This window comes from Mercenaria mercenaria, unplaced genomic scaffold, assembly GCF_021730395.1.
Source record: "Mercenaria mercenaria strain notata unplaced genomic scaffold, MADL_Memer_1 contig_1193, whole genome shotgun sequence".
NCBI lineage: Eukaryota > Metazoa > Mollusca > Bivalvia > Venerida > Veneridae > Mercenaria > Mercenaria mercenaria.
In genome coordinates this window covers 6,273-69,585 of record NW_026459174.1, presented here as the reverse complement: position 1 = coordinate 69,585, position 63,313 = coordinate 6,273, and the positions used below count along the sequence as shown (strand labels likewise).

Genomic DNA, 63,313 nt, shown 5'->3' with positions numbered 1-63,313 from the left:
TATTGTTCATTTAAAATCTATGTAGAAATAATTTTAATCCGAGAGGAAAAAAAAGCTACATTTTATCTCACACCAGAATTTTAACTGAGATAGACCATTTAAAAATTTATATTTACATTCGCCCTATCTTTCCCATTGAAAATGATGACATTCATTTCGTATGCACAGCAAAAGGAAAGGCGTGAACGTTTCGTCAACACTGCGTAGAGAAAACGGGTCGCTGTTTTGACGACGTCCGCTTATAGTCAGGGAGAACGTTCCTTAGATGACGTCGCAGCTGTTCCGTCTGGTGAACAGAATGGCCGGGAAGCTGATTTTAATGTTAAATACAACAAAATGTGTGAAATGTATACTATAATCTTGTTTACAAATAGAAAGCAAATATAATCTAAATATAAGAAATGAAACTTTTTTTCGGTGTTCATGCGAAATGAACGACAATATAAGGATCAGCAAATTAAACATGAATCATTAGCGTGATTAAATGATTTGTTGATCCTATTCTGTCGTTCATCTTTACATGAAAACCGAAAAAAGTTATATTTCTAAAATACCTTTGAAAAAAAAGCCAAATGCAAATTTCTCATTAGATTTGACTTGAATGATATATAATATTCCCCAGTAATAAATGTGTTTTACGCATGCGCACATGTGTATTTTCTTATTTTGCTTAAGCTGCGTACTCTTCCCGAGTCTCTGGTTGTATGTTTATGGAATAATGGAAACATTTCACAAAAGTGTACCCTTCAGCCTACAAAGTTGTATACATTTTGATCAAAATAGTAATTAAATTTTTGTGAATATCGCCCAGTATATACCTATGCCGTATTATATAAGCTATTCACATTTTAAGACTGCACCCAAATATGATCAATCCGTTTAAACCAAACAGCACAAGTTGTGTGCAAGTTTGGTCAAAATCTACGAAAGACCGATGGTGACATTTTAATTACAGGAATTCATGATTTCTGATTATAAATTCGTGAAGTAGAAATTATGAAGTACTTAATGAAATCGAGAATCTTGAAGTGGTATTTGTGAAATCATGAAATCATGAATAATTGAATTCTTGAATTTTTGACATGAAATATGGAAATCGTAAATTCACGAAGTTGTGAAATATTGAATAATTAAAATCTTGAATTTGTAACATGAAATCGTGAATAACTGAATTCTTGAATTTTTGACATAAAATATGGAAATCGTAAATTCACGAAGTTGTGGAATATTGAATAATTGAAACATGAAGTATTTAAATGAAATCGAGAATTCTTGGAGTGGTATTTGTGTTATCATGAAATCGTGGATAATTGAATTCTTGAATTTTTGACATGAAATATGGAAATCGTGAATTCATGAAGTTGTGAAATATTGAATAATTGAAATCTTGAATAACTAAAATCAAGAATTTTTTGAAATTGTGAATTACAGAAATACTGAGTTATTGAATAATTGAAATATTGAAATTTTGACATGAATTTTGTATGAAATTTGGAAATCATGATTTTGTGAATCATTAAACTTCAATCATTCGCGAATTCAAGAATTGCCGATTTTGCATGAAATTTGGAAACAATGAATGAATTGTTGAACTTCAAGAATTCAAGATTTCAAAAATTCCCGATTTATGCGTAAAGTTCGGAAATCGTGAATTTGTAAAATCGTGAATTATTGAACTTCAAGAATTCGTGATTTTTGCGTGAAATTTGGAAATCGTGAATTTATGATTTATTGAACTTCAAGAATTCATGATTTCACGAATTCAAGAATCCCCTATTTTTGCGTGAAATTTGGAAATCGTGATTTTGTGAAATCGTGACTTATTGAACTTCTAGAATTCACTATTTCTAGAATTCACAAATTCCAGAATAAACGATTTTTAAATGAAATTTTGAATTCACGATTTATGCGTGAAGTTCAGAAATCGTAAGTTTGTGAAATATTGAACTTTAAAAATTCGTGATTTTTGCGTGAAATTTGGAAATAGTGAATTAAAGAATTCATGAATTTATGATTTCAAGATTGACGCATTTTACGCAAAATCGTGAATTCTTGAATTTGCAAATAATTGAAGTTCAATAATTCACATATTCATGATTTCCAAATTTTACGCAAGATTCATGTCAAAAATTCAAAAATTCAATATTTCAATTATTCAGTACTTCAATATTTCAGTAATTAACAAATATAAAAAAATTCTCGATTTCAATTATTCAAGATTTCAATAATTCAGAATTTCACAGATTCAAGATTTCAATTATTCAATATTTCATAACTTCATGAATTCAAGATTTTCATATTTCATGCCAAAAATTCAACAATTCAATTATTCACGATTTCATGATTTCACAAATACCACTTCAAGAATTATCGATTTCATTTAAATATTTCATGTTTCAATTATTCAATATTTCACAACTTCATGAATTCACAATTTCCATATTTCATGTCAAAAATTCAAGAATTCAATGATTCACGATTTCATGTCACAAATTCAAGATTTCAATTATTCAATTTTTCAAAACTTCATGAATTCACGATTTCCAAATTTCATGTCAGAAATTCAAGAATTCAATTATTCACGATTTCATGATTTCACAAATACCACTTCAAGAATTCTCGATTTCATTTAAATACTTCATGTTTCAATTATTCAATATTTCAGAAATTCATGATTTCACTATTTCCATATTTCATTTTAAAACATTCATAAATTCAATGATTCGCGATTTCATGTCACAAATTCAAGATTTCAATTATTCAATTTTTCAAAACCTCATGAATTCACGATATCTATATTTCATGTCAAAAATTCAAGAATTCAATTATTCACGATTTCATGATTTCACAAATAGCTCTTCAAGAATTCTCGATTTCATTTAAATACTTCATGTTTCAATTATTCAATATTTCACAACTTCATGAATTCACGATTTCCATATTTCTGTCAAGAATTCAATTTCATGTTACAAATTCAAGAATTCAATTATTCAATATTTCATAACTTCATGGATTCACTGTTTCCAATTTTCATGTCAAAAATTCAACAATTCAATTATTCACGACTTCATGATTTCACAAATACCACTTCAAGAATTCTCGATTTCATTTAAATACTTCATGTTTCAAATATTCAATATTCCACAACTTTATGAATTCACGATTTCCATATTTCATGTCAAAAGTTCAAGAATTCAATTATTCACGATTTCATGATTTCACGGATACAACTTCAAGAATTCTCGATTCCATTTAAATATTTCATGATTTTTACTTCACGAATTCATACTCAGAAATCGTGAATTCTTGGAATTGAAATGTCACCACCGGTCTTTTGTAAAAATCAAATAACAATTTATGCGCTCTCGCAATTTTATTAACAACAGATCCTAATCTAATGTTAACTGAAAGATATCAGCATATTTTATATCCGTGTTGAAATACAATTACTGTATGGCCGTCATCTCGGATAGCGCCGACACGCGTCAGATGAAGTTACTAAACGTTGTATGACAGTGTTCGGGTAACTAAGCCACTTCTTTAAATATGTAAAGTATATTGGCTCAGAAAATACTCTCACGTATGGCACCAATAACGTGCGTTCGCTCTTTTTAAAACAAAAACACCCATTTTGCTTCATTTTATATGAACCATGTTTTACATATTCGGCGTAATTTTCATAATTCACATTAACATACGATATGTCTTAAAGTGTAACAATAGCGGATAAGAGAAATTAGATGAAAACTTACAATTTTGACTTTGATATGCCATCAGGTCTCCCCAATTTTAATTAATATATACGATGTATTTTTCCGTGTGCACAACAGTTTGGTTGTAAAATCCTCTGTAAACCAGTTTTAGTGCGCCATTGACATTTGCAAGAATGTTCACGATGTTTCGTTTTTGGTCGAAGGTCCGCATTTTTCTGTACTTGTTCGGGTATATAAAATGATTGCTTAAATGTTGTTTGCAACACGGAATATTTACCTGCATCATTTGAAACGGTTTGTTTACATTTCTTGCATAACGTAAGTATTTCATTTTATCTGAACTTAACACTCTAAATTGCAGATTTGTACAGCAGGTATATTCCACAATTCTTAGATGAGAAATTTACGTAAATCTTACCAGACTACGATCATTTATTTATTTCCGCTTCCAGAGATAAGAATTCAAAAATTTTATATTTCCACCTTAAAAACTTGTCTTTCTTCTCATAAAGTAAATGGCAACTTATTAAATAGGGGAAACAACCGTTACCGGAAAAATTCGGGTATAATCGGTAAGTGGCTCAGTTACCTGGGTTGCTGAGTTACCTGAATTTACCCTATAATATCACAGGCGCAACAGCGCTAGTTCTGTTTTCATATCTCCCGTTTGGTGATATGATACTTTCGCATTAGCATAGTATTTAATATATTTTTTCTAGTGCTCATGCATGAATTATTGGGAAATAAGTACGCTTATACGCCTGTTCGTTCAATTCAAATTCGACAACCGGGAAAAACCATATGGTACTTTGCAGAGCAACAAGAGAAACGCCATTAAAGGCATAACAAAACCGGGAAAAAACGTATGGTACTTTTCAGAGCTGTCCGATATGGCTTTTAAGGTAGTTCTGCACGTTTGGATCGAATTTTTTTCTACAATGTAGACTTTGATTAAACTCTAATTTTTCAAAATTTCAGAATATGCCTAGAAAATTTAGCCAATAAAAAGATAGGGTCGTGTGCTTGATTTTTTGCTAGACTGGTTTGAAAAAAATTGGACCTCACGCAATATTTCATAATGGGAGTCTTTGGGAAAATCATTAATTTCATAACGTTTTCGCGAATAGAATTTTTTCTACAATGTAGATATTGATGAAACTTCTCACAGTTGTAAATAAACACATGACCTATAATTTGGTGAAATAAAATGTGTAGGTCCGTATGCTTATATTTGAGATATTTGCCCTTGATTAAAGTGAAACGGACATTTCACGCTAATTTTAAGACTTCATAACATTCACATATTCCATGATCCGGATCAGAATCTCCGTAAAAGTCAAGTCAAGTTTTGTTATACCTTGACGGAGAAAGACATTCAAATTTCAAAATAGAATCTGAACTAAACATTATCGCAGTTTATGATAATTAACGGTAATTTTATTGGTAAATACTAAATAGCGATAACGTCCATTGAAGCTTTTCACCATTACTACACTCTCCATTGGTAAACTTTTTTGAGAACTATATTTTCCGTTTGATGTTACAGTTTCTTTAACAATTTCCCCATTAGTTAGGTATCTTTCCGTTTATTTTTTAGTAAATTTCAATTTTTCTAACTGTAAAACGCCGCACTAAGAAAAGTTAACCGTTCTCTTATACCTTGTAGCTGCATTTTGCCGGACACAGCCCGAATAATTAGGAGTGTCCGCCTTAGTTAAGATCTAGATAAGATGGAATAAGTTTTTGCTTTGACACTCAGCTAATTCTTTGGGCAGTGTCCGGCGAAAAAGATATTCCAAAAGATATCAATGGTAGTGCCAGTTTCTTGTTTGTTTTTTTTTTTCTTTGTTTTTTTTTTGTTGTTGTTGTTTTTTGCATGAATCACAATGGTTATCTTTCAACGAAATTTCATCTTACCGAAACTACCATTTCTGGAAGAAGTCATTCCTAACAACATTTTCCCCATTTAAGTAAGTGTAGGTGTGTTTTGTTTCTCTTTGCTGAATACATGGACACTCCTTTTAGCCATGTTGACCTCTGCTTTCTATGTTTGACATCATAGACTGGGATCATTTGATTCATGAAGATAAACACTTCCGTCTGTATGAAATAGTTCAATGAATCGCAGATACCAGCATAGGTCCTGACAAAAATCGTAGCTCTAGGCTTAGGTCCTTATAAGAATTGCTTCTCTTTGCCTAGGGCCCTTCAATAATGTCAGGTGTATGCCAGGGACCTTACAAGAATCTCGGCTCTTTGCCTATGTCCTTAAAAAGAATTACTGCTCTATGCATATATCCTTACAAAAGTCGCCGCTCTGTGTCTATGTCATTACAAGAAGAACAGCTAGATTTCTAAAGGAATTACAGCTCTATGTCTAAGTGATTACAAATAAGGCAGTTCTATGCCTAGGTCCTTTCAAAAGTTACAGCTCTTTACCTAGGTTCGTTCAAGAAATACAGCTCTATGGCTTATGCCTATGTTCCTTACAAAAATACGCCTCTATGCCTAGGTCCTTACAAGTCTTGCATCTCTAAGCCTAGGCCGTTTTATAAGTTACAGCTCTATGCCTAGGTCGTTACATGAATCGCAGATTTACGCCTAGGTCCTTATAAGAATTGCAGCTATATGCCCAAGTTCTCACAAGAATCGCAAGTCTATCCGTAGGTCCTTCGTAGGTCGTAAGCGCGAGTATGATATATGTGTCATCTTGAAACATCTCTGTATTATATCACTGACATCCTGTCACAATGAAATATTTAAATCCTAAAACAACCAGATTGCATCAAAGATGGCTTTCGAATTAAAATTATGTTACAATGAATTATTTTGCCGTTTTAATTAACCCTGAAATATTCTCCAAGTTATTCCCCTAAAGCGAAATTCACAATGGCGTCGAATATTCTGTCTAATATGGGAATAATTTTGACCTTTAATTAACTATTTCTTCTATATCTGCTTAAGCTGAAGTTCCATCAACTATGCTCCCTATCACTCTGTCATTCGTATGAAATTAATACCATTTTTTTTGTTGTCGTCATATGCCCTTAAGACCTTTTCCATTAAATCTAAAACATGAAAATGAAAGTCCTAGTTATCATTAATTAAACGTACACTAACAAGAGGAAATGCATTATTGACCTATATACATGAACATTTTTTTCTATTCATACCGTCTTATTTAAACAACTAAGGGTATATGAGATGAAGTAGTATTAAACTGTTGTTAACTCTTACCCTCATGGCGATGGATTCCATCAGGAATGAGGTGTTGAGAGTGATTGATATAAGTTGTAGACCTTTCTTCACGATCTACCTAAAATAAATTATGTATAAACTATATTATATTTTGGTGTTGACTTTTTTCAGTAGATGAAGTTGAATGCTCTAACTTCACGGTGTCTGTGTTGGATGGTGAAGATGCTATGTTACCGTGTATCCTTCCGCCACAGCTGTCGGAAAATAATACAGTAAGTAATGAAAGAAAATTCAATTTTATATGTAAAAATATAATAGCTAATATACAAAAATAGCGGCGGTTCGCAGACATAATTTAATAGTAATTTGCAGTAATGAAAGGTAAGGTAAGCGGAGGATAATAAAATTGAATATTTGCAAGCATGAAAGTGGAACAGCTTTCAATTTTACTAGGCTGTTTTTCGTTGTTTTTTTTTTTTTTTTTTTTTTTGTATTGAGTTCAATGCTTGTTATGTAACGGCAATCAGTTCATTTATCGAGGGAACCAGGATGATTTAATCTCGGTAAATAAATCGGTATTCAGAAGTTAAAGCGAGGCGCGAATGGTGCTGAAACTACGATATTACAATGTTACATTGATTGTAGGATTTTCACATCTTGTAAGTTCCATAGCTGCATTGCAACTTATGTCACAAATACCTGCAAAAATTAACAATTAAAAGAAATAAGAGATAGCACTTGTCAGTACTGTAAGCAATTAACAACATTTATGTGCCTTAGATTGTTATATATTTACTCGCAACACTTAAAATCGTTTTATGCTACAAACAACATTATTTGTTTGGAAAAGTAAAGTCTAATTGGGTCGGCAAGGTTAATATTCCTCGTTGTCATTTTCCTACACCTTTACAAAACACGTGTCGTGGTACTGGATAACTTATCGACTTTAAGATTGTGTAATATTGACAAAAACTCGTTAAAGGACAAATAATAAAAGAAAAGTCCCTAAGAAATGTATGACATCAGAGTTGGGGGGAAATCTGCCGCTGTCGATATGATACGGACAAAGTGTTAGCCTTATTTAACAAGAAAGAAAAACAGAACCAGTTAGGGGAACGCACGGCAAGATCGTCCGTTGAATATAATTAAGACTTCATACATGTTTCTAAAAACGTGCAACATAATTTACCCGTAAGAGGGAGATATTAAGCAATAATCATAAGACCATATTTCGTAATTAAGAATCGGTTTTGTCTTAATTAAGACATGGTTTTCACAGAATATTTTGAAACTACGAATAAAAAAGTTATAACGAGATAAAAGCAATTACTTTTCTAGTTATTTTATTTTTTGTTAAAGCATTATTCTGTAGGAATAATTTTCAGTCCATGTGCAAAGACGTGTTAGCCTTTATAAATTTATACTGCTCTTTTTCAGGTGTACTGGAACTTTGGCAAGAAGACGTTGTCCGAGGGAGACAATATAACCATCCGAAGCAATGAAGACAGGTTCTCTCTGTATCGACCCTATAACAGTGACTGGTACCATACATATCATCATTAGCCCGTATTCAACTACACATACACTAAAAACCGGAAATATTAATTTTTTCATTACTGTGTTTATAGAAAATTAGACGAAAGTCTATAGCTGGAGAACAAATATCTATTTTTCATTGCAATCTTTGCGAATTTAATAATAAGCAATCTGAAGTTTGAGCATTCTCAAGACAAACTGTATAAAGCTTTATGGAGTTAAGTTATTTCTAATTTACATTTGTTTTATCTACTTGCTTGCTTATAGTGGCCTGTCAACCAATCCAGTATTCCTGAATTTCGTAACTTTGTTATCTTGTTCTACGCGCGAAAGTGTGAACTTCGCCACACAAATTAATGGTGTTAAACAAATGTTTTAATTAGTATCTTCTGTCTAATTACCACGAACAATTTCCGTTTCGTTCCCTCAATCTTGATTGGTAAATTTGTGTTTTTCCTTCCAAGGTTACTGGTTAAAGTCTATGTATTTGGAGCCAGTGATGTCTTTTCTGTAAGCATAATACTTGGTAATGCTTGATACAAATTCCATTTCACCTGCAGGTACCTACGTATATCTCCAGCAGAAATGGGAGACGAGGGAATCTATCAATGCCACGTTGAAGACGCTTTCACTTCTACTGTTAAACTTCTCGTGGAATGTAACAAACTTGTCTTGCATTTTTGTATCCAGTGTCCACTTTGCATTTATTCATGAACCAATTACATAGTAGTAAAAACATCTTATATAAAATGTAATATTATATGAATGTAATGCATTGTTTTTTCTTTGAATGCTTAATTAAATTTGGCAAGAAACACATTGAATATTTATGACTATCAGCACAGGACAATCAACTTTTCGCAGTTTTCTTTGTGAGTTTGTCGCTGTGACATATTGAATCTGTTCTGGATTACATTTTTTGTATAAGGAGTTTTACGTATTTACATTAAAAACTGGAATCCTTTACTATTTATGTGTATTTGTATATACTTAATAATATACAGTAACTTTAAAATGTATCTTTACATTATATTTTCAGCACCACCGGTTGTCACAGGCTACCTGGCTAACAAAATTTACCTGCAAGTGTGTAACACTGCACGAGTAACATTATATTGTAATGTGACTGGACGACCGCCACCCACAATCAAATGGTATAAAAGGATATCTAAGGAAAAACTAAAATGTAAGACAAAGCTTCATTTAGTCAATGTTACGCTGCCACACACCAAATTTAATGTGATTATCACGCTGGTAACAGTTCTCTAAACATATAGAATGATTAATTGTCGATTCTACATCACAAACATAAATACATAACCTGGTTCAATATCCACTTTTCATTGCAAACCTAAACTGATAGTCTGATCCAGGAACCGACTATTCACAACTAAAAATATAGTCTGGTACAGCACATATATACTCCACCACAAACCTAAACACAGAGCCTGATACGGTACATAGATTCTCCACCACAAACCTAAACACATAGTCTGATAAAGTACATAGATTCTATACCGCAAACCTAAAAGCATAGTCTGGTACACTGCATAGATTTTAAACCACAAACAAAAACACACAGTCTGATACAGTACAAAAATTCTACACCACAAACCTAAACACATAGTCTGATCCAGGAACCGACTATTCACAACTAAAAATATAGTCTGGTACAGCACATATATACTCCACCACAAACCTAAACACAGAGCCTGATACGGTACATAGATTCTCCACCACAAACCTAAACACATAGTCTGATAAGTACATAGATTCAATACCGTAAACCTAAACACATAGACTGATACAGTGCATAGATTTTATACCGCAAACCTAAACACATAGTCTGGTACACTACATAGATTCTCCACCACAAACCTAAACACAGAGTCTGATACAGTACACAGATGCTATACAGCAAACCTAAACGCATAGTCTGATACATACATAGATTTTATACCGCAAACCTATACACATAGTCTGAAACACTACATAGATTCTCCACCACAAACCAAAACACAGTCTGATCTAGTACATAGATTCTATACCGTAAACCTAAACATTTTCTGATACACTACATAGATTCTCCACCACAAACCTAAACACATAGTCTGATACAGTACATACATTCTATACCGCAAACATAAACACATAGTCTGATACATTACATAGATTCTCCACCACAAACCTAAACATAATCAGATACAGCATATAGATTCTATACCGCAATCCTAAACACATAGTCTGAAACACTACATAGATTCTTCACCACAAACCCAAAAGCATAGTCTGATAAAGTACATAGATTCTATACCGCAAACCTAAAATCATAGTCTGATAAGTACATAGATGATTTTATACCGCAATCCTAAACACATAGTCTGGTATACTACATAGATTCTCCACCGCAAACCTAAACACAGTCTGATACAGTACGTAGATTCTATACCGCAAACCTAAACATATAGTCTGAAACACTACATAGATTCTCCACCACAAACCTAAACGCATAGTCTGATAATGTACATAGATTCTATACCGCAAATCTAAAAACATAGTCTGGTACACTACATAGATTCTCCACCACAAACCTAAACACAGAGCCTGATACAGTACATAGATTCTCCACCACAAACCCAAAAGCATAGTCTGATAAAGTACATAGATTCTATACCGCAATCCTAAACACATAGTCTGGTACACTACATAGATTCTCCACCACAAACCCTAAAACATAGTCTGATAAAGTACATAGATTCTATACCGCAATCCTAAAAACATAGTCTGGTACACTACATAGATTCTCCACCACAAACCTAAACGCATAGTCTGATAATGTACATAGATTCTATACCGCAATCCTAAACACATAGTCTGATAAGTACATAGATTCTATGCCGCAAACCTAAAATCATAGTCTGATAAGTACATAGATTCTATACCGCAAACTTAAAAACATAGTCTGGTACACTACATAGATTCTCCACTGCAAACCTAAACACAGTCTGATACAGTATGTAGATTCTATACCGCAGACCTAAACACATAGTCTGAAACACTACATAGATTCTCCACCACAAACCTAAACGCATAGTCTGATAAAGTACATAGATTCTATACCGCAAACCTAAAAACATAGTCTGGTACATTACATAGATTCTATACCGCAAACCTAAACACACAGTCTGATACAGTACATAGATTCTATACCGCAAACCTAAACACAGTCTGATAAGTACATAGATTCTATACCGCAAACCTAAACACACAGTCTGATACACTACATAGATTCTCCACCACAAACTTAAACACATAGTCTGATACAGTACATAGATTCTATACCCCAAACCTAAACACATTGTCTGATACATTACATAGATTCTCCGCCACAAACCTAAACACATTGTCTGATACATTACATAGATTCTCCGCCACAAACCTAAACACATAGTATTATACAGAAAATAGATTCTATACCGCAAACCTAAACACATTGTCTGATACATTACATAGATTCTCCGCCACAAACCTAAACACATTGTCTGATACATTACATAGATTCTCCGCCACAAACCTAAACACATAGTCTTATACAGTACATAGATTCTGTACCGCAAACTTAAACACATAGTCTGAAACACTACTTAGATTATCCACCAGAAACCTAAACACAGTCTGATTCAGAACATAGAGTCTATACCGTAAACCTAAACACATTGTCTTGTACAGTATGTAGATTCTCCACCGCAAACCTAACCACATAGTCTGATTCAGTACCAGTTATATAACGTAAACCTAAACATATAGTCGTCTTTGGTATTACAGTCTACTAAACAGCACAGACCTTAATACAAAAATTCTGTAGCAAGAAGGTATTTTACTTTCAGTTTGACAAACATTTGGTATAAAGGTTTCAATGTAATTTTGTACCCTCAATCGGTATTTGGTATATATTCTACATTACAATTACACAATAACATGCAGTGGGTCAATCATGCTATGAGACATGTACACATTTATACTAAAATGTTACATTTTTTCTTTCTCTTCCAGACTTAGACCTTAACACAGAAAGTATTTTTATTCCTGATGTCGGTCATTCTAATGCCGGTATATACCTTTGCCAAGTGTCAAACAAACATGGCCAGACAGGCATGGAGTTCCATATAACTGTGGTTGGTGAGTTTCCTTAGAACGTGGTTATCATTTTTATATAAAAAAACATCATGTTAGAAAACAAGTCTGTTATGAAATGAAATAAGGTAATTATGTAGGTCGTTGTTTATATCACTTCGTATCTTGTGTGATACTACACCGTACATCTATCTACTTAAAACCAGCTATAGTAATAACATGCCGCATATATATGGAATGGTAATTTATAATGCCATAGAATTAATGACATATAAACGTGCATAGACAGAGAGCAAAACAGCAATATTCATTTTCATTCACGTTGTTAACATTTAAAAAAAGTATCTTTGTATGTTCCATCAATAACAGTATATATGTTCTATCGAGAACATACAATTTTGTTTTCATTCCTTTTCTTCCTCTATTTCCATTTTTACTGTCCTTCTCCGTTTTTATCACATCTTTCCAGTAATATAGTCATTTATAATAAATAACGAATACTGAAGGTTAAACAAGAATGTTTTGCTTTTTCAATATTAGAGAGAAAGAACTATCACTGTTGTATTTCTTGTAAATGTACTGTACCTTTTGGGAAATAAAATATATGACAAAAAATGCTCACAACAAAAAGTTTGAGTTAAGATTGCGACATGTTCTATGCTTGCACCGGCCATTTTTTTTTAAAGATATTTCGAGTAGTAAAAAACGTTATAAAGTATGCAGTGACAACAAACAGAAAATAACGTTGTTATCGCTCTACATTTAACAGCTGGTTGGCCAGTTTCTTTATGTCATCTAGTGTTACTAAAGATTTATCTTCTTCAGCCATTAGCAAAGTCAGTTTTGGAGAGGTCAAAACCTTCTCTATCGTATGTAAAACAGACGTTACACATTTTAGTTAACCTGGTATATGAAAATGTGTGGAATAACCAAATATCATCTCATAAGGCTGTTTCAATACTGTTTCTTAAATATTAACTTATTGACTATGTGATTATAATCAAAAGTTTTTTGTAATAGTATATTACAAACTTAGACGTTTTCTGTGTAAATTTATGGAAAATATTCCCTACCTGCTACTATATATTTTGGCAGTTTTAATAACTAACAAAATTTATCGATTTATCAACTTTTATGTATGTGTATTAAGATATATAAAGAATTATCAAACAAATGTGTTAAGAGTCATAATTTCATATTTATGTATGTGGAATCATAGTATTTGGCAATCAATTATTATTAAAGACTAAGTACATACACATGTAATTACATATCAAGTACATCCGAATAGTGGGTCGGATAATAATGTATCTGCTGTAAAGATGGTACGAATGGTAATAAAAGCATGGAACTTTCACACGATATCTTTATAAGACAATATTAGCTCGAAATTGAGGCGAGCCAAAACTATTTCTCTTAAGCAAGATGGCCTAATTTTCACGATATGACTGACCAAGATTAGACCTAAATTATACACAGAGATGTGATAAAGATATCAAATATACTCAAAATTATCCAATAGTCATGTAGATTTAGGAGATTGTCGACAAAATAATTAATTTATTTGTACAGATCAAAATGTTATCTAAGGCATCAATAACTACATACAATACACTGTTTAAAATTATTACTAGAAAACTAGATTGCGCTATTTATCATGATTATGAAGAAGAAGAAGAAGAAGAAGTTTATTTATACAAGCATCATAATAATACACATTACATGATACAAGCATCATAATAATACAAAAATCCATGATACATTTGATGTAGGTCAATATGACCCATGATCAAATCAGAAGTATGCGATTAAATCAAACTCTGAAATGTTTTGTCAATGGCGGAAATAAGCTTAATGTGTTTATTACATACTTGTATACGCTTAAGGTAGTTCTGCACGTTTAGATCGAATATTTGTCTATAATGTAGAATTTGATTAAATCCTGTTTTTTCAAAACTTTATAATATATTTGGAAAATTGAGTAAATAAAAAAGATATGGTCGTGTGCTTGATTTTTTGCTAGACTGATTTGAAATATTCATAATGGGAGTCTATGGGAAAATCACAACTTTCATGTCATTTTCAGGAATACAATTTTTTCTACAATGTAGATTCTAAAGAAACTTCTTACAGTTGTAAATAAGCATATGTTCTATAATATGGTAAAATAAAATGTATAGGTCCGTCTGCTTGTTTTTGAGATATTTGACCCTGATTAAAGTGAACCGCATGTTTCAAGCTAATTTTAAGACATTATTTTGACTTATTTAAACCCCCAACTGCCATATAAAAGCCACAAGATGGTGCTGGGGGGCATGTTCTAATCTCTGGCCTGGCCTGGCCCGGCCTGGCCTGGCCTGGCCTGGCCCGATGAGCTCTATTTTCGACTGGGCCGGGCCAGGCCAGGCCAGGCCAGGCCAGATTTTATTATACATAGAGAAATGAATGGCATAAAATCTAAATATACAATTACAATAGCAGGCAGTATTAACCTGCATTGTTTACTTGCTGCATGTCAACCAGTCCTCTGGAGAATCATTAATTAGCCGTCATTCATCTTATTTGAAATACAGATTTGCACTGAAGAAAATGGTGTAACTAAATGATAACTACCCATTTTTTTCTGTAATCAAATTATTTAAGGTCAACTTTAACACTTAGTTTTAAAACTAATGGCTAATTTCATTGATAAGTTTACCTGCTGCAATATAACTGAATATTTACATGCACTGAGAACACATCTCTTTGGGAATTGTAATTACAGGTTGTGTCCCGACTATCCTTAGCTGACCTTTTAACTGTTCAGTTGAACTTTTAATGTGTTTGGATTAGCTGATGTTCAATTTATGGAAGAGTAATGAAAATAATATTCATTAATTGTGGGACCTCTAACTCATTGTCAGGGTGTTGGCATTTTAGATTATTGATATTTTTCTTGTACAAAAAAATAATGGTGCATTATGTTTATGTTATTTCTAAGTGATATATTTCATGCTAAAAGATGCTCTTGAGCCTGTTTCACAAGACTTTGTATGATTTTTTTTCCACATACTTAGATCAATATAAAAACAATCTTACAATATATTCAGTATGTGTATAACCTAAACTACAAAATTTATATATCGCTTCCCCGCACCATACTATCCCAGGTTCTAGAACGGAGGTAGCATTACTTTAGAAATTGAAAGTTGTTGTCCGTTAGTATTGACAGGTGCCACTCTTTATTTTACATCACATTTGTAACCTGAAAATATCTAAATTGACCAAAATAACATTCAAAGTTTACCAATGGCACAGTGGCGTAGTGATAAGTTCTCCGACTTTCACACATGTTACCGTGGGTTCGATTTCAATTCAGATTGTTTTCATTAAATCAATATAATGTCATTTTACTGATACTGGTTTTATTCTTACAACATTTTATGGTAATAATCTACTATGTAGAAGAATGTCAAATACTTGTGGATTTCTTTCAATAAATGAACAATAAATCACGATAAGTGATAATTTTCCTGCATTCTAAGTTTACAGAGGAAATTTTAAAAAAATGATAATGAAAATGGTCAAACAGGTGTTTCGAACTTACAGTCCCGAGATTGGTAGCTGAACGTTTTGTCAGCACAACTTTATCTGCATGTACGACCAGGCAGTAAAGAAATGTTTATATTTTATTTGGTTTTCAATATTTATATTTTTATTTATGTTTGGGCACAATTTTTTTTTACGGAAGCATACAAAATATATTCTTGAGTGCTAGTTCAATAATTTCGGACAATACTAAATAATCCTCAATAGACAAAATAATAAAATTAGTTAGGTTATTCAATTTGGGGAAAACCAAACCACCAGTCAAGGGTCAATTGAGGTGGAGATCCCCTGATAATAGTCATAACAGTTAATCAGGCATCACCTTTAAATTAGACATAATAGTTATGTTAGCTACAGGCTTATTCCCAGGTGTATAATTTTACAGAGTGGGAGTTCAAAATGTATTTATATAATGTCTGAAATATCCAAACTTATTCCAAAAGTCAGATTTTAAAGATGCTATAGAAATCACTTTCACGAAATTGAAATCTATGGCCTGGCCTGGCCTGGCCTGGCCCGGCTCAGTCGGAAATTGGGCTCATCGGGCCAGGCCAGGCCAGGCCAGGCCAGGCCAGAGATTAGAACATGCCGTGCTGGGGCAGGTTTTTATATAAATTATGCATGTTTCACATCAGAGAGCCCTTTTTCAAAATTTTAAATAAACCACTGAATAAAAAGTTATGAAAAATTGCATAAATACACATTGAAATATTCTTTATCAATTGGTGTTTTTATTTTTTAGAACAAAAAATGCTGAAGTGTAGTTTCAAAAAATTATTTAAACCTAACTGCCAAAAATTTGAATTTGCCGGGAGGAGCTAATGAGGTCATGAACCCTAGAGGAACAGAGAATGTAAACAATTCCCACATGGTTAATTTTATCAACAAACTTGTAACTTGTAAGGCTTCATATGTATCAATGGAATTAACACCTAGAGTGCATTGCAAAACTTCTCCAGAAAGTAATTTTGAATTTTTAAACCAAATAGAATATCATAGTCATTTCTACAGTTATATTTTTATATGTCATATCATAAAAATGTTTTAAAGAAATAGGGAACTACTAATAACAGACATACAGTGATAAATATTATTTCAAATAGCTTATCATTTTTATTAGTCCTTATCACAGCAGCACTTGCTAATTTGTGTGTATTGTTCTGCATCCCAGACTTAAATAGTTTATTATTTCTACATTTATTGCTAGGTTATCTCAATTAATGGACCAGCCAGTAATGACAGAATTTTAGTTAAACGAATGTTTGATTTTGAGTTAAATTTACATAAACAAGATTAAAAATCAGGAATGCTAGTCTTGACTCAAGTTTTCATAGGATTGATACTGATATGGATGCACAATATGGATAATAATAGTTTTTAACCATCAAAACATGCAAACTAGTTCAAATTTCTTTTTCAACTGACCATTGTTTACATTTGCCTGTGAATCATTTAAAGTGAGCTATTTTTAGCTAACAGACAGCCTAGAGTAGCGTTGTTATTTGATAGGCTCCTCCTACAAAACTTACTGCCAGGGTAGTAAATGTTGGGGCTTTAAGGATGTTTTAATACCACAGTTTAACTCAAAAAAGATAGTATAAGTGCCATATTAAAGAAATTACTTACAGGTTGCCATTAGTTTATAAAATGATGTTCATTTCCGTACGCCGAATCCAGGCTTTATTCTACATTTTCCTGATAAACGAAGTTACGCCATCACCTCCGGTTTATCAAACGTGCAGAACTATTTTAAGACTAGTAAAAAAGATGCAGATCTCTGGTATTAATTAAGTGAAACTGAAAATATCGTCATTAAGGAAATTTTGCACGCGTCTTCATAATGAAAGTGTCGTAACAGATAACATCACACACCAGTATAAACTTTGAACTTAAATTGGAAAAAAAAATATTTGTGTACAAAAATACAATTTATCACATGTTTGTCGTCGCGGAGATGTTGTAAAGTCATTAAATAAAAATGATAATACACTAGTGTAATAAAGCTTTGACGTCGACGTCGTTTATGGTATAGAAGACGTTGGTTCACCTGACTTGTTTATATAGTAAAAAAAGAAAGCAGAATATTTGGTGTTTCGACAGGAAAGGCTAAAATGTGATAAAAGGAATATAACATTTGTGACCTTCCACATTGAACCTATCAAACTCGTTGAATACAATTGACAAAATGCTCGGCAGAGCCTCGCATTTTATTATTTCATTCAACTCGCCCAACAAATTGAATATGAAAAGACTTTTATGTTGTACACTCTATGTAATTAAATGGTAATTAAAAATGTGTATGTATTAATAAAGTTTTCTTAACCAATCCAAAGTTGTGACAGGAGACTATGTGTTTTACTTCCAGAAAGGTATAATACATCATAAAAAATACAAAAATTCCTATCTATGTCTTTATAATTACTGTAGATTAAATAATTACACATGAGACTTTCTATTTTCAAAAGGCACTATATATGAAGGTAGCTAGATTTCGTATGACTTTTATGTTTTCAGATATTAATTATGTTATTATGCCAACCGCTGTATAGTAATTGGCTACAACAAATAAACATGAAGGAGCTATAGATTTCTAAATAGTCATTGGTTCATCAGATATCATTTGATATAAATTAAAATAAATAAAAGTAATTATAAATGGTACATGTAAATGGCTATCTCAATAATTAAACCTCATGATCTTCTTTTTAATATGGGATTCAAAAGTACGAGGAAGAAAATAAAGAATATTTGTACGACACAATTTGAATGACTCTCAAGTCCGATTCCTGGAAAAGCGAGTATTAACATCATGCGAGAAGGCATGGTCGTGTCCCAAGTGGGACGACCTAAAAGATAAAGGTTGAGCGACCGACACATTAACCACTAAACCATCGCTCCTTCTTTTAAATAATTAGGGCAAGAGAAGTTGTTTATTCTCTCCTAACTGGATATGGAAAATACATTGAGTTTATGGAGATAGTGTGCAGTCCATTCACGAAAAGCAACTAAATTCACGCCCCGAGCAGCGGCGTAAGTGGCGTTCTAAAGTATACGAGATATATTGAATTGACGCAAAGACACTTGTGTGGATAATATTATAAGTATCTCTTAAACTTTACTATGTTTTGGTGGTTTTCTAAACCATCGTCTGTCTAGTATTCTAGATGGGCTTCAAGTTTTTTATCAAGGAGGATTTATCATAAAGCATACTAATATTTTGTGTTAAAAGCAAAACAATTTTATTTAGCAAAATTATCCTGAATAATTTATTTATTAGAAACATTTCTTGAGCTGCTTACTACAAATATTTTGAACGTATATATTTCAGACCTTGTAGAGGAACTAAATACAGCTAGCGGTCCCCAAGTACCATATCAGAGTGGGCACAGTCCAGTGTTGGGTTCAGCAATTCGTGCCGGTTGTGCTGACAAACATATCCTCTATTTTCACTCTTTTGTTGTTGCTATATGGACTACACGTGCATTTGTTTATTCATTATAGCAATATGAAATGTTAAAGTTCTTAGCTGTACTCCAAAAAGAAAAATAACAGGTGGGCAATTGTACAGGCCACACTGAGTTACTTACTCGGGCAGTGTTTTCTGTCCTCATTCACAGTATTGTTTAGTGTACATGTATTTAATCAAGGTAGTATAGATTGTGCTATTTAATGTTTAGAAAACAGTTTCCGTTTTGTACGGCGGTCTGTTTGTCTTTCTGTTTGTTACAATATCTTTTTTTTGTACCGTATGTTTAAACCGTCAAAAATATCTCAATGATACTTTTTTATGAATTAAAATTACAGCAGAGACCAAGAACCCTAACACTGGCTTTCTTTATTTCTCAAAGATTCAATAAATTCAAATCATGAAATTTGGAATAAATGATCATAACCAGAAATAAACATAAACAGAGTGTAGTGACTGACATATTTACAGCAAATGTTATTCAAGAGTGACATACTATTAGTCCATACCCTTTTAATATTTTGATGCATTTTACAATAAACCCTTTTAATATTTCGATGCATTTTACAATAAACCCTTTTAATATTTCGATGCATTTTACAGTAAACTGTCATATCTCTTTTTTTAACAAATCTGTTTCTCTCTTCTTGTTTACAGCTTAATATGTTGCTGTGTATTAAGTATTTAAATGCAAAAGTACACGATTTGTTAATTAAGATTAAGCTTGTTATTCCAAGCAATATTCAGTTGGTCTTTATTAAGACTGTCGTTTTCACTCACTATTTTACTTTCATCAAAACACACAATACAATAGAAACAGAAGTTGCCCGTTGTTGTCCAGTGAATAGGATACGCTCCCAGCTGAAAAAGCTTTCTAACACTGATTTAAAATTATGTCCTTTGTTTTACATGAAATAGTTATGATGATTAATAGGATTCAGTTCAATTAAAAATGCGTCATAATTGGAAAGAACGCCTTCACACATGCCTAATTTTGAATTTGACCTCAATGTTTAGTACATCTGTTGCACAGTAACAAAATACAATATTTAGTGTTTTAAAATGATACAGTCGGCATACAGCAACATTTTAAAAAACTGCCCAGTTCAAAATTCCTTTGAGCAAAAGTAAAACTCACTCCAATTTTTTGGCATACGGTAGAATGGTATTTTCTCTTTAACATATCGATGAGCTGCTTTATTAGCACTTACTCTAGCCTTCCATTCGTTCTTTAACTCTGTAATAAATATGCCGCTGGTGTACACATGTACAGCATGTGGAATTTCAATAAGACTGTCTATAAACTTGCACCAGACTCTTAGATCCATTCCGATATATATAAGTTCGATTTCTTTAAGATTGTTCATATCAGATGGAAGTGCAATGATAGTGTCAGTACAAAAAGTGAAGTTGTGTAAGCAAAGAGTGATAGGACTGGTCAAATATGGCAACAGCATAACCATTTGTCTGTTTATCATAGAATCAGTCCCATAGGTCCCTAGTGCGATGTTTTTCAGTTTCTCTGCTTTTCTTAGACCATTACACACATGAATGACGTTGTGAACATTAACTGATAACGAACATATTTCAAGAAAATTAGTGTTTAAACTGCTTACAAAGAAACTATTATTTATTTCAACATATTGGAGCTTTACATGCTTTGACAAATCAATTTCGTGCTGACCACACCTGCTACAATTTACCGAGAGCGATAGCTGCTGCAGCTTTACAAAGTCCGTTAGTATGGTGCTCAAAGTACAACAATCGTTATGACTAAGCCAGGTATCCGCCAAAATTAGAGTAGTAATATGATGCATTTTAGGAAAAACTGTCACAAAATATTTGGCAAGTCTTCCACCTGGCGATATCAAAACCACACTTTCAAGGGTTGACCAATTTTTTACTAAGATTTCAGCCACCTTTTCATCATGCTGTTTCCTAATTGTAACATCTTGGAATAGGTCTGTTTGAAGACATGCCATTGCTTTCAATTTTACGAATTCTGTAAGATGTTTCAATACTTTATATATTGTGTCAGAGTCAACACGATAAATGGTTGGAAGGTCTTTCATTTCTGAACAGCATAGATTAATGCTTATAGACCTGACATTGTCTGCACAAACAATCTGTTCATTTAAACCAAACAGGTTTCTGTCGACCAATAAGTCATTTGAAGTAATATCTCTTATGTGAATACTGGATTTAAACGGTTTGCAATTACATTCTTTAATGCAGTTGTCAATACACTCCTGGATTTTTTCATAAAATTTCCAACCATTCCAAAGCTCTATTGGTTTATACGGACTAGCTGGATGGAAGGCAGGTTGCAAATGCCTGTAATTCGATAAACGTTGGTCCGTATTAACAATGATGTAGATATACATAGTTATGTGAGAGATCAGACAAGGTTCTAAACCACAAAGCATTACAAATACATTTGATTTGTCCAAAATGTCTTCGACGGTTCTACACGTTTTAAGGTATTTCATAGCACATCGTTTGCATTTTTCTGCTAATGGAGTTTCGGTCATTCCTTCGAATTCCGTTGCAATATGTACCGCTGCTAGGTATTCTTGCACTGACTTATGGAGGAACGAATATGTTGAGCGGACAGGGCTGCTTATTTCACTCAAACGTATCCTCTTGTCTTGAACTAAAATTCCTGTTTTCATACCAAAGTTAGTCAATATATCCGGTATATTATGTCGCTGAAGCGTTGCATCTCTAAACGTCAATGACTGATCTTTATCCTTTCCAAAGAGAGTTTCAAAAGCTAATCGCGATAAGTGGTGTATCGCATAACTGTAGCCATTACATAATTCGTATTTGTTCAAATACTCTGGCACCTTCTCTTGCGTCGAAGATTTTGACTGTATTCTAATACTGTCAAGCTCGTAGTCTCCGTCGCTTCTGGCTTTTGTCCATTGCAAAATAAGTTCCAGGATATTGGTATACGTGGCAATCATTGATGTTTCTTGAAATTTATCATTAAACCAAAGACATATTAGCTGTTGCAAAATTATAGGTATATGGGTTATACTGGAAACAGAACATTTCTTTAATCGTTCTTCAAAATCTATTTCACTTTTATCCTTCCTTGTAAAAGCGTTCAAAATTTTAATCGATTTTTTGGTCATTATTTTGATAGAATCCGGATGTATACCTTTAAGATCAACTTTCAAATGTATTTCTCTTTCATGTATATTCAGCGAGTGAAATTTCCATGGTCTAGACGTTGTTAATACTGTGTACCCCTTACGTAGATCTCGTGTAGGCAGTCCTTTAGTCTGAAATTGTGAGACTTGCTTCTCTTGCGACCATTCATCTAAACCGTCTAGTATGATGAGGCAGTTTTCCGGTTCGTTTGAAAGGACGGTATCAAGAATGTGGTGGCTATACTGTTTGCTCAACATCGTGTGAACACTGTCGCAGTCAGTGTTATGTCTCAAGGTAATGTAAAACAAGAATTCAAAGTTTTTCATTTCTTCTATTATAGCTAGCTCATCTTTTAATTTCGTTTTATGAGTAGAGTGTGCAAGGCACCAGCTATGTACTAGACACTTACAGAAGCAGCTTTTTCCCGACCCGGCTTCTCCTACTACGTATATGTTATTTTTCCTCCTACATTCTTGTCGGAATATTTCAGGCATTGAAATTGTAACTTCCGTTTCCTCCTTTGAAGACTTATGTTTTTTTACAGTTAGCCATGGATCAACATATACCTCGTTGATAGTTGTCATTCTCCGTTCCGGTTGTATTGGTAGCGCAGATACTTTCACAACATAATCTTTATACAGTTGAATCATCTCTCTCTGAAAGTCTAAGTAAAAGGTTCGTGTTTATATACCTATTACGTCGAAATATTACAATAAAGCTAAGCATACAATGGAAAGTTAAGAGACAAAAGGTTTTTGGTAATGATATTTGACTTACTTATATGTCAAGTTAAACACGCAGAAAAAGCTATTCAGTCTTCTTAGTGAACATAAAAAGCAAAAGGTATGGCAAATGCCAAAAACAAAATTTAAGTGGTTTTGAAGATGTTGGCAAAATACCGTGTTTGCGATAGAACATTTGTATAGTAAATATAGAAATTTTCAGTAAATAAACAGACATTAAAAACAACAGAGCACACTAACCATTTAATAGGTCTAAATTTCATTTTATTTACCTTTTTTCTTTTCTCTGTACATATATGCCTTCTGCAAGTTCTTGTCAGTTTCTTTGCGCGGCGCTTTATTTTCCTGAGAAAAGATAATCTGAATTTATCTGACAATACCCATCTATGTTTCAGTAACAACACAATGTGCAGCAAATAAAAAAAACTAAATTTTAAGAATATATGGCAATATACTTTAACCTTTTCGGGATAAACAAATCTGGTTCTAATGACATTTCAAAAAGTTGTATAAAAATAATACATATGTACTAAAATACGATAAAAAATTTAAAATCATGACTTAAGTAATTTTCTTTCCATGAAAGTAAAAGTTTATAATGTAACTATTCAGGTACATTATAAGAGAAAACTAGTTACAATATAATAGGAAACAAAGACAGTAAAGTGTGCAAACCTCTCTGTTACGTTTATATATTGTTTCCACAGTTATAATATTCTTCATATCTGCAGATATCTCTATTTGCCTTTGCTTCAGTTCAGTTCCTTTCTTATCAAGACTATTTTCAACTTCCCTCATTTTATAGTCAAATTTTCTTTCTATTTGAGCTTCTTTTTCTTCCAGATTCTTTTCCATTTCTGTTTCTTTCTTGTCTATACTTTTAAGCACCTTTGTGCCTTGTTTTTCAAACTTTTCAGCAACTTCGGATTCTTTAGTACAGAGTTTATTTTCAATGTCGTTTGCTTTTTGCTCAAGCTCATTTTCTAATCTTGTTGTCTTGGTACAAAGTTTCATTTCAATTTCAGTAGCTTTGGCGTCAAACATCTTTTCAATTTCTTTACCTTTCGTGTCAAATTTCTTTTCAGTTTCGACACTTTTTATGTCAAAACTCTTTTCAATTTCAGACGCTTTCGTGTCATACTTCTTTTCAATTTCAATATCTTTTGCGTCGAACTTCTTTTCAATTTCGTCACTTTTCGTGACAAAGTTCTTTTCAATTTCAATAGCTTTTGTATCAAGATTCATTTCAATTTCACTACCCTTTGTGTAAAACTTATTTTCCATTTCAGTTTGTTTGGTTTTAAGTTTCACTTCTATCTCATTTCCTTTTTGTTCAAGTTTCATTTCAGTTTGTTTCTCTTTTTGTTCAAGATTTTTTTCTATATTGACTACTTTTTCATCAAACTTATTGTCCAAAGTAATTTCTTTTCGGACAAGCGTATTTTCCACTTCCTTTAGTCTCTGGTCAATCCTCTTTTCCAATGCACTTCCCTTTAAGTCTAATTCGTTTTTTGCCGTCTCTAGTTTAAGTTTAAGTTCTTGTTCCATTTTACTTAGTGTTGCCATGTCAGATTTCACTTCATCTTCGTCCGTTGATGTAATTACAAAATCTTTTCCTTTAAGCTGCAATTTTAGAATTTAACGTGTTTATCAAAAAGCTGTTTATGCAAAACACTTAATTTATCATATAAGGGCTGAATACTTATTCCTGTTGTTTTCCATAAGCTAAATCTTCTTGTCTAAAAATAGGGCTTAGGGCTTTGATATTTGTACTGTAGCATCATCTAGTGGTCCTCTACCATGCTTGTTCAAATTATCCCCTATGGTCTAATATGGCCCCGCCCCGGGGGTCACATGGTTTATATAGATTTATACAGGGAAAAACTTTGAAAATCTTCTTGTCCAAAATCATAGGGCCTAGGGCTTTGATATTTTGTATGTAACATCATCTAGTGGTCCTCTACTAAGATTGTTCAAATTATTACCCTAGGGTTAAATATAGCCCCGCCCCGGAGGTCACATGGTTTATATAAACTTATATAGGGAAAAGCTTTGAAAATCTTCTTGTCCAAAACCACAGGGCCAAGGGCTTTGATATTTGGTATGTAGCATCATCTAATAGTCCTCTACCAAGTTTGATCAAATTTCTCCCTAGGGTCAAATATGGCCCCACCCCAGGGGTCACATGGTTAATATAGACTTATATAGGAAAAATCTTCTTGTCCAAAACCACAGGGTCTAGGGCTTTGATATTTGGTATGTAGCATCATCTAATGGTCCTTTACCAAGTTTATTCAAATTATCCCCCTAGGGTCAAATATGGTCCCGCCCAGTCCCGGGTCACATGGTTTATGTATACTTGTATAGGAAAAAACTTTAAAACTCTCCTTGTCTGAAACCACAAGACCTAGGTCTTTGATATTTGGTATGTAGCATTGCCTTATGGTCCTCTATCAAGATTGTTCAAATTATTACCCTGGGTTGTAAAGAGGCCCTGCCCCGGGGTCCCTAGTTTTACATAGACTTATATAGGAAAACAATTAAAAAATATTCTAGTCTAAAACTGGAAGGCCTAGGCTTTTGATATTTAATATTTTGCATTGCCTAGTGGTCCTATACCAAGATTATTCAGATTATGCCCCTTGGTTGAAAGGGTGTCCCAAGTTTTACATAGACTTATATAGGGAAAAAAATTCTTGTCTAAAAGTTCAAGGCCTAGGCCTTTGATATTTGATATGTATCATTGCCTAGTTGATTTCTAACAAGATTGTTCGAATTATGCCCCTGGGGTGTCACTTGTTATATGAGTTATATATAGGAAAAAAAGATTTCAAAATCATCAGATCATATTTCCTAGACTGTTTAATTATAATTACCTGATGATCCCAGTGATTAGGGGTCACTTGACTGTGACCTTGACGTACTGACCTACTTTTTTTTTAACATGCAGCCTTAAAATTTGGATGACATGTACAGTTTTGCACACCGATCTTAAAAATGACTTTCAGTGACCATGAATGTGACCTACTGACCTACTTTCTTGTTTTTTAAGATACAGACTTAAATTTGGATGACATGTACAGTTTTGCACACCAGTCTTAAAACTGACTTTCAGTGACCATGAATGTGACCTACTTGCCTACTTTCTTGTTTTTTAAGATGCAGCCTTGAAATTTGAATGACGTGTACAGTGTTGCACATCAATCTTAAAACTGACATTCAGTGACCATGAATTTGACCTACTGTCCTACTTCCTTGTTTTTTAAGATACAGCCTTGAAATTTGGATGACATGTACAGTTTTGCACATCGATCTTAAAACTGACTTTCAGTGACCATGAATGTGACCTACTGACCTGCTTTCTTGTTTTTTAAGATACAGCCTTGAAATTTGGATGACATGTACAGTTTTGCACAAAGATCTTAAAACTGACCATAAATGTGACCTACTGACAAACTTCCTTAATATTTTAGCATCAGTTTGACATTTGATACATGTAGCTCATATTACTCAGGTGAGCGATCCAGGATCATCATGACCCTCTTGATTATTATATTTTTGTATCTATACATCCCAATTTACTTTGGATTGTTCAGCAACAATTGTCAGTAAATAGTTCTACCGAGAGATTAAAATGCAACAGATTCAGTCAAATATTAAAAATATTACATGTATTATTTCATAATTCTTAACCGAAAATTGGTGTGATATAGTTTGAATTTACAATAGGAAATTTTTGTAGCTGACAGTAGAAAAAGAGTTAGATGTTTTTATCATAATTTTCGAATTTTCAACTCCGACAATATAAATCTGTTGGGAACCACAAGTAAAAGGCAGTGTGCATCTACTGATTGTTTTAGAGGAAATGGTGACATTTATAACTTGAACAAGTATAGATATTATAAAGAAAAAACATTGTAGAGAAATACTCATAGGAATTCATGATGTTAAACAGTTACTTCAAACATCTAATAAACAAATGCTTTATAAGTCGAAAATGATACAAGAGGGCCATGATGGCCCTATATCGCTCACCTGTTATCATTGCACTTGAGGACAAGAAGGTCCTCAGAAAAAATATCTAAGTCCAAAGGACAGGAACAACAAAGGGAAGAAATTTAACCAAAAAGAAAAAAAAATGCTTACAAGGTACAGATATGTCAAAATACACCTAAAAATTGGAGGTATCATCCATGTTGTACCACAGAAAAGTGGTCTTGGTTTTTCCCTACGGCCAATAATAAAAAAGTTACTAAAAATAAGCTATTTATAGTAACGTAAAAGGGAAGTAATTAAAAAAACAAATTATTGTAAGTGAACAAAATAAGGATCTGCCAAATAAATCTGTTGACATAAATGAAATTTCAGATCAGTATCTTCATTAGTTACGGAGAAATACCCATTTTAATTTGAAATAAAGGGAGGTAATTTGACATAAAATCAGTCCATAGTTATCTACCCTGGTTGGCTCAGTCCAACTTATGACAATAATGAAATTTCAAATAAGTCCTATAAGTTCTTACTGATATAAATCCATTTTGATTACAATCAGGGGAGGTAATCAGATATAAAATAACTCTGGAACCTACGATTGGATCTGATTTGTCATGGAATTCAAGATCTATTGTTGTTGAAGATAGTTTGGAAGTTTGTATCAAATAAAACCATAAATGAAGTAAATATATGGCTGCAAAAGCCAAAATAGCCAATTTTGGACCTTTCAGGGGCCATAACTCTGGAACCCATTAAGGGATCTGGCCGTTTTAAAAAAGGAACCGAGATCTTATGGTGACACAAGTTTTGTGCAAGTTTGATTAAAATCAAATCATAAATGAAGCTGCTATTGTGCAGACAAGGTCAAAATAGCTAATTCTGGCCCTTTCAGGGGCCATAACTCTGGAACCCATAATGGAATCTGGCCGGTTTAAGAAAGGAACCAAGATCTTATGGTGATACAAGTTGTGTGCAAGTTTGGTTAAAATCAAATCATAAATGAAGCTGCTATTGTGCAGACAAGGTCAAAATAGCTAATTTTGGCCCTTTCAGGGGCCATAACTCTGGAACCCATAATGGAATCTGGCCAGTTCAAGAAAGGAACCAAGATCTTATGGTGATACAAGTTGTGTGCAAGTTTGGTAAAAATCATATCATAAATAAAGCTGCTATTGTGCAGACAAGGTCAAAATAGCTAAATTTGGCCCTTTCAGGGGCCATAACTCTGGAACCCATAATGGGATCTGGCCGGTTCAAGAAAGGAATCGAGATCTTATGGTGATACAAGTTGTGTGCAAGTCTGGTTAAAATAAAATCATAAATGAAACCACTATCGTGCAGACAAGAAATTGTTGACGGACGGACGGACGGACTGACGGACGCACAGACGACGGACGACGGACGAAGGGTGATCACAAAAGCTCACCTTGTCACTATGTGACAGGTGAGCTAATAAAAAAATGTGTACAAAACGATAAATACTACCTCCAGTAATTTCTGGACGCCGGCCTGTGCTTCATGTCTTTTGATGAGTTCCTTTCCGTCTTGAAGCACAGCAATCATATCATCTAAATACATGTTCATGTCACTGTCTTCAACTTCCATAGCGTTGCAATGAAACAGAGTGTTTCTACATTCACGTACCTGGTTTTGATATTTGAAAGAAGTATCAGTAATTAGTAAATGTGTATCACAGGATATGCATACGGACACAAAATAATAAGAATTCTATGAGAACATGTTGAGTACGATTTTACATGTCGAAAAATATATGTAAATAATATACTTACTTATCTTTCGAACTCACATTTGTATTTTTGTTCTTATATTTTATTTCATCATTATTTTTACTATTGTTACCATTATTCACTAAACCATCCTTGCATTTACGGGATTTAATTATATATATATCATATTTAAAAGCGAGTCAGAAAAGTGATCAGATTAAAAAAAGTTTCCTTATTATAAACAAGAAACCTCTTATATCTCCTGCTGGTCTATCTTAGTCCCCTGCTGTGCTAATTACCTTACAATAAAAGTACTGATAAGCCGAAGTAAGATTTGTTTATTGGATTAAGGATGGGAAGCAGAGCTAGGCCTGTAATGATTGTCGTGTTGTAATAAAACACAAATCCCTAATTACTTCAGAATACTTAGAACGTGTGGAACTGATGTAATGTAAATTCTTATATACTCATTTTCAGCTCAGTTAAGCTCCAAAAATTTAGATCTACCTATCAATATTTTTTCCAATGTAAAGTTCATATTAGTCTTCCGTGTGATGTCGTCGCAAATAACATCACATATATGAATATCATTTTGTAGGTTTGATTCTATCACGACCAGATGTATTTTCCCATAGTAAGACTGAAGCTTTGTGTTATTAAGGAAGAAACTTATTGTATGTATGACACAATTATTACGTCACAGTGTCAAACGTCTTGCGACCCATTGTAAAAGAAAACCACACCAAACAAACATATTATTTGGTGGATGTCGTCAATGATGTAGATAACAATACTTGATGTCGTGTTAAACTGAAGTTGGTCAATCACATTAGAACAACATTTTATGACATTTTTCAGTTTTCATAGATTCTGTTAGAGATTTATTTAAGGAAAAATAAAAATTTCGATTACAAAGTTGGAAATATTTAGTTTATTAACTTGCGTGCGTGCGTGCGTTCGTTCGTTCGTGCGTGTGTTTGTGTATGTGCGTGTGTTCGGGTTTAAAGACTTTTTCAACAATGTTTCAGTCATATAAACGACGGTGTTTTCTTGTAGCAGTGAGCACAATATCCAACTTTATAGTGCTGCCTCACTGGAATATCACGCCGTTGACACGTGACATAATAACTAAGTCACATTTTACTGACATCGGGCTAATCAGTCCCAGCACTATACTCTTAATGCTGAGCGTCAAGCGAGGAAGCTACTAGTACCAATTTCTTTCGTCTTTGGTATGACACGACCAGTGGTCGCACCCACGATTTCTCCCGCACTCGAAGCAAGTGCTGTATTACTAGGCTATCGAGGCGGTTCTTTTATTTAAAATAAAATCTGTGATTGATTGAATCTGTTCCTGAGAGATAATGTCATGTGCAATACCTCTCACGCCCCTAGCACCGGCTTAAGCTGAACTCTATCACACATCTGTTATATGGACTCCATGATCGCAAAGGACCGGAAAATATAAAAACACTGAATACAAGTACGGGGAGATATTTTACAGTCGCCACACGGCACTGAAAGATTGTTGTTGTGATAGTTAATAAAATCTGTAAAAAGATTCTTTGGAAGCATAGAATGAAACCAAGCAGAATAAGAACAGTAAAAATATTAACTATTTCCTTTGATTTCAATATAATGTTTCGTTTTACATTTGCATTTGATAAATTTTGGGATATCTTAACAACCTGAAACAGAAGGCATGTTGTGAAACAGCGTGTAGCTTCGGAATCCATCTATTTTCAATCTATCTTGGTTGCCCAACAGAGATAAACAAAGGGATGTAATACTTATTTTTAAACTTGCGCAATAATTACCCCGCAGAACTGATAGATAGCTCTTGATATTAATAAAGACATCTTCTAGTTATAGACGTGTGAATGGTTGGTAACAACATTGTTTAAATTTGCAGATGACACTACATGCAAGATAGGGACCATCATCAAATGATCATCAGACAGTGTGTTTAATTTTTATTGAAATATGTCAATACTCTGTAATTAACAGATATAACAAAATTTGAAGTGTGAAGTTAGAAAAGTTCTATTTTTCAACTTTTCTACTAGTGCAAAAAAAAAATCAAACCAATACCAAGATATACCAGCTCTCTGCTACTGATTATACTCACATTTTGAGGAACATTCCAGAAATGAATAATGTCTTGAATGAATTTTATCAATTTAACAGTGCTACTATAAAATAAAGTTTAAAAATAATAATTTCGATATACTTATATTCCAGTAAAATTAAAATAAATATAAAACGGTGTATACCAAGATTGACGATTACGTTATTACCTTAGAAAAGACGTCATTGCCAGATAACACACACTGGATGTGGCTGTGTAGACCTTTGTTGTTTATAATAATATGCAGTAAACCTGAACTATCAATCTCTGGCGGCAACTTTTGTGCGTACCCAGGGGCGTTGATAAAGCATTTGGCGATAGACCATTGATCTGTACACCAGTGCTGTGCATCAGTATTCTTCCAGTAGGGAGCTGGAGGCGTTGATGCATGCAATTTGATTATTTCATCGTAAATGGCACCACACACGTTGTTTGGGCAAGCGACTTTTCCGCCTGGATGTCGGCAGTTACAATTAACCTGACCAAGAGGGCACTGTTTAGATTTAGTTTGGACATGATCAGGCTGCAAGGTTTGCCATTGACATGTACCACATTTCACAATTGTCACATTGTGCCTCTGTTTAAGCTTATTTAAAATATCGATGTGCTGTTGACTAATCAAATCGTCACAGAACGGTTTCAGGCCTTCATTAACATACTTTAAACCAAGACCGGCCTTGATCCAGTTTTTGTACTTGCTGTTTTTCAGCTGAGACTGGTGCGCTGCGTCAGCCATGCTTCCTTAAATCTAAAAAAGCAAGAGTCATAGTTATTATTGTATACCAGATTAACACCAGACTGTTTGGTAAAGTAGTAAATGAGTCCATTGAATAAATGGAATGAACAAATCTGATTCCCGCGTAAAAACATAACATAAAGAAGTAAATCTTCGGACACACTATGCCTTGTTTTTACCTTTTGCATAAATCTACTATTATACAATGATAAACATTTAGAAGAACAAAACTGTCCAATGAAAATCGGCTTGAGGCCTGCGGACTGGGCCATGATCACCTAATTATTAGACATCATAACTAAGTTAAACACTACAACTATTTAGACACTCCCATTAATAAAAATCCAGTCTATGATAATTAGAATGTAACTAAGTGAGATATTTGCAGACTCAGTTTGACTGTTCATGAGAGGTAATGAATCATGCAACACCACCACTCGGCTTCCTCATAACCAGTTCATGTTGGATTCTGTTTGAAGCAACATTTAATGAATTCTATGAATTCAAAAGGCCAGAAATGATTTGAACAGTTCTAGACCTGTCTTAAATGCATTGAACTGCAAAAAAATCCCTTTTCAAACCAGTAAAAGAAGATGTTATCTAGCGCAAAAAAGTCATGATCAATTTAAAAAACTAGTGTTCAATTTTCCGCTCCGACTTAACATCTAAATTCAATCCAAGCACTCAAATATCAAAATTTTAAAGCCAGTTTATCTGTGTGGATTTCTTTGTTGCATTCGTTAAAAGGGTTTATTGATTTGATATTTGAGAGCAGTGGTCTATAACTAACAGTCATGGTAGCTATAAATATCTGTATAAACATCGTTGTATTGAGCAACTACTCTACTTTAATAAACAACTTTATTCGGGTCAACCCTACCAATATCGTTTAAAACAAAACAAATCCTGCCAGTTATGGCACGTAAAATAGAAGGAAACTCGTGCTTTTTTGACGCAGCAACCGCTAAAGAGACCAGCTTTTGGGCACCATTAAAAAATGTTTACATGACACAGATACATGTATTTGACTTAAACATTCAAAGATAAAACGCCAGGTTTTACAAAACCACTATACATTACACAATATCATTAAGAAAGATGAAATTTGCGCGAAAATGTCCTATCATATGCTGACAAGAAACAAACAGAGTCTATTTACCAACTCCATAAACATGATCATCAATAAATTGCCTGTGACACTTAAATATAGCTTAAAATGTCTCCAAAAAGGTTCTGTAAAACAGCGAAAATATAAAAGCAACAGTCAGTCTAATGATTCTAGCCAAAACCTTAGCCAAATTCCTAAGCTACATGGCTAGCAGCCACATTACTAGCAGTTACAAAGATAAGCAACCAGAAGACAAGAAATCACAATGACAAGTAACTATTAGGACTAGTAACCATAAAATTCGGCAACAACAAAGACCAACAACTACCATGACCAGCAACCATAATGACCAGCAACCATAAAAGCCAACAACTATACAAATCAGCAACCACAACGACTAGCAACCACTAAGTAACCACGAAGCCCAGAAACCATTAAAGCCAGCAACCACAAAGACCCTCAATAACAATGACAAGCAACCATAAATACCAGCAACCATAATGACCCAGCAACCACAAAGAGCCGCACCCTCAAAGACCAGCAACCACAAAGACCTGCAACCTCAAAGACCAGCAACTACAAAGACCAGCAACCTCAAAGGCCCGCAACTACAAAGACCAGCAACATCAACGACCCGCAACCTCAAAGACCAGCAACCACAAAGACACGCAACCTCAAAGACTAGCAACCACAAACACCAGCAACCACAAGAACCAGCAACCTCAATGACCAACAAGTTAATTGAAAAATAACCACAGAGACCAGCGAACCACAACGACCGCGAACCACAATGAGCAGCGAACCACAATGACCTCGAACCACTGTGATCAATGAACCACAAAGACCGGGATCCACAATGACCAGCGAACCACAAAGACCGCAAACCACAGTGACCAGCGAACCGCAAAGACCGCGAACCAGCAAGTACAAAGAACAGCGACCACAATGACCAGCAACTACAAAGAACTGAGACCACAATGACCAACAACCACAAAGACCAGTAACCATAACATCCGGCAGCCACACAGACTAGCAACCACAATGAACAGCAGCCACAATAACCAGCAACCAAAACGACAAGCAACCACAATGGACAGCAGCCACAATAATCAGTAATCAAAATGACAAGAAACCACAATGAACAGCAGCCACAATAATCAGCAATCAAAATGACAAGCAACCACAATGAACAGCAGCCACAATAATCAGCAATCAAAATGACACGCAACCACAATGAACAGCAGCCACAATAATCAGCAACGAAATATGAAAAGCAACCACAATGAACAGAACAGGTGCCACAATAATCAGCAACGAAAATGACAAGCAACCACAATGAACAGAACAGGTGCCACAATAATCAGCAACGAAAATGACAAGCAACCACAATGGACAGCAGCCACAATAATCAGCAATCAAAATGACACGCAACCACAATGAACAGCAGCCACAATAATCAGCAACGAAATATGAAAAGCAACAAAATATGAAAGGCAGCCACAATAATCAGCAATCAAAATGACAAGCAACCACAATGAACAGCAGCCACCATAATCAGCAACCAAAATGCCAAGCAACCACAATGAACAGCAGCCACAATAATCTGCAACCAAAAACACAAGCAACCACAATGGACAGCAGCCACAACAATAAGCAACCAAAAAGACAAGCAACCACAAAGAGCGACAACTACAATGACCAGCAACCAAAATGACCAGTAACCACAAAAGCCAGCAACTTTACAAAGACCAGCAACCACAAAGACCAGTAAGCAAAAAAGCCCAGAAACGAAGTGAATTGCAAACTGTATGAGGCATCAGTAAGTGTATGTAAACCTATTTACAGGTATGTAACCAATACAGAAAAGTACCACTGACATAAATAAGAAGAAAAGTTATAGTAATAACGAAACTACGGCAACATATAATGACATCATAAACAATTGTAAATATTGTTACAATGAACAATAATCATATTGTTAGAATATAACATGAGGGGCCTCCTTGGCTGAGTGGTTAGGGTCACTGACTTCAAATCACTTGTCCCTCACCGATGTGGTTCGAGCCTCATTCAGGGAGCTGATTTCTACATGTGAGGAAGTCATCCAGCTGGCTTACGGGACGTCGGTGCCGTCTCGTGACAAAATAATGCACGGAGGGGCACCTAGGGTCTTCCTCCACCATCAAAGCTGGAAAGTCACCATATGACCTATAACTGTGTCGCTGTGACGTTAAACCCAACAAAGCAGAATATAACATGACACAAATGAAATTATTGTTTATGTACTTTCGATATCAAATAGTTGACTTTGTGCTGGTTTATTCGCTGAAAAATATCTTCTTAACATGTAAGTATTTATATTAATAATTAATACAGAAATAAACCAAGGAAAATGAAACAAATACAAATACCTTTCAAATTTTCCCTGGGCTCATTTCAGGCATTTTGATCAAAGCATAAGTAATTGGCGCATGCGTCTAAGGCGTGCAAGGAAAATAATTATACAGTTTATATGACAAATCGATTTTGTTACACGATACTTTAAAGCGACTAGTTTAAACATTTTATGCGATTTGTTTTTCTATAACAATATATAAGATGTGGTTGTACAAACTTACTGACGTATGATTTTTACAAGATATCCTTACCAAAACATTTTGAACAATGGAGCAACGGTACAACGCATTTGAAATAATGGAGTAAATCAACATTATTCTTGCCTTTTTACCACTATCTAAGACTTCTTTTCACTCAGTCTATTATCTAATCTGTGTCATTTATACACAATACGCCACACTTGGTGGAAATGTACAAGTTGAAACATTGTGTGCGTGTACCTTTAAACAGTCCATGCATGAATCATTTCACAAAATTCGATAATTGTATTAACAAAGTGCTTTTAAACTCTATCTTGTTGACGTGTAAAGCTGTACATATAGTACTCCACAGGTAAGGTATTTCAATTGAAATAATGTTATACCAATTGACCAATTTTGCCAACGGATAACAAGGTATTTATATAAATGTGTTAAATAAAGCGCGATTTGGTTATGAAATTTGTGGGCATGAAGTTGATAAACATAAGGAAATAATTGTCTTATAACAGTTTTTCACAACTTGAGTGTATTTATCTCTCAAACGAGAAAAGGCGGCAGCTGGAAACTACTGATGACTAAATTCATCAATATCCCCTTTTCTTTAGGAGTTAAAAAAATAACAAAGGCAAACTTAAAGGGTTACATGACAAAGTTCTTTGTTTTAACCCATTAATACATATACTAATATTTATGACATTGACTAGTGTCACAATGAGTGAAATAAGTTAATATTGTCATACCTAAAATCATTGATGCAGGAGAAATTTATAAACACGTTTTGATTGGCTGCATACTTAATCTCACAAAATCACGTTTTGGGCGGTAACTTAAAATATATTTGTCACTTGAGAGGTTTTCTTCTTAAGAAGAACATGTATTACAGTATTAAAGCTCCTTACAGCTCAGGAAAGTCCCAGGTTGTCCATTGTCCTGTCATGAATTGTTTGATTAAATTCCTATTAGTCCAATTTTCATTTTTTCAGTCTGTCAATTTTTCTACAGGAAAATCTTAATTAAATAGAAGTAAATTTTCCACATACTTGTAGCTTAGCTTTCTTTGCTAATTAACTGTTTGAATTTGTTTTTAGTTGTTTTATTGTTTTGGTTTTATTTTGTTTTATGTTACTATAGCTTATGCTTGTATTTCTTTCCTTACAGGACACCCTGCAGTCCTACAATAATGAAATAGCTCATATAAAGAACCCAACCTTTATCTTATTTTGTGACATCCCCGGATATATTTGCTCTACAAGAAGCCTTTGTTACAAATGGCGTCCAATGTGTGAGCGTGACTGAATATACACTGAGATCATGTTCACCTTTTTCTCTGTCCCATTAGAAATTCGAGGACGAAATTCATATAACGGATGAGTATGTCGCGATATAGGACTTTAGTATTAAAACGGGGAGAAAAATGTACAACCATCCCGGGACTCGATCGAACACTGTTCCAATGATCTACCGACTGAGCTAGCCGCGACACTAGGACCTTAAAGTTTTCATTCTAGAAACATTTTAAAATAAACTGTATACACAATTTGAAGAATGCCCGAAGTCAAAGTAAATACGTACTGTTATTTGATTAAATTTATCTCAAAATACAAACCTAATTCTTTATGTATTTCGATAATTTGATTTCTCTTCTCGGTCCCTGATTTAATTAAGAAATAATATATCTCATTTAGTGATTTGTCGCTGAATAAATCATTGTTTGTCGTTCAGATGCGAAGGAATTATATCACGACGGCGCAGCCCGAGTAATATAATAATACGCATCTGAACGACAAACAATGATTTACTTCAAGAGCAAATCACTAAATGAGATATATTATTTCGATTCTAACACGTTACCAAGGATTTTAAAGTACATCCTTGACGACATTCATTAAATATTTGCCCGTTTTCTTTTCCAGCGCGCCGCTATGCCTTTTGACGCTATGACGTAACAATTGTGACGTCAGAAAAATGTATTGTTGTATAATAATTAACAGTTTTCAGCCTTCTTTGTTTAATAGGAAAATGAATCAGATCGTGTTAGAATGTTTAAGGAATGACTTTGTTTGATGTATGATTTTGAAGTACTTAATGTGTTATTGTATTACCGGTTTTCGTTACCTGTTTACTTGCAGGTGAATTAGTAGTGTTCATAAAAATTAATGGCGTCGAAAACTCGCGGCACCAATCCCGGTTGTGATCATGTGACCTCTGTTTCTCCATTAATTTGAGTTGTGTACACTTTTTACGACATCGTTTCGCTTGGAATGTCTCTCCCATCCACCTTTCCCAGTAGCCATGCATTTGGTTTATGTTTAAATACACATCCCCCCCCCCCCCCCCCCCCCCCCCGCCACCCCCACCCCACCTTATCGAGGTTATATCTTATAGTGACTTTTCGCTTTTCACTTCGAGTCAGCTTTAAATTCCTTTTTAACGATAGGATTTTTCTTTCTTGCTGGTCCAGAAAATATCATTTCATGAGAAAACAAACACGAGTCACATCACGAGTATTTTTATGTTCCAATTGTGTTGGAACATACCTGTTTATAAAGCATATAAAAAAGATGTACGTTGAACTCTACATTCAACATTATTCGCGGGTATTCGAAAAGTAACGCAATTCGGTCTGTATTGTGCAAACTATACGCATTTTGTTAAAAATTCCTTCCTGTTTATTTTGACCGGACTCACGTCTCCTTCTTCGCATCTGTTCAGAACTTTAGCTGACATTTTTACCTCTATTTTCGGGTGTATATAAAGGCAACTAGAAAATCAGAAAAGGACGAAGAAGATTCGTTAAAAAGGGTATTATAGGAGTTTGTTGTTTCAAGTCAAAGTTCTTTTAAACATCTTTATTCTTTTGAAATTGTTCACTTTTGGAGAAGTTATTACATCATTTCCTGCAATAAATTGTATTTCAGTATTGTCAGTATATATACGTATTTAAACTTATTTTTCACTACTTATAAAATGCAGTCTGCACAACCAAATCGTTTATTTATGTCTTATTAATTCTAAAGTATTTTTTATAAAAAAAATTCCTCCTGTTAAAGTTTTCTAATCTTTCTACAATATGTTAACGTTTAGAGCCAAACCTTAAGTGGGATTTTACTTCACGAACATACATACAATTCCAAAATAAAGACGTAAAAAGATTAAATGAGACATAATTCAACTTTTGGTTGTTTAATTATGGACTCAGCTACATTTTCATAACAGTTCATACAAAGCGTCAGCTTCAAATAAAACTACATTTTATTGCTAGTGGAAATGACAGTACCATAATAATACTCGCGTAGCAGAGATTTTTATTATTTGATTCCGAATATACTTTTACATATCTATTTCATTCCTTTATCAAACTTAAATGATGATCAAATGCGAAGATTTCTTGCATTTCTTTTCCATTGTCCTTAGTGGTGAATTAGTCTCATTTTATAAAGTAGAGAAAAATGAAAACTCCATCGCCCAATACGACACAAATGAAAATGTATATGGACGGTAGTGGAAATAAATGCATGCTACCGTCCACACCCTCTAGCCCCAATTTGATTGAATCTGTACATGAGAGGTAATAAAACTTGCATCACCTCTCATGTCCCTTGCACCGTCTTAAGTGCAACTCTATTATGCAATAGTTGCGTAAATACTGAATGGAAAAGACAAGATAATGTATTTTAGAACCATTACACAATACTTTAAGACTGCTGTGGTGTAAGAAGATTCTTTGGAAGCATGAATTGCAACCACGAAAACTAAGAAGAAACATTTAATGTTGTCATACCTGATGTATATGTAACAAAAATCATCTAAAGTTACCAAACATTTTGATATACATGTGTTGACCAATATCATCCAAAGTTACCAACTCTCTGGTTTATATCAAGTAGAATCACCGAAAGTTACCAACACTTGGTAGGAATGATCTTGGTGTAATATAATTATGTAAAAAATAATTACCTAAAGTATCCAAACAATGGTATATCTGCAAGAGTCGCACCCGGTTACCAGTAAATATCAGATAGAATCGTCTTAAGTTGTCACCATTTAATATATGAGCTGTGCCATGGGAAAACCAACATAGTGGCTTTGCGACCAGCATGGATCCAGACCAGCCTGCGCATCCGCGCAGTCTGGTCAGGATCCATGCTGTTCGCTAACGGTTTCTCAAATCCCAATAGGCTTTAAAAGCGAACAGCATGGATCCTGACCAGACTGCGCGGATGCGCAGGCTGGTCTGGATCCATGCTGGTCGCAAAGCCACTATGTTGGTTTTCTCATGGCACGGCTCATATTATGTCAATGAGAGTCATGTTTATATCTGAACTTGAAAAATGTTTTGAACAGATTTAGAATCTGCATCTGTTAGAAAGGTCATTGTCTGTATTCAATCACTGAAACCATTACATGTATGTTTCATTCCCTTAAACGTCCTGCACAGGGAGTAACTAAAAGTATACGATAATATTTTCGAACATTCTGCACATTTTCAAAGAGAAACTAAATATATAAACTAACTTTATAATATATTGTAGAACATTATAGGCCATTGTCTGTATTGAAAGCAGATGAAATAATTAGATGGGTGTTTCATTTTCTTTCATTTTCTTTACACGGAGAAATTAAACGATATAGATAGAAATTTCGACTGTACTTGTCCAACACATAGAAACTAAACTATAAGAAAGGTGCTTGATGCATCACAGTTGAACTGAAATACAAAGCTTAAATAAAATAAAAATATTCCGTTACATTTTGTTTATGTTTTCTCCTTAGAAGTATAAATTTTTTATAAGCTATAATAAAAATGTGTTAAATTTCATATCAGATGGAATGATAGTATCAGTAAAAAAGGATTTTAAGCAAAGAGTGATAGGACTTATCAATAAGGCAACAGCATAACCATTTGTCTGTTTATCATAGAATCAGTCCTATACCCCACCAGTGTGATGTATTTCAGTTTGACTTTTTCGTAGACCGCCATACACGTGAATAACATTGTGCATATTTACTGACAACGAACATGTTTCAAAAAGGAAAGTGTTTATACTGCTTGCACTTTGAATTTTGACTTCACACGATAGCGAGGCACGGCATCATGACGGTGAAGGGTAAAATTACCAAAGATTCGTGCTTCTCCATTGTGATGTCCCATCTAACGTATCCCATGTGCACAAGGATGAAGCTGGAGATCACGGTGGCTAAACTTTTGAGATTACATACTTCGCTATCATGCTTCCAAACTTCGCATATCACTTTGGCATGAGAGCGAAATGCGAAGCGCAGGATCTTGGGTTTTGCGCTTCACCCTCATGCGAAGATGATACGTGCAGCGTAAGATCACGATTGTCAAGCGTGAATTTACAATAGCATTGGGCGGAACTGTTTCGCAATTTCGCCATCGTGACCTTGGGCTTTGCGTTTCGCCTTCATGCAAAGATGATATTCACAGGGTGAAATCATGACGACAAAATATTCCGCACTTCGGCATTGACATCTCGCGATTCCTGTATCGCTACAGCACAATGCACCAAATGGCAGGTCATAATTGCAAAGTGCAAGCGCGAGAACATGATGGCGAAGCACGTAATGACGATGGTGAAATTTCCTAATAGTTCTGGCCTTTGCCATCCTGATCTCACTCTTGGCAATCGTGATCCTGCGCTACGCCATTATTTATTTGACCAATATTTCTGTTAAGGGTACTATGTGCGCTTTGGCGTGTTTATTGAAAAACGTGTATACATATTTATGCATATAAACTTGACTGGACATGACTTTTCCCCATACATAAATCAATGAAGTAGACAAATGGCTCTTAATTATTTCTTATCACAAAAAATAAATCATGGGAAGTAATAATAATGTCTAAAAAGATTTGAACTTGTAAGAGTATTTCCCCTAGCTACGTACATTATATTACATGTATAAGGCCAGACATTGTTATTGTTTTTCAATAGGCTTACATTATACAAATGGCTCCATAATGTACCTTAAAATTCAGAAATTACCCCAAAACCGCGATTTATACAATGAAATAATAATTATGTTAGACACCAAATTTAAAAAGGTTCTCGTCATATAGGCGTATCCATTGTTTTCTGCAATTTCTCTTCAAACTTCACTACCTGCCAGTGTTAAAATACCGTCTAGCACATACCTTTCTAAAAAGACAATTACGTAGAAAATAACTAGACACTTGTAAAATACTCCAAATTTAACAGAGAACATTGTATTACTTAATTTTGACAAACTTTTCATGATTGTAAACAATAGCACTTTATCCAATCAGTTAATGTCTTGTTTCCCTACACATTTTTTCTACATATCCGAAGCCGTCTCTTAATAACGTTATCTGACCTAAAAATAGATTTTTATTTAATTCATGATAATAAAATGTGTCATGTTATTTAAGGTATCTGATCCACAAATAGGTAAAATTTCGATGCCTGGTGACCCCCATGTTTTTTTTTTGTATCATTAAAAGAGTTGTGTCTAAATAAGATGACCATAAATAATATGCAAAAAATTATTAGTCATGTTTGGACTGCAAAATGATAAATCTTACACTGCAATAACTGGATTTCTGTTGAAGTATTATTAAAGACTATAATGTAAAATATAAAAAGTCTAACATATTTTGTCATGTTATTTATATTTTCTTTTTTAGTAGGCAATACACTTTCAAATGATACCAAAATTATATGAGCTTACCAGGCATCAATATTTGATTATTTTAATAGCACTGTTATAACTTGCTTATTTGTGGATGGGGTACCTTAATAATCATAGACTATTGTACATAAATGTGTGCATTGTTTTAATTTTGAACCAGATCTGAATCCCCAGTGGTATTTTTTCTAAATGACATGTGTAAACACTAAAAGCTGTAGTCTACATAAATAATATGAGTGAATGATAAACTTTGGCCAAACTAAAATTTTACTATTTGAAAAGAATTTCTTTCAATCTGAAATGATACATATATGATGGCAAGTTTCTAGTTACACAGCAACTATATGTTATGGTACTTTTTCCAGCATGTAATGCCGAATTTAAATACATATCCCTGATAAATGGCTAAGAAGAAAAGTTCAATTTCACATACATGATGATTTATGTAAAGACTATCTTTTCATAATGACCCTTTTAACCTGAAATGTCTCTGTCAGACTCCACATCATATGTAAACATGTCACCCTATCTATGACTCATACCAGATATATTAAATTGTAACAATAAAATTTTACTTGGCTTATCAGAAAGCATTTCTTACAGTATTATTTCAATGAATTTTGTTCAGTATTTTTTTTCTATTATAAAGAATGTGTACTAAATTGGAATTAAAGATTAAAGCAGTTACCCAAAAAGGAAGACAAAATGTAAAAGAGATCGTTCTTTCGAACCATGGATATGAGGTTAACATTCTGCTACTGAAAACTGAAAATATCAATCTGGAACCAAAAATAAGACAATTTGTACACAAACAGCCAAAACCTGCTGAGGCTCAAGCACAAACTGAAAGCCGAGATGTGCTCCCAGTGAAATATGTAAGCCACAAGTTTACCTACAGACTCAGTACACCACTAATTGTTCCAGCAATATAAGTAAGACTTTTTCGCATGTTTAAAAGGTCTAAAAAGTGAAAATATTCACATTTTCAGAACACCAACAAGAAAAAATATACAAGTTTCTTCAAGTTTGCCTTTAGCTTATCCTTAAAACTGAACACAGTTTTCTATCAGATACCTTATGTTGTAACGCGTATAAGTCTTACAATTGTAGCCGATACATGAAAATGAACAAATTTTATAATTTCAAACTTTTTTATGGTCTAAAAGGTTCCATATGTTCTGCCTGTTAGTTCAAGGGAGACAATTCAAATAGGAATATACAAATGTTTGTACTAAGAATACAGAATTTGTTATTTGTGATAATCTGAATATTCTGAAAGATCTGATTTTCAGTTTAGCAGCATTTCTGTGCTATGTTACAAGGGAAATGCTAACTGTACAAGCTTTTATGAACATCTTCGTTATGGGAGATAGTAAATAATGTCACCATAGAGCAAATTTGAGAGAAAACATTGTATTTCTTATCTGTTACAACCTTTTTATGATTGTAAACAATAATATTTTATTCAATCAACTAATGTCTCATTAAATCGAACGGTTTCCCTACACATTTTTTTCAATCTACCCGAAGCCGCCTTTCAATAACTTAATCTGACCTCAGGACAGACTTTTCTTTTATGATAATAAAATGTATCATGTATTTTAATAAGCTTAGACTATTGTACATAAAATGTGTGTATTTTTTTATATGGACAAGATCTGAGTCTCCAATGGTTTTTTCTAATGAAATGTGTTACAATGGTGTATAAAAAGCTGTAGTATATAAAAGAAACACAAAGAAAATAAATACGTTTGGTCAAACTAAAATTTTATTATTGTTCCTTTGAAAAGAATTACTTTCAATCTGAAATGAAACATAACAATGACATGTTTTCCAAGTATGCACAACATCTAAAATCAATCTATCATTTTCTTCTTGGTTAAGGGGTAAGATTTGCAACACATAAATGGTAAAATTATGGCAAATCTATGATATGGTACTTTATTCAGCGTGTAAATATATCGCTGAAGAATGGTTTAGAAGTAAACTTTCATATACAAAGTGATTTCTGTAAATCCAGAGTTATCTTAATGACCCCTTTAACAATTAATTACCTCAACTGCAGGCTCTTACTATCAGACTCCATATCATATGCACACGTATGTCACACTATCTATGACTCATACGAGATCTACTAACAATCAAAACTTTACTTGGCTTATCAGAAAGCATTTTCTTATAGTATCATTTCAATAAATTTTGTTCAGTAACAATTAATATTAATAATCATTAATATCATTAAATAATGAGAGCTTAATTGGAATCAAAGATGAAAAAGGTGACAAAAAGAAGTGGAAGACAAACTTTAAGAGAGCTTATTTTTTCTCACTAGGGACCGGAGGTCAATATTCTGCTGCAGAAAATGTTGAATATATTAGATTTGAACCAAGAATGAGGCAACCTGTCGAAAAATACTCAGGACCTGCTGAGGTTCAAACTCAAAAATGAAAGCCGATATGCCGCCGGTAAAATATGTGCTTTTATGCAGCAAGCCGCAAGTTGACCTGCAGACTCAGTCCTTCACTGAACAGTCCCAGCAAGGTTAGACTATTTCACATCTATAAAAGGTGTAAAAAGTGAAAACGTTCACATATTCTGCACATTAACATGTAAAAAAATGTACAATTTTCTTCAATTTCAAGTTTTTCTTCAATTTATCTGTAAAACAGAAACTATTTTCGATTAAATGCTATAAATTGTGACAAGGGCAGCACGTTTATATAATATATTTGCAGCCGACAAATTATATAATTTCAAACTTCTTCGATAGTCGAAAATATACATAGCAGATACTGTATCTTACTGTAGGTATTTAACGGAAGATATATACATATCTGACGTAAATCAATAATTTCTGACTAGCACCAGATTAACAGAATGTATCTTTCACTGAGTAACATACAGAACCTTTTGTGTAAATAATGCCAACTTCAGGAGAAGGGTTTCATCACAACTTTGAAACAAACATTGAAAATTATTATCATTTGAAATCTGGTGATGAATTGGAATGTATTTCTGTCTATCCAGATTAAAAAAGGGCAATCAAAAATATAATGACACTCATCACCCAATGCAGCATTATTACACAAGTGTCATGTCCTCTCATCATGGACAATATTAAGAAATATACCCTTTTCAGTAGGCAACTTATTATTACGGCACCTAAAATGGCATAAGGATAATGCAAGATTTGATGGTAATAATTTTAAATAGTCTTCAAATTTAAAGACTGTTTTAAATATTTTATAACGCTCACATTTTCTTGAATTTTGAACCATTCTAGTCCAAGTTTGTATATAACAGTCTCCGGATTTAGTTTGCAAATCCGGAATTTTCGCAAACTCAGCTACCTTTTGCCTTTGACTTTTCTCTGATTTTTTGACATTAAACGATAGTTCTAATCCCATAGAGTAATAATTGGTCGTTTTCTTCTTTATATGTTAAAGAATGAATTCATGGGAGGTTTTCAAAGTGGGTCCTCCCATGGGAGTATTTTTTCCTCCCATGGGGTTTTTGCTAACCCATGGGAGGTCCCACGGGTGGATTTCTCCACTTTACCAATTACGGGAGAAAAAAACCGTGGGTTTTTTCTAAAAATTTTTCAAATCAAATATTTTAACTCAAATTAATAATTTATACAATAAAAACTGTTGTGACATGATTTCGCGTTGAAAAAACGACTTTTGAAAAAAACTCCCATTTTCGTTATGGGAGGAAACCCCCACTGGCGACTCGATGAATTTTTGAAATTGCATTTAATGTTTCACTTTTTGCTAATTAATTATAATTTTATCAATATCAACTCAAATTTACTTAAAGATGTATTACTGTGCGAAATAAAAAATAATTGTGAACCCACGGGTGAAAACCTCCATTGTTTTAAATGGGAGCACAATCCCGTGGGAGGTTAGAAAATAAATAAAAAAATAAATATTGTGAAATTTTGACAGAACAAAACATCAGTTTTTTATTTTAATACTAATATTTCCATCATAAAGTAACATCTGGGTTTCTACTCAGCGAAAATATTATACATTGTATAATTACAATGTCACCGACACGATTAAACACAGGCCGCTTTGCTGATTATGACCGTAGCATTGCGATCTCAACGATGCCACATAATAAGACGGGGTCATAAAACTACTGAAGCATAGACGATATATTTGACATGACAAATATGCACCGCGGGACTTTTTTAATCCAAAAATTTAAAAAATGCAGGAGATTAGAGGAAACTCTCCTTTTAAATTGAAGTTCACAAAGAAAAACATATCCAAATCTAACCCGATCTGCCTCTGTCATAATGCTAGTGTCAAAGACTTAAATCATTATTAAGTACTCCTTTCTTATTTGAAATGCCTAATATATCTCCATCAAATGCACTAGTATTCTTCATATAATTGTTAAAAAAATACGATGCGAAGAAATCAATAATTTTCAATATAATGACATTATTAACAAAATAAACTCGAATTTAAAACATAATGACATCCTCCAACAACCTAAACATACCGCACCTTCTGGAAAAATTCCCTCCGTAATTTGCCCAGTCAAGAACCATTATAGAAATTAAATCAGCAGAAAGGACGATATAATGATAAGACCTGAAAAAAATGCCCCACCCAGTTTTGATAAGAATTTGAAAAATTAATACTGTAACTTTAACTGTTTAAAAACTTACGAGATCATAACTGTTTTATACTAGGATTAAAAAACTTTAAATCAAGTCAGAATGCAGTGACTAAAATAAACATTCAAGAGAATGTTTCAGCTTAACTTGAAGTAAACAGGATAACGCACTTATCTCTTCTTAAGCAACCGTACATAAAAAGATACATACTGGGTGGGTGGGGGTATAAGAAATTTTAATAGCTACGAGGTTGCTGTAAAGTGAAATTGAAAGTAACACATTGAATGTTTTACCAAAGAAATCAACTGCATTTCGGCGTTATTTTCAGGTTGATAGTGTTTAAGCGGCATTTTCAAAGAAAAAAATGTTTGGTTCCTCAAATGTTAAAAAGGCATGAAAGACACCTCTGAGCAACGCAACTACTAAAAATTAATAATTTGTTTATGTAAGAATTAGTTTCTGCTTGACGCGATCGGTACGCTCGCAGCTCAGTGGATATTTGAGGTCAAAATCTTAAAGGCATTATTCTGTCAATTACGAACAATCATACTACTTTGATGATTAAAAACACTAGACTTTCGTAGCATATTTTGTATTTTTAATATCGAGTTTAAATATTCCGAACCATTTATCTATGCTATTTTCTTTCATTTACTATATGTCCGTTACATGTTATAAAATGTGTTTGTACTAATGATGCAGAAAGCCTACAACCTGTATGTACTTAACGTACCATTCGATAAGTGCTTTTTCATTAATTGTAGAATAAATGCCATGTTTTACTAGACCGTTTAAAATATTTTCTTAGTATGAAGTTTCAAAATAAGCGGTCGGAGATTGAACCCACGACCTCACATATAAGAAGTGGTGCGGTTTAGGCTGTCTGCTCTGTTAGTGAATACTTTTTGAAATAAATATTCATCAATCCGAAAATGGAGGTGATAAAATTTAGAGGTGTTATGCCGTTTTCGTTTCCTAAAATAACAGTACTAATCTTAAATATTGGGGAATATAGTGATTGTTACGGTGGCACAGAGGTCACATTAATATAAATATCATATGGCAGCGTACGTGTTTGACATTGATATTGTCAACCGAGGGCAGAATGTTACCCGAGGAGAAATAAAGATTATTGTATTTCATACAAATACGTGAGCAGATAATAATTATTTCGGGCGGACGTATTAGATCTTAAACGCGCAACATACTTGTATTGAAATAGCTGCGCACATATCAATAAAAATTATATGAGCCGCGCCATGAGAATACAACATAGTGTCTTTGCGACCAGTATGGATCCAGACCAGCTTGCGCATCCATACAGTCTGTGCCAGAGTCTATGCTGTTCGGTTTCAAACCCTATAGCAATAAGAGAAACCGTAAGCGAACAACATGGATCCTGACCAGACTGCGAGTATGCGCAAGCTGGTCTGGATCCATGCTGTTCGCAAAGCCACTAAGTTGGTTTTCTCATGACGCGGCTCATATATCCTCGCACATGTAAAAATGTATCACTCGCCATGTTGGAAAGTACCGGTGTTTTGACTTACTATTGTGTAAGCACTTACCAGCTATTACCTGCGAACATATTGCTTAATACGTGCGCAGATGCTATCTTTATATCAATACACGCAGATATTAGATGGCATGTGAGCACGAAACAAATAAAAACATAAACAGGTAATAAAACATCTATGCCACATCTGTGCTACCGTAGGTAGTACTAGCCTCGCAGTGTATATGTGGTTCCTTCAATGTGTATTATGTGTACGTCATGAGCATAAACAACACATAGGTTTTGTTTTATGCAACCTTTTAAGTTAATCCTCCAGCAAAGAACCTTAAAAAATATTAACTTAATTGTTGTTTACTGTAGCTGTACCTTCTCAATCTGTGTAGAATGTTTAACTTGACTTTTGAGTATGGAAAAGTGGATACTAGTCAAGTGCAAAGCGGTCGTCTGCTTTTCATTATGAAACCTTGGCCTTTATTTATCATACAGATTCATCTATTATATCACAAATGTAAAATAATATTCTTGACAACTAATTTAAAATATCATGTACACATTTATATACATGTATCCTCTTGACAAATTTGCACAAAACATACAGAATTTACATTATGGTGGTTTTGTAGTTGTTGTGTTTGCTCGAATTGAGAAAATCTTAAGTTTCAAACCCATAGATATTTTAAGAAAATTAGGCAAACGAAAAGGAGAATCCATATGCCGAGTCCAGGTTTTGTGTTATATTTCCGGTTAAATGACGTCATACCTTTACTTCCGGTTTGTCAGACGTGTAGAATTTCCTATGTCAAAATAACTCTAGGTGAAACATTTTTTTATAAATCTTGATAATCATTGTACTTATTGTATTATGCTGCTTTCTGAATTCGGATAACAGCAAAATCCAACTTCGGTATCGGTCTATCAACTGATTTATCAATATTTTGTCAAGAAAATTGCAATGTATCAATTACGGAGTCCGCAGAATACCAGTTATAAATCGATAAATATATGATAAATTAAAGGGCAATATCGATGCCGTTTACAGAGATGTAAATGCTGACTGAGAGTTCTGTTCTGGTCCGTTCTGTTCTGTTCTGTTCCGTTCTGTTCTAGTTAAATACCATTAAATGATAGATGGTATTTCATCAGCAAAGGGGAGAATTTCCAATGTCCAATGTCCAAGACTGACACAATTTGTTAGATTGGGTTCCTTTGGCTTTAAATTTGTTGTCTTTTGATAACACGTATATGAAGCAAAATGCCGTGCTGTATTCTGTTACCGCAAGGAGACGTATATTTCTCTTCGACCTGAAATATAAATTATTTAATTCGAACACGTATACAAATATGAAATCATCTCGTAAAACATCTCTATTAAAACACACAAACACACACACACATTTGTGCGCACACGCACTGTCGCACACACGTGCAACGCACATACTAATAAATGATTATTTTGTTGAATACAATTATTATTCATCAGGTGATTTTATGACACAGACATGTACCTTTTTGTGTTCCAATAGTATTTATCAACAAGTAGGATTAATATTAAATATGATATTTGTATGCAAACAAATACAATGTTAATTTGTAACAGTGCATTCTTTAAAAACATCTGAAACATGATGAAGACTCATGAAGTTCTCATTCTATAAGCAGGTTTTTGTTTGTTTTTGTTTTTGGGTTTTACGCCATTTTTCAACAGTATTTCAGTCATGTAACGTCGGGCAGTTAACCTAACCAGTGTTCCTGGATTTTGTACCAGTACAAACATGTTCTCCGCAAGTAACTGCAAATTTCCCCACATGAATCAGAGGTGGAGGACTAATGATTTCAGACACAATTTCGTTTATCAAATAGTCACGGAGAACATACGCCACGCCCGAGGATCGAACTCGCGACACCGCGATCCGTAGACCGACGCTCTACCTACTGAGCTGGTGGGCGGGTCTTTTACAAGCAGGTAGTTCTACCCTTCTAAACCGGAAGTAATGTTTAAAAGGTGATTAATCGGGAAAACGTGGAATAAAGCAGTGTCGGATATAGGATTTGGTGTTAGAGGGGACGTAAATAAATCGTAGTGTAGAGCAACTTGGGGGGTCTTCGGTCATGCTCCCCCTGAAAAATTTGAAAACCATTGCCCCATCTGGTGCATTCTGTGTGTTCTTAGGTACTTTATCTGGTATTCACAAATCACAGGTTTTGTGACAAAATCAATACAAGTAAAGTAATGTTTTATGAATTTTCAGACTAATTCGTTCGTAAGTATCTAGGAATTTCTTAGCCAGATTTCTGAGGATTTTTATGGGGAGGGTTTACCTAGGACTAATTCTGTTTTAAATGTGCAAGCAGAGCGAGCGAGAAAACAATGCATTTTTTTTCACCCAGAACAAAAAAATTACCTATGCGACAGAGAAAAAAAATACATATGAGCCGCACCATGAGAAAACCAACCTAGTGCGTTTGCGACCTGCATGGATCAAGACCAGCCTGCGCATCCCTACAGTCTGGTAAGGATCCAAGCTGTTCGCTTTCAAAGCCTATTGGAATAACAGAAACTGTTAGCGAACATCATGGATCCTGACCAGACTGCAGATGCACAGGCTGGTCTGGATCAATGATGGTCGGAAACGCACTATGTTGGTTTTCTCATGGCGCGGCTCATATTTTATATTTCTAACACAGAACAGAAGACAAATTACGTATTCGAGTGTAGCGAGCAAGAAAAATGCATATTTTTTCCCATGCGAGCCCAAGCGGAGCGTGAAAAAACAAACTTTTTTTTTTAATTTTCAGTCAGAACAAAAGACAAATAATGTACGTGAGCGTAGCGAGCGAGAAACGTGTATATTTTTTGCAGTAATTTTACCCAAACAAAGACAAATTACGTATGCTCCGGCGATTTAGAGGGGGTGCGCACCGGGTGCGCCCCCCTCTGGATCCGCTGGTGTAAAGCCTGGATGAAAACAACCTTATGAATTAAACGTAATCGATGAGTAAATTTATTTATAAGAGCAACGTTTCTATTTTTCTTTACACGTTATGTCATTCCGAAAAATGTTTTAAAATCAGTATGAAATTTGCGCGTCTCCAATCGTGGACAAAAGGATCGTGTGAACTAGGTCACAACCATCCGAAAGCGAAAGTTGAAGATGGTCGAAACTTACTGTGTGTTACGAAGATGGACGAAACGTGTCACGTGACCCAAAAATTTTTCTTATTTTTTAAAAAAAAATGATAAAATATTTATACAAAAATATAATATTTTATCATTCAAATGAAGTATTAGTGTATCACACATCTACGAATAAAAAAAATCTGTACAGTATCGAAAACCTGTCACGTGACTTGCTCCATGTCCCACACGCGAAAAAAATTAAGCATACCAATAAAAATTAAGACTTACCCTAATTTTAAGATTTTGACACTTGTGGCCGGAAATTACCATCTTCTTTTTTAGTTTACATCTTGAAGTCGTGCTTTCACCAGCTTGAAAGTAGATGTGCAAGTTTTGTCAATCGTAGTGAAGCAGACATACCTGAAACAATCACAATTCATTATTTATCATATACTATCGCTTATAGTTCGATTCATTAAATCGGTAATTCCTTTATAAAATTTACGCAAAAAACTGATCATAACAGATGTATGAAATTGTCTCACAAAACAGACTGTCTAATCGTTCATCATTTCAAAATCTACACTTCTGAAACATTATCAGCAAGATAATTACAGAAACTGAAAACGTGGCAACATCAGAAAGAGAATGTGTTAACTAATGTAACACAGATGAAGTATAAATGCATGCGTTGTACAGAACTTTAAGAGCAGGCCTTTTCGAGAACCGAGCTTTGCGGTAACGCACATAGTGATGGATTTGAAAATATCCGCCGGAAGCTAACAGGCAAACCTATCGGCGAGAACTTTTTTCTCTGCACAGTCGGAAGAGAGGACGTCATTCTATTGCTCTAAATTATCACTCAAGTTTCTAAATGATCATATTCTTCCGATAGATAAACTTTAGAAAAATACTGGAAATACTGGCATTAATATTCCAAAAGTCAGTATAACGTGGCGAATAGGAAATAGAAATAACTTCACCATGACATCGGTTCTTTGGAAAATTTACAAATTAATTTTTTTATGGGGACATTTGGCTGAAAACACGCAAATGCCACAAGTCTGCATTGATACAAGTGCGAAAAACGTCATTAAGAATATACTAGGGAAGTCTAGAGCGGAAGTAGTGCATATAATTAGTACGTCATCTGATGACATTTTAAGAAAACGTGCATTTATGTACACGATGATAATTGTCGGTAAGGTGTCTGCTTCTGATTACATTTTTTTAAAAAGGCAACTATACATAAGTTCTAACTCAAAAAAATATAGTCTATCGGTTATGCTTAATATAGGTGCTCTGTAGCATTTCACACCTGATCAATAAAAGTGTCAAACCACAAAACAAAATTTAATTTAAAAGCCAACTAACCCTTCATTCCTTTATCGTCCGTGTTATCATCTTAGGTAGCAGTTGGAGCTGTTTGGACATTTTACAAGTCGGCTGAAGATATTCGCATGCACATAGAGATCTGAAAGTAAATGAAGGATAAATAAAAAAATGTATCGTTTTGTTAATTTGCTAAATATGGGTGTTCTGTAGCATTTTATATAAATATGTACCATGTATTAGATACTTCAGTCAATCTTACTGATTGTTCAAGTAGAGCTAGCAGCCGATAGTTTCTGTTTTGAAATTGACTCAAATTTTGAGCCGCTACATAATGTCATTTGAATTTTTTTCAGAAGTTTTACTAATAGCGAGCTCAAAGAATCGAGCTTTACGGTAACGCAAGTATAAATCTTTGCACAGAGAGCTACTGCCCTAGCAACGGGGGACAATTTTCGCGCATGCGCAATCTATGTAGGGCAAAAAGACTTGACCGCACAATATAAATTGCGTTAGAGTTACATTGTATTTCAGTCTATTCGATCAGTAATGAATTTATTTTATAGTAAATATCCACCACAAGATAAAGAAAAATATCTTTGCAAAACCACACCTGGTATACTTTAATGCGTATTACCATTGATGATTTTGGATTAATAAACTATTTTTTGCAGTAATTTTGATCTCGACAAATTTAGGTTAAGAAAAAAAAAAAAATGATATTTTCCATGAATTTATAAAGTAATTCTGAAGTTTTTATTTCATTTCCTAACATGATCTCACAGAACTAACCACCTATGGTAATAAGCTTACATGATACATGCAATATAATTTAAAGATGAAGCTAAAAATGAAATGTTCAATTAACAAAGTCCAGTCTTTGATTTTGTTTCCAATTATACTCAAATCGAGATCAATTCATTCCGTATTCAAAAAATATTAATCATCTTATAATTGTTATTTTTTTTATTTCTACTGATTCTTTGAATTCGAAAGTTTTATTTGACAATATCAAAGTAGTTCGGATGGTGAATGCAACGGTTAGATTTAATAGAGAGGGGGCGGGTAGCGGGGAGGGGTGTTCTACACTTACATTCTTTATCTGTTGTTAACCCTTGCCCTGCTAAATTTCTATAATGATCTTCTCCATCTTTCAATTTGGACAGTACTATTAACTATTAAAAGTGGTGCTTACCAAAAAGTTACTGACTGAATGGCGAATAGTGCCGATCATGATCAGACTGCACGGATGTGATAAATGTAAATATCCATAAAGTTCCAAAGTACACAAAGTACATGTATATAAATTCTGATAGATTTTAAAATACTACATATCGCGTGAAATGTTTATTACAGCTCCGCCACGTGATATGTAAGCCGTACAATGAAAAAAACAACATAGTGGCTTTCCGACCAGCATGGCTCCAGACCACGCGGATGCGCAGGCCGGTCTGGATGTTGGTTTTCCCATGGCGCGGTTCAATATTATTTATCTGAGTGCGTTTTTATGACATTGTCACATCAAAGTAATCTTATATGCTTCAGTAAATTTTATGATCCGCTCTAATTAGGGGACATTCTCGAAATAAAGTTAGGGTCTTGATTACCGAAGTGACCTATGCTTTATCATGTCAATTGCATAATTGTTACGTAATGATTTCCGGTATATTACTTAAAACAGTAACTTTAGTGACATGAAGCCGCAACCCCTATGTATGTAGATGTCATTCAAGTCGGAGAAAAATATATACAACAACTATTTGAAGTTGTTGATAAAATAGATAAAATGAAAAAAAAATATGTGAATACGGTAACGTTCTCGCGAATTCTTTTGAGTAGTGAATATTTTCTGTGTTACATATAAATGACATGTATATTATTTTTTAGCTAAATCTGATTTCTTTGAGCTCGCTTTGAGACTTCGTCTTATTTCATATTATTCACTCTAGACCACCGTACCACACGTTTATGGTACTTACCATAATATAAAGATTTTGACCCTTGCAAGTCGCATCTGTGTCCGGAAATTACGTTTACCATCTGTTTTACACCACATTATCTTGTAGACGTGCCTTCACCGTCCCGACATTCAGGCGTCTTTATGAACCGACATACCTGAAATCATCACATTTTATCATGAACTTAAAATCATTTACTCACTGTTCGAATGCAATTAAATTGATACATTTTGTCAAAAAGAAAGACAAAAAAAAAATTAAACAAACACATACACACACACAGTCTAGTAAGTCGTAAAGTATGAATGTGCGCATGTCCAACCAGAAGCAAACGTAAGAATTTACGATAACCAAAATGAGTTTGTTTATTTATTTTTGTGGATTCTCTTAATTGATACCGCCGAAATAATGAATAAATGACCTCAGAAACGCCACAAGACATTGTTGCGTTACAATGCCGCCACAGACGCACCAACGTTATTATGTTTATCAACCAAACAAAATTAAGCAGAATTTATAGATTTCATCTTGAAATCATGTGATTTGAGCATTGACTATTTTTATTCATAAGGTAACTTTAACAGTTTTTTAACGGCAAATACTTCATTTAACTTATAAAGAAAATGACATTGAAGCCGTCGAAAAACCCGTTACCATTAATTATATAAAAATGTAGGTGTTTAAAAGTGAAAGAAAATGCGTTACAATGGAAACACCTAGCCACGCTACATGTAATAGAATTATCAAATTCGCAGACTTCGGAGTGTCAAACATAAGACTGATGAAAAGTGTTACGCCAGGTGATTTGCGTTAAATCTTAATATTTTTCTCATCTTTCATTAAGAAATACCTTAGAGGGTTATGTACTTCAAACCTGGAGAAAGATTTTACTTGAAGAGGCAAAAAAAAAAAAAAGAAGAAAAAAAAAACGTGCAATTTTAACAGCTAAAACATTTAATTACACGAAGTACAATGAATTGCTATGATTCTATTATTATGAATCTACCATTTTGACAAGATATCATTTATCTTTAAAAATACATATACATGTAAATATTCATGTATATTCAGTGTGTATTTATAAATTATTCTTTCAAAGCAATAACGAATCAACTAAACATGTGCGGCGGCAGAAAAATAGAAGCTTTAAAAGTATCATTAAAACAACCCCCTAACACTTCTGGTGAATGTTTTTCAACATGTTCATTTCTAACACAGGCATGTGTCCAGGCGGGGGCCAGGGGGGCCCCCCCCCCCCCCCCCCCCCGACCCCCAGCTGGCTGGCTAGTTACGATTTTTATTACTATGGGCCCCTCAATTAACAAATTTATACACCATCGCAACTGGCTTGATTTCACAGCAATACACAAGCTAAAGAGCCATAAAACCGTGTCCGGTAGTGGAAATTAGCCCCAGGCATGTCACAGATAAAAGTTTATCTGTGCATGCTTCATTGATCGCTTGATCGGTACTTGATTGGGTAGTGGAGAAACTATTATGTTTTTTACTCTTTGGAAGTGTTATAAAATGATCATTACATTGTTGGTTTTGTTAAGTAAATCATAAAATGAATCTGAAAATTGAAACATTATGATGGTTGTATTTTGTTTTTACATTAAGGCACATTCCCCAAATTTATTAAATTTATAGATATTTATCCTATCTTTTTATTTTACAACAATTATGAATTTGAAATCTGTATCAATTTTACTCTTTTGGGTCCAATAACCTTTCTTAAAAACTCTCATAGTTTTAAAAGTAGTTTCTCAGTAAATCTTACAAAAACGCATCTAAAACTCGTTACTTATGAGGGCCTTTCATACATAAAAATATCATTTAATATGTGCTGTGATGTTATTAGTTTGTACAGTCAAAGAAGTATTAAAATACACATCTATTATTTTTATAGATCTTTGGTACAGTTAAGAGTTCATTGTCATTTGAAATCTGTGATGTAAATAGTAATTGTCATAATACTTCGTTTGTTTTGTGGAAATCTAAAAACATTTGGCCATTTGCAATAGGATACCCTTAATAATTAGACTAGCCACTAGACTGATAATTACGATATTTCTATGATTTTTTTTCTTTTTTATGTTCATAGAGACAAAAGCCAGTCTATTCTAGAGATTTTCTAAGAGGACTGATGTTAAAATTGTAATATTGGACTAGTATATAGACTGGCTCAGTTCACTACATGAAATCATAAAAATGTGGGAAAAAATCATCATAGTATAGGAGCTAGTCTACTTAATAATCATCTTAAAACTTCAACATTTTTTTCAACTGGGTATCATACAGAAAAATAAGTCCATACACTGTGACTGTACAATCATACATACATTGAAAAGGCTTGATGAAATTATTAAAAAGTAGACTTTTCCTTAAATATATAATACATTCATGCATCCTTAAAGGTGTTTCAGGTAGCAGGAAAATGCATCTATTCATGTGCCATATTAAAAAATTTTCACAATCGGGAGGGGATAGCCCTCCCGAAACCACCCCCCCCCTCCCCCCCCCCCCCCCCCCCCCCCCCAGCAAACAAATCCTGCACACGGGCCTGCTAACATGTTTGTGAAAATAATAGATATTTATTTGTAAAATGTCTGCATTATTTCAAGAGCTGCAACGGTTAACTACCTTCTTCACAATATATTTTTGGTTATTTGTAAGTATGCATATTCAGAGTGCTCACTTTTTACTGGTTTTAGAGACAAATTATTTTCGCATAAAATATGCCGGGTAGTACTTTTGCTACAAGCACTCTTGTTTATGTACTACATTTAAACCAAATAGATTACAACATGACTCCTTGCATAAATCGTCGGTGCATAGTTTGTGTTATTGACCGGTCTATAGTTCAACATTAAAATTTGAATCTTTCTTTCTGATCTAATGGTGCTCGGGCAATAGTTTTGACTACTTACTTGGTTTAAACATATTTTATTCCCAAAACAAGCTATATTCATGATTCAGTTTCGATCGTTAAAATATTAGTACGAAACACATTTTATCGTGAAGCCCGTGGATTTCAATGTGTAATTTAAAACATAAATCAATAAAAAGCTAAAAATGAAAATTAAAAATGTTCTCGCTAATGGGCTCGAACCAGCAATTTCCCGCATATTAGCCACTGAGCCACAAATACGAACGACGAGTATGGGTTTCACTTGCAATACTTATTATGATATTTAGACATTTAACTAAAATTTATTTCCGTAAAACATACGGACAGCACCGAAGTTGGGCCGAATATTAAGATATCGAACGCAATCACATTTGACGGGTTAAAAAATAGCACAACAGACGATAAACTGTAAATGTTAAAGTTAAATATAATACAATGTCTGTTCTGTACTTTTTTAACCCTGTTTCTCCGTTCTGCTTCGTTTTTAAAGTTTCTCAAAATACATGTATAATAAATATGCAACAAACGGTTAAAAACTACAAACCTGAATAAAGTCCTTAATCAGAGCCTGTATGTTCTCTCGCACTAATCCAATTTAAGGTCACTACGTCGTGACAGCGGGGGATTTATGACCTGATGCGCTTAAAGACACTGATTCTGGTATGCCTGGTATGTGGCCTATGGAGATGATAAGGTCTGCGTATTGGCGATAAGGGCCAATACACAAGTCGGGACCATTGGTAGACTTGCTTCTGTTTATCATAATAAGCTACTGTATAGCTACTGTGCAGTAAATAAATTGCAGGTGATATTTCTCACCTTGATAGCAAATCAGTTCTCACCTTTATAACGAGTTTAGAAAGCTTGATTGAATTAGGGCTAAATAAGAAAAGTGATAAGATACAACAGTATTTTTATCATATTTTTAATAAAGTAAGTTTTTTAACATTGCTGTTTTTTATTATCAAAAATATAAAAAATGCATTCAGGCACATAGCTTTTAGAAGTAATGAATTAATTGTGTATTTTTAAACAAGGATATATCTTTATTGCTGGATTTTATTATACATAAAAGAACGTTAACATTATTTAGACAACACAAGAGGAATTAAGCATTTTTAATATATAACATCCTTCTGTCTATATGCCTTCTTTATCTATTAAAAATGCAACTGAACACTTCTTTAATTTCTAATAAAATCCAGCAATTATAATTTTTTTTTCGTTTTTATTTTGTTACTTTTGATAAAAAGATCATAATCATTGAATAAACAAACTTGTATTTTCTCTTATTAAGTTTTGAATAATTATTTTATAGTGAGAATTGTTTTGCTATAAGAGTTATAATTTAATTGGCCAGGGTTTTACTCAACACAACTGAGCAATCAAAATTAGTATCTTATCAATTAAAATGATTTTGTGTACATTCTGAAAAACAAGACTAAAAAAAAACAACAGCATTTCAATTAATAAAATGAAAAACACAGGAAATAACCAATTTACCTGTAGGCAATAAAATTTATGATTCTCTGACAATAATTAGGCTACATGTCAAGGCTACAGGGGTTTTATGGACCCTTATCAGACTGGACCAGACAGGATCTTGTATATTGGGGATTAAAAAGTCTGGTATTTGGGGGGGGGGGGGGGGGTCACTTATATAGGAGATTTTCTTTGCCTTTAATTGGACGGATCCATTGCAATTCGGACTGGTGTTAGATGAGCTATAATATGACATTTTTATTACATTGTTATGTCACATGATAGATTAGGTTTTAAAGTCTCTTTAGACTCTTATCTAATTATGTGTTACGGTATAAGGAATGTTTGTTTGTTTCTTAATCAGTCTTAAATGGAAATATTTCTCATAGTGTTGACATCAGATGCAATATTTTCGCTAACACGCTTGTAAAATATGAAAAGAAGTAAAAACATGTTTGAAATTCGATCGTACTTATTTTCTTTTCATGTTTTAAATGTGTGTTGTTTTTTTTTTTTTTTTTTTTTTTTTTTTTGTATTTATTTTATTTGATTACACAGCGTGATACGCATTTAGTTTATACATTTATTTTTGGTCAATTGTAAAGCAAGTTCTACAACTTACATTAATCACTCTCGACACCTCATTCCTGATTGAATCCACCGCCAAGAGGGTATGTTATAGATGAGGCCAGTTTCCCTTTAATGCTGAGCGCCAAGCAAGGGAACTACTGGTGCCATTTCACGTCTTTGGTATGACGTGGCCGGGAATCGAACCCTCTACAGTAACATACGATATATACCGAATGAGATATACTAGCGAAGGAATTAAGAAAATGTTTCTTTCCGACACGTGCACAGAGCGTCTGACTTCGGATTTTTGGAAGAATACGCCTTTTCCTTGTGCGTAATAAGCGTCCACATAACTTGTCCGAACCGCAATGTCTTGCACATCAGTACAAGCATGGGCAGTATTTTTTTTATTACAAAATCTACCTTTAAGTCCCGATTGAGGCAGTGCCTTGATTCATATTATTTTTTATATTTTCTTTATATTTGAATACCATGGAGCGAAATTCAAATTCTATTTGCTTTTGCAGACTTTACTGATTAATATTTTTCGGGAAATTCCACATTTTTTTTTAATTCATACTCTTCAGAATTCAAGTTTGGTCCTGTGGCAGTAAAGACGAAAATCATTCTGTTTAGAACAGTGAACGTTATATGCCTGATATTAAAGTCACCCGTTGTATATCAGTAAATTACTAAATAAAAATAATACAATAATGTTATGTAATAAATTTATTTCACTAATCTTGCCACCGATCAGACACTCTCTTACCGCTCTTGTTCTTTTATTATCATTTATGTCTGTATATTTTCTTTGCTCATATTATAGCATATATTTTGAAGAATGATAAATATTTGAGTAGTTTCAGAAGTTATCTCATACGAACGAAATACCTGGGACAAGCTTCTAGAGAGTGAATATAACTTGCATAGTAAATCGCGAGTTTGTACGTTGGTCTTGTAGGAATTGAGACTGAGAATAATAATAATAATAATAATAATAATAAAAGCACACCCAACGCACGTTAGAGCATATATTAACGTCCCTCTTATGCAAAGTAATTCACGAAACAATTTTAGTCAATGTATATTCTGGTGGTCTTTGTAAAAATAACGGGAAAATTTTATATATTTTACAACGAATCAGATTTTACATCTTGAAAGTTCGTTATAACTGCCATTTAATTTATGTTTCTTTTTTATAATTCAAGGAACGAAATGAAGAACGACACCGAAACACCAGTTAAACACCTGTTCGCAATAAGCACTTCTATAACAGACGGACTTTAGAAAAATAAGCAAGGATCCAAACAATTTAAAAGCAATAAACTTCTGACACACTTGTATATATCTTTAAATAATCTGACCGCAGTATTTGTGTTAAAACGTATAACTGTTTCTTTTCTTTCCTTTTTTTTCCTTAAGGAAAGCTGGATATAATAATACCAACATAACATGAGCAACAAAATATTACTCCGGGTATTTTGATATAATAAATTAATTTTTAATATTTTCCCAAATTTTGCATATCTGATCCATTCTAATATGACAATTTCGTCTTGGTACTACCAAAACACATTTCGCTCAAATATTTCAATAATTCTCTGGATAAATATTACATAATATTTGATGTTTATTCTTATATTTATAATTGCCGCATTATTCTATATAAATTTACTTACCGACAACATAACCTAGACAATAAACAAGCTCATTTCGAAACATTTCTGTCAAAAAGAATATTCTTTTATTGTTGAAACAACGCACAAGTATAAGAGGGTCTATTTTGCATATTACGTCATGCCTGTAGGTGTGACTTATCTTTCTCCCTTGTATCTGATTGGCTGAAATAGAGGACCCTTTTAACCTTGTGCAAATGAATGGGAGTGGTATAATATAACGGATCAAGCTGTGTTTTATTGGCGTTGAACCAATATCGTTTAATTATGTTTTCTACAATCTAAATGTTGATGAGACAGCTGTAAATATTACATTTTAAGGGATTCTGGAATTATTTACGGCGTCAAACGCTTGGAGATGTTATATCTTTAGTAAATAGTAAAATAGTAATGTTGCCGTTTTTATGATTTATTTACTCACTGTGTATCATGAATTATTAAAAATAATTTCCATATTCAAGGAGAACAGTTTGCAGAATGAAACACATATTCACAAAATACATCAAAACATAGCTGACCGAAAAAAAGTCAGTTTCTGTTTGTAAATGTGAATGCATGAAATGCAAAGCAAACATTCTGTAGGCATTGTTTCAGGTAACTCGATGTAACTGACTGTTTCTTCTCTGCCTACCCTCGACCTCTACTCTCCCGTCCCTATGTACTCCGTGAACTTATTTTTTCATAAAAAGAGTAACAATATTCAAAAGGAGGTCAACTCAATTTTAAGCCTCTCAAAATGTTGAAATATACAGTTTTACCCTTACTATGCTAAATTGCTATAATAAACTTGTCCCAATTTCAATTTGGACGGTACTATTCACTGTTACAAGGGAACGCTGACTGAACTGCGAACAGTGCAGATCTTGATCAAACTGCACTGGTGTGCAGGCTGATCGTGATCTACACTGGTCACAAAGGCAGAATCAGCCGTGTCCAGCATTATATAAGTTAAGATATATGATATATAGTTTTTCTTGTTATCGGAGTAATGAAATTAAACTTTAGTTTATTGGTATGTTTTAAAAAATTCTGAATACGCTGAAAACATATAAATAAGACAGGATTTAGAAAGCGAAATATTCTATTTGCCGTGATGTTATATTTTATTACGTCGTATATAGCAGCATTCGCTGAGTTATCTTCCCAAATGATTTGACAGGTGTCGCTACGGGCGAATAGGTCCTATCATGCGGTGTACTCTCGGCTTTTATCATAGTGTTAAACTCTTTTTCTTAACCTTTCATGCATTTGATAGCTGAATAAAAAATAATTAAAGCATTTAAAAAAAAAATTATAATCATGTAATTTAACAATATAATCTATTTGGATAGCTGTTTCTTCTGTTTTTAACATACAGTTTAAAGCCTTGTAAAATTTCATCATTTCAAAATGCTGGCTAATAATATATAACTGAAATTATTATCTTAGCATTAATTTAAGCGAGTCACATTTCCGTATAATTTATAAGCAAAGTGGGGCTAGCTAGTAGCTAGTTGAAAATATTGTTAAATTTTACCCCTGAATGGAAGCTTTGCTTCAAATAGACAATGGTTACTCCGGAAACATTTAGTTTGCATAAAAGTTCCTATTCACTGGATGCATACTGATTGTTATCATAAAAA

General features: G+C 33.7%; 2 protein-coding genes and 1 long non-coding RNA gene across 3 annotated transcripts; 1 reads left to right on the top strand and 2 right to left on the bottom strand.

Moving 5' to 3' along the window:
* The first annotated feature begins 6,963 nt into the window (after positions 1 to 6,963).
* LOC123550246 (cell adhesion molecule-related/down-regulated by oncogenes-like) lies at positions 6,964 to 19,670 on the top strand. The gene is made up of 6 exons (XM_053532397.1): positions 6,964 to 7,183; positions 8,349 to 8,452; positions 9,008 to 9,105; positions 9,487 to 9,633; positions 12,501 to 12,626; positions 19,498 to 19,670. The coding sequence occupies exons 1-6, from the start codon at positions 7,139 to 7,141 to the stop codon at positions 19,668 to 19,670; spliced, it is 693 nt and encodes a 230-aa protein (XP_053388372.1). The 5' UTR covers positions 6,964 to 7,138.
* A 319-nt stretch (positions 19,671 to 19,989) lies between these two features.
* LOC123550235 (uncharacterized) lies at positions 19,990 to 35,718 on the bottom strand. The gene is made up of 6 exons (XM_053532399.1): positions 35,638 to 35,718; positions 31,552 to 32,130; positions 29,013 to 29,171; positions 24,210 to 25,157; positions 23,807 to 23,879; positions 19,990 to 23,455 (listed from the first exon to the last, which is right to left on the bottom strand). The coding sequence occupies exons 2-6, from the start codon at positions 32,116 to 32,118 to the stop codon at positions 20,742 to 20,744; spliced, it is 4,461 nt and encodes a 1,486-aa protein (XP_053388374.1). The 5' UTR covers positions 32,119 to 32,130; positions 35,638 to 35,718; the 3' UTR covers positions 19,990 to 20,741.
* A 14,152-nt stretch (positions 35,719 to 49,870) lies between these two features.
* Positions 49,871 to 55,169, bottom strand: LOC123542705 (uncharacterized). The gene is made up of 4 exons (XR_008368814.1): positions 55,074 to 55,169; positions 53,137 to 53,236; positions 52,051 to 52,182; positions 49,871 to 49,946 (listed from the first exon to the last, which is right to left on the bottom strand). It is a non-coding gene; the product is annotated as an uncharacterized LOC123542705 (long non-coding RNA).
* Positions 55,170 to 63,313: the final 8,144 nt, after the last annotated feature.

Excerpts from the sequence above, each read along its gene's own strand:
- LOC123550235 (XM_053532399.1), bottom strand. The coding sequence starts at position 32,118 with ATGGCTGACGCAGCGCACCAGTCTCAGCTGAAAAACAGCAAGTACAAA. Across the intron at positions 29,172-31,551 it reads GCAATGACGTCTTTTCTAAG|GTACGTGAATGTAGAAACAC; the intron begins GTAATAACGTAA and ends TATCAAAACCAG. Across the intron at positions 23,456-23,806 it reads GTACAGAGAAAAGAAAAAAG|ACTTTCAGAGAGAGATGATT; the intron begins GTAAATAAAATG and ends CCTTTTACTTAG.
- LOC123550246 (XM_053532397.1), top strand. The coding sequence starts at position 7,139 with ATGTTACCGTGTATCCTTCCGCCACAGCTGTCGGAAAATAATACA. Across the intron at positions 7,184-8,348 it reads AGCTGTCGGAAAATAATACA|GTGTACTGGAACTTTGGCAA; the intron begins GTAAGTAATGAA and ends GCTCTTTTTCAG. Across the intron at positions 12,627-19,497 it reads GTTCCATATAACTGTGGTTG|ACCTTGTAGAGGAACTAAAT; the intron begins GTGAGTTTCCTT and ends TATATATTTCAG.